Raw genomic sequence first — 72,089 nt, 5'->3', positions numbered from 1 at the left:
TTTATACAGTAATTAAACCAAACTTTTTAAAAAATTATCTGTTGTTTTTTTTTTCATTTATCATATATAAAGTTAGTGAAAATGAGTTTTCTGAGCCAGAAAAATTTGAGATAAGTGAAACAACGGCTATTGCATTTTAAATAATGTACTGTAAAAATCTATTACAAAACTTTTTTATATCTTCCTCTGAAATCTTTTTCAAATTCTGAATTCTGAACCATAATGATGAAGGCAGGTGTTCCATTTTTTACCCAATATCTGAAAGAAAAGAAAAATATTGTTTTGTATATGTAGAATAATAAGAAAACTTACTGAAAAAAAAAAACAAGCTCCTGAAAATCACATCTTACCTATCATCTCTAAGAATCTCTTGTAAAGTAGAATTTTTATTAACAGACACTAAACAATCTTCCTCACTATATTCAAAGTATATCTGTACATAAAAGCAATTTTAAATCAATAAATATTTTCATAACAAATTAATAAAATAATAAAATTAGTACCTGTAGTTTTTCTGGAATATAAGAATTTGTTTTATCCCATTCAGGCCGATTTTCTGGTGACCCAAACATGACTTTCAGATGATCAAAAAATCTGATTATTAATAAATTATGTAATGAATTTGGTTATAATATCAGCATAAGCAACATAAGTTCTACTCTCTTGGATCATTTAATTGTTGATGATGAACACAAACTCATATATTGCTATGTACCAAAGGTAACTTTTATTTTTAAATTGCTGATATTTATTTATTTTCTTTTGAGTGAGTATTAAAATACAAGATAGGAATTAAAGTATTCAGAAGAAAAGTGGAAAATGCTACAATGTTTTTTTGTAGTTTGATTTTTCAGGAGTTAAAAATAATTCATCAAAAGAATCACTATTAATTAATGTGTTGATTTTATATTTGTAAATACATTCTGATGATTTATTTTGCAGTTTTTTAGAATATTGAATTGAGGTTATTTAAAACATTTTTAAACTTTCTTTTAGATATTGTTCAGTCATGTATTAGAATATTTGATCTTTTTCATTTCAAAAATGCATTTATAGAATATTTATTGAGAAGAGATTGAATGCATTAGCACAAGGAATAAAAATGAAAACACGGAGCATAGTCAATATTGAAAGGATTATTTTTAAATAAACTCTAGATAATACATTTCAATTCTGAACAAGCATACAGAACGTGGAACAAATAAGTATCTCTTCATCTTCATTATTAGTATAATTCGGATTGGTTTTTTCTTCGTCGTTTGGTTATTTTTATGTATAACTACTGATATCAGATGATAGAATTCTACTGAATTTTAGATTTGCATAACTACCATAGATGGTCTGCATAGGAAATAATTTACATTCTTTTTTGAAAGATATTCTATTTAATAAATCACATTAATATAAAACATAAGATAATGAAAAACAAACAAATGGATGTTCATTTGTTTTACAATTTACTTTTCTACAATGTTCTGTATACCATTCATTAAGTCAGAATCCAAACCTAGATACATTGATAAGAAAATATGATGGATTTTGTCTTGATTGTTATCATATTTTCCTGAAATCATGTATGATTGTCATAGTTATAGGTTGACCATATGTACTATTTTGAACAGAACAGTGTCATTTTTTTCCTGTCTTGACTGTCCTGTTGTTTTAGTAAAATTTTCATTTTTGTCCTGTTTTTTGAAAACCAAAAACTTAGCTTTCTAGTTTGTATTAAACGCATTTGTATATTGTATTCTAAACTTGAGATTTGCTAGAAAATATTTATTTTGCAGTAATAAAGGGTCATAAATTAGAATGATTAATGTTGAAGAAGATCCCTGGATGGTAAGAAATACAGAATCATTTCAACAAAACTAAGGAACATGTTATATAAATAGAAACAGATGAAATTCAGTTATTTGATCAGTGAGCATTAATAAAAAGAATAATAATCAAACATGGAGAACATTTAATTATATATTATTGATATGTAATTAAATGTACAAGAAAGATTTTAAATTTCTAAATTGTAATAATTTGATAGAATTTGGTTATTTGTTTTCTTGAACTATTGGCTATATCTTCTGTAGAAGGAATATTTTCACTCAAATTCTTTGTGATCAAAAGAGAAGTTGTCATTAAATATTTAAGTCACAAAAGCAATACTAATTATGAAACATAATTAAGGGTATGATGCAGTAAGTTTTGTGATAAAATTGAAGAGACAAGAACTTATTAAACAAAATAAGTTCTTATGAAAAATATTGGCCTTGGAAAACCTTCTATGCCTAACTATAGAATTTGATATCATATTGTAATAAAAGTAGCATTTGTTTGTTATTAGATTTTCAAAAATAAAATCTTTAGAGAGATTTATATATTATATTTTACTCCATCATCAGTAATAGTGCACTAACAAATTGTTAATAATGCTCATCTCTATTTCTTGACAGAATTTTAATTAAAAAAAGGGGCTTCTGTTTATCAGCTGCGGTTCTCATCTTGTTTTGGCATCAAGAAATTATGGTCAGCCTATATTGTTACTACTTGGTGTTATTACTCTACTCTCATAATTATTCTAATTCACAACAGACTTTTAAATTATGATAGTAAGTTTGTATTTACATAATGTTTCTAAGATTATCAGCACAAAAACCTTTCTCACTAATTTCTAGCCTTATTAACTGGAGTACAAACGTTTTCGGCCTTCTTAATAGGCCTTCCTCGGGTACACTGTGGAGCGTCGGTTAGAAGAAGTTTAAATGCTGCCAATGTTTACCCAGGTATCGTCTTACCAGTGACGTCATCGTCGATGATAGGTATACGATACTGAGGGCGAAAAATACATGCTTTTGGTAAAGAAGGGAGGTGTGCAGATAGGATACTTGCTAAAGTTGGGGAAAAAGATTTTTAGAGTAAGCGCGCTACGTACAGGAGATGCACAATCACAACAGGGGGTTAGTGGGGAGTGACGTCATAGTTGAGGCAGTATATATTCAACGCTACAGTAAGAAGAGGCGTGCGAACAACCGTGGATGGGAAGGGGGTTACGATTAGAAGGGGATGAGAAGGGGGTTACGATTAGAAGGGGATGAGAAGGGGGTTACTATTAGAGGGTAGAATTGGAAATAAACGCAACAAGTAAAAAAGTGCTAACGGTTGCACGCGGTGAGGGTGGGATGGTCTATTAATTTCAAGAGGTTGTCGAAGAATGATTTCCAAGCGGAGGAGAGCAAGTCCGCATCTCTGCTGTTGATACAACCGTCTTTGAGGGATTGCTTAAATGCTTAAATGCTTAAATTGCTTAAAAACTCTGATAATCATAGAAATAGTTCTAGCTACATATGCATAGTAGCATAATGTTTCTACCAATTATCACTAGGAATAGGAATATTACATGTTTTATCATTTTAGGGTATTTTATAAAAGCTCTTAAAAGCAATTTATGATTTTACTTGTGAAACTATCCTTAGTTTCATCTGTTTGCAAAACATGTATTTTTGTTTTGATAAGAGTTATTGAATGGAGAAAACTCTGCTAAATCCTTTAACAAACTTTTCCATTCAAAGTTTAGCTGCTCAACCCTGTAGACTAGATAAAAATTGGACAAAAGTTATAGGGGCCTAAATTGGGATTGAGAAAGAAATTTACACCTGAATACTTAAAGAAATCAAGAACATTTGTTTATTAAAAGTAATCTTTGGTCTTTAAACATACCTTCCTGAGGACATGTTATATAAATAGAAACAGATGAAATTCAGTTATGCTGGATTTTTTATCTTTAATTCAGGATCAGTTCCATTTTTCTAAATAAAAATTTCCTGAATCAGACTTCAGTCTTCTCTAGAATTTTTCATGAATGTTCTACTCTGGATATGTCAGACCCTGTCTTGTCTGGCTTCTGTCATTGTGGGTCTGGCTGAATGCATAATTTTCTTTCAATATGAAGTCAGTTGAAATATGAAGTTTCTTTAATATGAAGTCAGTTGAAATATGAAGTTTCTTTAATATGAAGTCAGTTGAAATTTCAATGATTTTTTTCTATTTTGAATGAAAGTTAATTAATCAGATGATGATGATGTAAAGATGAAAATGATTATTGCATTTTAAGCCATAAGTAACTAAAGATCATTCAGTAATTTAATGTGTTAAAAATAAATTATTTATTTATTTTTTTGTTGTACTTTAAGCTAGTTTACCTAAGAAATAAAATAAAAGTATTGTAAACATACATATTTGAATGATATGAATGAATGATGAAGTATTTAAGAACTTTTAAATAAGTGTGATTTTACAGAAAAATAAACTTGTTTTGAACTTTTGCATTGTTGATTTTTTGATGATTGATGTATTTTATAGTTTTCTTAAAAATTAATTTTACATTTGCAAACTTCAAACATATTTATAAAGGTTGTTTAAAGCTTGTAAAAGTGTATTATATGTTATTTATATAGGTTGCCTGTACAAACTGGAAGAGAATTCTTTTAGCTTTACAAAATGGTAATAAGAAAAATCTCCTAACCATAAGTGGAAATGAAACACATTCTTATGAATTTCTTACTCTACAAATGTTTTCCAAAGAAGAAATCTTAAAAAGACTAAATGAATACTTAAAATTTGTTTTTGTAAGGCATCCTTATGAACGCCTACTGTCAGCCTACAGAAATAAATTTGAAAAAATTTACAGCACTTATTTTTGGAACAGATTTGGCCGAAAAATTATTAAACGATACCGACAGAATCCAGAGAAAACATCCTTAGATAAAGGACATGATGTAACTTTCCAAGAGTTTCTAAATTATGTGGGCGATTTAGATCAGACAAACAACAGAATAGCTTTTAATGAACATTGGAGACCAATGTTTGATCTATGCTTCCCTTGCAGCATCAAGTATGATATAATAGGTAAATATCGGACTTTGGAAGATGATGCAGATTACACCCTGTGGCAAGCAGGACTGACGGAAATGGTTTTTCCCCAGAGGGATGCCAGCTATCGTTTCCAGCGATCTTCTGATCTGATGTCCACATATTACCGCAACATATCTCAAGAAACAATAGGAAAATTAAAACAGATATACAAGAATGACTTTGTACTATTTGAATACAATGATTTTATATGATTATTTTATATGTATAAAGTAAATTAAGATACTGTATTATTGTTAATTATTCAATACTTTTTAAAACCAATTTATAGGTGTTTACTGTGATAATTATCACAAGTATTGAAGTAAATGAATGGTAATTGTTTAACTACTGCTAAAAGATACCTCCTTTTCAAGAATATCTTATATATACTATAAATGAAGAATTTCTCTCAGTAAAGATATGTATTGTGGGAGCCATTTAATATAAATTAATAGGATGTCTCAACAGGTTTTTTAATATTTATTTTGCATTGACTTCCAAAGTATCATATTTGCTAGTAAAAAATTGCATTTTTAACAATACTCATTTTATTATTTGTTAAAAAAAATTGGAAATATTACCAAAGAATTTTTATATCTATTCTATAATGTTGTTACTGTTAATGTGTAATAGTGTATTTATAATAATGTAGTTTACAAATAATTTAAGAGAAGACTAAAACTTGGCATATATTAAAATGTCAGAGATCTTTGAATCTCCAAAAATTTATTAACATATTTACGTTAAAATTTTGTTACCACTGGTATCTACAATTTTTAATATGAAGTCAGTTGAAATTTCAATGATTTTTTTCTATTTTGAATGAAAGTTAATTAATCAGATGATGATGATGATTTGTGAATTTTTTTAAATAAGTGTTGAATACTAACAGCACTGAAATGTTTAATGTTTCGGTAAAATTTCAGTAACTTATGTCAATCTTTCTAAGAATATTTTTCAGTTTTGCCAGTTTGTTTTTGGATATTACTTAAATTTAATATATTTATGAATCTCGGTTGTTATATTTTATAACTCTATTCTTAATTAATGTCATACTATAAATTTTTATGGTAACTTAATGAATTTCAGTTTATCTTTGATTGATTGTTAACTTGATAACAATTTCCTGTTTCTTGATAAGTATTAATTGTTAAAAAATTTACAATAAGATTAATTTATATAAATATAAAAATTCTGGGAGATGCACTAGAGAATAGAAAGAATAACTTTTTCAAAATTTAAATTTGCTTAGAAAGTTTTCTTCAGTTTATATTTAGCTTATATTGATACTGATTTTTAATTTAATTTTTTCTTACCTTTTCTTAGACTAATTCTCCAAAAATAATCATGTCCAAATTTTGAAATAATGAAAAATGTTCTATATTAATATTTCAATTATTTATTAAACACCAAAAATCCTGATTCTACTTCATTAATTCTTCATAAAGAGAATATTATTTAATTTGAGACTATAAAATTTTGCTTATAAGTTTGAATTTGCATTTGTTATATCATATAGAAAACTTAATTTTGTGTTACATAAATGTGTTTATTAAAAACATTAAAATTGATTATATCACATAACATAAAATAATATAACATACAATGCAAATTTTTACAAATAGTTTTCATTAGATGTTTTACAAAATTAAAAGATATCTTGAAGCAGTCATCATGCCAACTTAAATATAAACTGTGCTGTAAAGTAAAATAAAGTATATTTATATATAAGTTGGCATGATGACTGCTTCAAGATAGTCATAGCATAGCTATGGCAATTTTATAGTAAATAAATTGTCACATCTATGCTTATACCAGTAAGATGTAAATTCTGTATAAATTTTTGTAAGCAATTTTACGAGAATCTTTCTTTAACATCTTAAGCCCTTCACACGTAAAGATGAAAATGATTATTGCATTTTAAGCCATAAGTAACTAAAGATCATTCAGTAATTTATTGTTTAAAATAAAATGTATTATGTTGTCAAATTGAAATGCAATAATCACTTTATCTAATTAATAAATTTAGTCACAAATTATCATGTATTAGAATACAGTTTTTCCTTTAAGTATCACTTCTAAATTGAAAATTATATATCTATAAATTATCTTACTTAATATAATACAAAAATTGCATCAGACAGCATGATCAGTTGCTGTAACTTGAAATTTGTTGAATCTTATCTATGTGTTAATGTAATTTATTGAATCAGAAGTTATTCTGTAATCACTGGTGCTTATGCATATAAAATTTAATATGCGTCGTGTTGTAATAAAAGTTCTAGCATAATCATAATTGATTTCTCAATTTTCAAAACTTCACACATTAATGAGTATAATAGATAATTTATTTTAGAATACTGAGATTAAAATAAAAATCTATAAAATCTATAAAATGTGTAGATTATGTTCATGATAAAATTACCAGAAACCAATGTATGAATGTAAATATTAGAAATTAATAACAGATAAATTTATCACCTGCCATTCACAGAATTGGCAATAAAGTTCTGTTGGTGTATTGATTTTATCACTTAGTATATTTATTTTTTGAATAAAATACACCCAAAAAAGTGTATACATGTCCTCAATTTAACAGACTAATTTGGGGAAGGGGGTGTCCACTATTATCAAAAGTTCATTAAACTGAATGTGTTTTAAATAATATACGAATAAATAAAATATATATATATATATATATTAATGACAAATTTACAGTGTACAGGATATATAAGTATGAACAAGCTATTTTTACAATGTACATTGAGTATTTTATATTCATTGACTTATGAATAAAACATGCTTAAAGGTTGGATTGATGAGTGAAGAAAGATTCTAAAATTTTCTGTAGAGTAGAAATTTTTTTCTTAAATTGGTCTGTTAAAATGAGGGCCTGTTGTAAAAGCAAACAGAAAATTATAAAATCACATTTATGTATATTTTTTTCCTAATAATTTATGATATATAAACAAAATGAAAAAGTATTTACAGATATTTAGTAACATTGTGTTTAGATTTTGAAATTGCAGATCTAAACACAAAAAATAAACTCATTAATGTCTGGATTGTTAAGAATTGTAAAACTGTTGACCATAAGAGGATCTTATTATAAAAAAAAATAATTCTGTATTAATGTTTCAAACCGGTTTATGATTCTCATTCATATTTGTCGTCTTGCATCTTTTATAAAGAAATCATTAAAATGATTATTGATCAATTTTATATGAATGTATATCTCCATTAATATTTCAAAACTTGATTTGTATCAATATGTAATATTTAAACATTTTCTAAATATTGTGCCAAAAATTCTTGTGCTTTTTATATACTAAAATTTAAAATAAAGTGTGTAATTGTCAGTAAAGTTGTTGTTTTATTGATGAAATTATACAATTTTAATTACAAACAGCATTAATCTTTCAATTCACTCATAATTTTTATGAAATTTTGTGTTCACATATCCATAATTTTTTTATACAAAGTAAATTTAAATCATGATTATGGTATTTTACTTTTAATATCTTCATTATAACTACATACAACTCTTATAGTTGATAAAAATTGCCTATGTTCCAAAAAAGTGTGATTGGTAAAACAAAAGTTCTATGGGAAATAAGATGTTAGAAGGAAGAGGATAACCACAACACTGAATATACATTGTACATTCACCCCCAAGAAACAAGCATAATTGTCCAATTCATAGAGCAAGAAAGAGACATAAATTTTCTATTATCTATTTACTTTTATGTTTTCAGATGATGATGATAATAATAACCAGGATGTACAGTACAGTAATTGAATGTTCTATTAAAAAGTGCAAAATGTGTAGGCTCCATAAATATGGCAATATTTCTGTTGTGGTTTAATCATCAATGATTATTTTTGTTTTACTGTATGATACCGACAGTGATAAGCCACAAGACATCACACAGTTAATTTTATGAAAGGAAGAATTATTGAAAGGCTAAAAAAGCAGCCAGTTGCAGACATATCTAGGACTCTGAATGTGCCACATCCAGTCTTTGGGCCAGATTTCAAAGAACAAGATATGTTGGATGTCAACCAGGAAGTGGACATCCAAGAGATATTAGCAAGGTTGCGGCTGAAGTTTTCATCTCTAAAACGTGAGCATTGATCACTGCTGTCTTTTAAGTGACATTCAACATTTGTGTTTTAGAGATGAAAACTTTGGCCACAACCTCGCTATTACCTCTCAACAGGATTGTCCTTTGACATTATTAATGTGCCATAACAAGAATGTCTGTTAGCTGTCTACAGCTACCATTGCTAAAGTTTCATAACAAATGGTCTATGGAAGACTTCAGGTGAATAGTCTGTCTGATGTCCAGTACATTGCTATATTGAATCTTGTGCACAGAAAAGCCTGCTTAAGATGGTGTCAGGCACAACAATTGGACTTTGAATGAGTGGAGCAATACATCACCAAACAATCGCCTAAATATCGGGCTATAATACGGCTAATTAAATGATTGGAATATAGTAATTTGACACTAGAGGTAGACGTTAGGCGCCATCTCTTAAGTAAATTAATAATTAAAATTAAATAAATAAATCAATAAATGCAATATTTTGTTCCATTGACGTATCCAAATACAGTCTAATTGATGAGAATCATTTTGTAGAATTTGGAGAGTGGGAAACTCAATACACTCACAAATATTGCGGAGAGAGACTAGCTGGAAGATGGTGGTATAATGGTCTGGGTTACTGAGCTCTACATTTTTGTAAAGGATGTAATTACTATGAAAAAGTACAGCTAAGGTTTTGGAATCACATATTAGATGATGAAGGTGCAATTTTACTTTGTAGATGATACTGTCCATATACATAATCATTGACAAGTGAGGCCCTTTCTTGACAGTGAAGATATTTATTGCATGGAATGGTCAGCAAAACCTCTAGACCTAAATTCCATAGAATGTGTGGGATGCTCATGTTGCATCTTGTCAGGCTCCACCAAAAGCACTGCAGGAGCTTCGAGATGCTCTTGCTCAAGACTGAATTTTGCTGATAAGTGTTATAACCAGCAATACGGTACTCCCCTTAGACACTTGTGGGTGTTGCTACTTCTTAGCGCTTTAAGGATATAAAGTTGGAACCTCCCATTTTATTCTTCTAAACATGAGTGGTTATCTTCCTCCGTACCAACAGTATCCGCCTGGACCTCCGCCGCCCGGAGGATGCTATCCTCCCGGAAGCAATCCCGGCGGCTACTATCCGCCTCCTGGTCCTCCTCTGCCGGGAGTCTATCCGCCTCAGGTTCCTCCCAGCGGAACTTATTCTCCACCCGGTCACTTGCCGTCACCACCGTAGTCGTAGAAGAGAAGAAAGACGACGACTGTGCTCGAGACTGCTGTTTGTGTGCTCTTTGCATGGCTCTTTGTTGTTTCTGTTGCAGTGATTGAAGACATCTAATTTTTAAGTGAGTTTGAAATCAAACTTGAACCAAAGTGCCTTTTTGTGTTGCATAGGAACGACCTGTAATACTTTGTAATATGTATATTGGAAACTATTTTTGCATTCCAGGAAGATCAGTTGTGGATTTTGTATATTTAAAAGTTATTTAATCATTGTTTATGGATTATACGTAATTTTGTTAAAGATTTTATATCTGCATATGTTGTCACAAATATAAAACTACAAGGCAACAGTATACAGTATAGGGGAACCAATTATGTAAAATAAATTTTGCGTAAAAGATTTACAAGCCTCTTGCACACATGTATGCGTGCAAGAGGCAACCAAACTTGTAAATCTTTTACGCACAGAAAATATTGAGATTCTTCGTACTTTTTTGTTTTTGGTTTGATGTTATTTACATTAAAACTTTTTAAGCAATAAAACAATTGAAAGAATACAATGTTCTGCTTGATGTTAAGTTTCATGTTATTCTGATCATTTGGCCAAATCAATGATTTTGCTTGTTTTTTGGACATGTGTGTAATAATAATAATTTTAAGTTTGTTACATTTTAATTGGTTCCGATATTTATCGAGTATTAATATATTCTAGATAAAATCTAGAATATTGATATTCTATATTTATCATATCAATATCAATATTTTAAACATTAGTTTGTTTGCTATATTGGATATTGGCATAGCACTAGATAATTTTCAGTATTTATCAAAGCTTTTTGATTATTGATATATTGGACTTAACTCTCTCTCTTCAGAAAATTGTAAATGATGATAAATATGATTGTTTTATATTTTAAACACTTGTTCAAGAAAAAGATAGGTACTGTATATAATTTACAGTTTGGATTTAAATGAATTATTCAGGATACAACATTGATGAAAATTGCTTCTTTGCATTTAATACTACATGAAATCATATTGTATTCATACTAAATAACCATTTGCCATATTATCTATCATTACTTTATAAAAATTTAGTTGATCATGTATCCTAAACATTAAAGAATTTATTTTGCAATTAAATCTAAAATGTTGTTTGTACAAAATTGAAGGACTAATTGTTCTGCAACTAAATAGCATTTGCAATGATAAAATTATTAATTGTTAAGCCTATTGAGAAGTCAATGACTTGTGGTAGGAAATTTTTGTAAAAATTGAATCACAGAAGTGATAAAATCACTTTTACTCTAAAAATAGAGAACTTGTCATCCAGAATAGATCATCACTGATTTGTAGAAAGTAGATTTATTATAACAACTTACAGTTTTTAATAATTTCTTCCATGTAATCTCAGGTTTAGGAAATTACAGAAATATTAGAGAACTGGCAATATAAAAAAATTATGTAAATTTCTTTTTATTGATTGTCTGTGTGTTGCATTACCATCAAATCAATCTTCTGAGGAGGGTTGTCTCTTGGGAGAATTTCTATCTGAACTGACCTGCATTTAGGTATTAGACATGTAAAATATCTGAAAAACTCCACATGGCTAACTCATTGGTTACAAGTTTTACACTTGATCAACGTTCAATAGTTTTATCTACTTTATTGGTGGAACTTTTATTTCAGTAGCAACCCATGTTTTTTGTTAGAATAAATCTGTAATCAGCCATAGCATCAGAAGAAAATAAATTTCTTTTGATGTTATGGCTGATTAAATTGATAGATTTCATTTTTTCTCCATTTCATTGTTCAACATATTTGCTAAAACCTATAAGTGAGATAAACAATTTTCAAATCAGAGAAAAATTCAAGCCCTATTTTATCACCAATAGCTAAACAAAACATTGAAATTCAGTTCCATTTCCTTGCAAACTACAGTAAAAATGTACAAAGACAAAACCAAAACAACCTTTCTTTACAGATAACAAACCTGGATTACCTCCACCCAAAAATTCATAGCTTTTCAACAGCTTACAGCCATCCATACTATCAGTTACTTGTTCACTCGTGGTCTAACCATATGAAGAATGAATGACATATTTTTCAAATAACCTAAAAACCTCACAATAACAAAATTTTGAAACATACTTTAGTTAATTTTAAGTTTTGATGCAGTATCAGATGTAATTGATTTTCTTTGAAGTAAATGAATCAAAACTCAGAAATAATTTTAAAATTAATTTTAAATACAGGTAACCCCCGTATAACATGGCACTTCTATAGCACGGATTCACTCTAACACGGTTCGAGAATTGGTACCATCCCCCGTTCAAATAACCTAAAAACCTCACAATAACAAAATTTTGAAACATACTTTAGTTAATTTTAAGTTTTGATGCAGTATCAGATGTAATTGATTTTCTTTGAAGTAAATGAATCAAAACTCAGAAATAATTTTAAAATTAATTTTAAATACAGGTAACCCCCGTATAACATGGCACTTCTATAGCACGGATTCACTCTAACACGGTTCGAGAATTGGGAACATCCCCATATAGCACGGGTTCACTCTAACACGGTTCAGGAATTGGAAAAACCCTCATACAACATGAAATGTAATAAAGGGTGCATTCTTTTATACCTCCGCGCAATCATTCTAATTGTTTTTGTGGCTACTTTGAATGCTCTTTCAACAAATAATCCATTTAATGGTTAAATTTTACAATTGGGACCCTTCTTTTGCCTCTAAAAGCTCATTTTAGAATTATAGATTCCTTTTTAATGTTTAGTTTTTTAATTTTTGGAACCTAACCCCCCTTTTCACACTAGTTCTTTGTTTCGCATAACATGGATTTGCATAACACGGTAATTTTTTGAAACGTAACTCCCATGTTATACAGGGGTTACCTGTACAGCATTTACAAAATTTACTTGATATTGTTAACTTTTTAACTGTATTATTCCACATTGAAAAATTTTCAATGTGGAATAATACAGGATGATTAAAAAGGACTTTAAAATTCCATGTTTTCAAATTTGAACTTTGAAGACTCAGAATTGGTCATGCATTAATTTATAACAAAGCATATCAAGTTTGTCTTGTAATTCTATTGTATTGAATTTCATTGCTGACACACATTTCAAAAAGGGCGTGTTCATTGTGTGCTTTGGTTTGAGGAAACAAAATCTGCAACATTGGTATAATGGAACCTTATTTGTAGAGATTCTACAAGTAGATCTATAGTTTACTGTTGGCACCAGTTCTGTTTGCTATGACAAATCCCTTGGCTGGCCACATTTCTGATTCTGTTGTGGAACAAGTGGGGGTTAGCTTTGTTCGTAATACAGTGATACCTCGGTTTTCATCAATAATCCATCTGAAAACTGAGGCAATTATTTCCATATGAATCAATGTAAATTCAATTAAATTGTTCTAGACACTCCAAAATACATACCAAAAACACATTTTATAGAGAATAAATAAATATAGTGTTTAATACTAAAAACAATAAGAAATTAATATAAAATGAATATAAAAGACTAATATAAAGAATAAATGAACATTTAACATGGCATTTCCCATGATATAGCTAAAAGGAAAGGAAAGCAATGGAATTGAGCATATTCAAAATCTCAGCATCAATCCAGTGAGATGCTGCCAGAAGTGACACAACTGCTGGCGTTTTCTAGAGAATAAATGCTGACTGCCACAAATTTCGGGAGAGAAAAACAATAAAAATGGTGAATGATGTGGACTGCCACGTTATGTTAAATTTATTTTTGAACTTATTTAATGAGACCAGCTTAATGAAAAATGAATACAGTAGAGCATCGATTATCCGACCCCCGATTGTCACATCGGTTAACCGACCGTTCTAGTCGGCAAATTTCAAATGTCCACTAGTGATGTGGAACTACAATATTTGGCTATGTCTTGGCTACTTTAATATTATTTTTGTTAAATTTTTGCGTGTTTTAGCTGTCAACACTGGCTCGACCATTGAAGGGAGGCCGGAGGCCAGTATTAAATGAAGCTTAATTTTCTAATTATGAATGGTTGTTTGTTTTGTGAGCAATAAAATAATTTTTAAAGATACAATAGCAACAATTATTATTAAAAAAAAAAATTGTTAGGCTTAACATCGACGAAAATTCAACGCAAAGTTGGTTAATAGCGATATACTAATTACATGGGATATACTAATATACTATACTAATAATGTATTTTTTTCATTCTTTTTGGTTATCCGACCAACCTGAGTCCCCAATTGAGTCAGATAATCGATGCTCTACTGTGTTTTAAATAATTAAATTAATCCTAAGATTACACTTTAACAACTAAAAAAAAATTATGTGGCATCTTATGTAAATATATTAAAATATTCTATTAATGTACTAACAGAATGCTAATTTATTCAGAGTTTATTCATCAACAAATTAAATTCAAAATTGTCAATGGAAAATAGAGCTCTTACGAGCCTCGTGATGGCTGCCATCTTGTTTGCTGGTGTATTGAGTACCGAAAAAAACACTTGCAGTTTGCTGGAAGCACACTGGCAGTAACTGGAAGTCATCTGAGATTTGGAAAAGAGGTGCTAAGAGGCTGCACACTGAAATTTTCAATATGCCCATTGTTTGGCTAGACGTGCGGGGTAATGCTCACACAACGAGAAACGTCACACTGAGCAAGAAAATGTGTGGTTTTGCAAAATTAGCAGCGAGATCACGTGGGCACGCCGATGAAATCTGAGGCAACCGACAAAAACCGAGACAAATTTTTTGCAAAAAAATTGACATAAACTGAAACTGGAGATAACCAAAGTCAACAAAAATCAAGGTATTACTGTACTAGTAAGTCAATTGACCATGTCTCATGAAACTGGCATTTCATAACTAACCATTTGGCTAGTTTCACAAAAATGCTTAGTTACAACTGTACAAATTTGCAATACTGCAAAAAAATTACTAATGCAGATGTGTCTAGTTAGGAATTTATGCAGAAATGATGCTGCATTGAATTGACATTCCTGGAACATCTTCAGAAATAAGTTGGTATTTTGTCTCAGTGAACAGACACAGCTGCAGATTTGGTTTCTAAAATCCAGAAGCAAAGGTGGAACGTGTGCATGACAGTCTAAAGGTGAGTGTGTTTTGTATACATTAGCAAAGATAGTGTAGGGCATCTTTTTTCATATGTGAACTACCAATGTTATCATGTATTTAGATATGCTGGAAAATTCTTGTTTCACAGTTAAACTATGACGACACAAAAGGATATACCCTTTAACAAGAATGTACTGTACATCACACCACTACTATACAGATGTCTGGAATTTCCTCAATGTTTCCCAGGTTGAAGAATTTGTTGAGCAAGATCAATAGCATGGCCAAGATGGTAAAACACATTGGAAAATAATCTGAAATTAGCATGGTAGTTTTATTGAAGTAAGTGTACTTTTATGATAGTAAGTGAATAAAATTTATGTTTTATAATTGGTATTTGATGAGGAAAGATTCAATTTTTATATAAGTGATAGTTCTTTTGGTAGGTGTATAAAATGCAGCTCCTTGACCATTATAGGATGAGTTTTATTTACACTGTGATGTAGTTGTTAATTAGTTTTACCTGGTTTCTTAATAGAAGCATCTGTTTTTGTTTAAAAATGCTGTATCATGACTGGCTGCATGAGAAAAATATTGTCTAGTGTTCACTCTCTCTAGCATTGTTGGCAGCAAAATGGTATAGTATTTGGCATATGTTGTCTTTAATAATTTGCCCCAGTGTTAAGTAAAAATACATTTTTTTCTGAATTTTATCTGCAATCTGTCAGAATTAATGAGAAGTAAATACAAAGTTTTTAAGGATTACAGAATGTTGCATTGTTTTAGTTTGTTTGTCAAATATAAAATTCTATACATGAACACACAAGAAAAATCAGTTTGCAAATTTTTTATTTACAAAACTAAAAGATATTTGAATTATTTTGTAGGTATTCTTTCTTAATTCCCAAAAAAATATAATTTTACACATATAAAGTATATATAAACATGCCTTTATAAGCTAACAGTAAACTTTGTTTTACTTGAAATAATTTAATTTTAATATAGTATTTCTTAATGACTAGTCACCCCCTTAAAAACACATTTTATGGAATGCTTTACAAATTTACAATGTTGAAAGGTAAATGACATAACTTGTATCGAGACTGTAAAGTATTAAAACAATAAATAAAGAAAATCAACTCTCCAGACATAGAGTCGAAACGTAAAAGGGAAAAATGTATTCGAATAATATGGAAGACACTGTTTTGTATGTTGTCCTTTAAAATTTGTTACGTTTTATATGTACATTTACTTACGGAACGTGTAATTTTAAAGGACATACGTTGATAACTTTGTCAAAAGAATTCTTTCATAAAATATAAATTACAACAAAATAGTAAACTTAATAAAGATATCTTCGATGTATCTAGAGTAAAGATGCTAATGGCAGTTTAACAATTTTTTTTCTTTCAAACTGGCACAAGTGGTATTTCATTCTGATAACATATGGCATTTTTAAATTCTTAAATTACAAGATATAAAATAATCATTCTCACATCCGCTTAACGAATGATATGGCCGCTCAATGTGGAATGTTACCAGAGAGAATTTAAAAGCCAAAATGCATTTCTGTCATTTATATGACTGAATTGTTTAATTATCAAGTCCTATTGCTCGACTCACTTGTAGTAGATACTGAGGCTTCAGGGGAAGGAAAAACTGTCTTTCTTCAGGAATCTTGTCACACTATAAAAAGAAAAGATATATATAAATAATAAACTATGTAAGAGAAAAAGAATATATATATATAAACTAAACTTACATTTAATTGAGTACTGTTAACTGATTTTGAATTTTTGGATATCAAATTTACTTTATCTTCTATAACTGGTTTTTTGTTTGGTCTACCCAACATTTCAAATTTATCTGTACGATACTTCCAGTGAATTGGAAAAATATGACCTTCCGTTGAAAAAAGATAGTTTATTGCCATCTTGTTGACTGGATTATCCACATCAAATAACTAATACAAAAAAAAAATTTATATTATTAGTATGATACATAAATATCTAATTGCCAGATTTCTTGGGCTAATAATTTCATTAACTAGACAATTATTGTCTCGTCTGTAAAATAGCTTAACTGGTAAAATGCAGATGTAGATTTGAAATCTTTTAGATAATTATTAACATGCTTAGGTGTCATCTTATATCGTCCAATACTAATAAATACAGTAATTAGAGGTTTTGTGTAATAAATTGGGCTAGATCAGTGCTACTCAAACTGTGGTCTGCAATAAAATTTTATTGCTTCCATTTTTCATTATTAAACATTTTTAGTGTCTGGTGATCAAATTAGTGTAGAAAATTAGGATATACATAACATCTTCAAGTAATCATTTTGAAAAAAGTGAGCCAAATTTGTTTGCAGTTTTTTACTAATTCAGTCTAAAAATGAAGAAATAAAAAATGCATTTCAATTGCATAAATTTATTATAAGTAATCATCATGACGATAAAATATATGCTTTTAGAACTATAGTATATGCAAGCATTTATATATGTGATGCTCAATTAAATATTTAATTGATAGAATATAATTTATTAAATTTACAATTACCATTTACAAAGTTTGGATTAATCTAATGTTTCTCAACCTGTGGTCCCTGATGCTATCACAGGTGATCTGAAGGCAGACTTAATTATGTTACTTTTAATTTATATCATATTATTTATTTGTTTGGTGATAATTATTAAACAAAGTTTTACTCTTTAATTAAATTGAACATATTCAAACTATATGCCATTTATAATATAATAAATCTAACAATATGTCCCATAACTTAGAAATTTTTCAGACATTTACTGGTGCTTGAGAAATGCTGGATTGATTTATCAATTACAATGCTTTTGATAAAATTTTTATAGATGATAATTTGAGGAGTAACATAGTGCCAATAATATCTTTTTTAAAATTACATACACACAATATAAAAAAGTTTAGTTTAAACATATGAAAAATAATTCAAGAATTACCAAAGTATGTTTACTTATCACTAATACTATGTAAAATAATTTCAAAAATAGCCAAATATTTGGTTTGTTTTATCATAAAAAAAACTTTTATAGCATTACTTAAGTCATGAAAGAAAAAATATACTTGAGTATATTTATTGTAGTTCATTCCTAATCTGACCCAAACAAAGTAAAATTTTCCTGTCGTTTTTATTGCATGGATTGTATGTGACTGGTTGCATGTAAACCAGCCAATGATCATCTTTGACAAAGGACAATGTTTATACTTAATCTAGTAATGACTGATAAATATGGCTGTGCCAAAAGAAAAAAGCACATGTATTTTTATTTTTTTATTAACCATCTGGATGGTCTACCATAGGAGACCATTTTGATAGGTTTAGCGTTTCTCAAAGTGGGCAATAACGCCCCCTTGTGGGCGTTGGAGGCAGGGTATTTTAACGATGACCAAAGGCAAAATTGGGGTTACTGAAAGCCGTTCCCTTTCCTCTGTTAAACTGATAAGAGGAAACATTGAGTTCAATGGTTTCCAGATGTTGAGAACAATGTATGGTAAAGGCACAGTGTGAGCTTCATAGAAAAATTCTCCTAAGAATATTTCCAATCCTTTCTCACACACGAGAAAATGGGTTAGGGGGCGTTGGGTATAACTATATGGAACAAAGGGGGCAGTGGATCGAAAAAGTTTGGGAATCACTGATATAGAGGTAAGTGATTGGGCACTCTCCTAGTTCAATCAAATCTATATTTGTATGCCTCATCAATTAAACTTTTTGTTTTTGAAATCATGTTGAAAATATGTGCGCCATTGCAAGCAGTGGTGCACATATTTTCAACATAGATTGAGCTTTGTTTTTGAAATCAAGTTATGCACAATATCTTATAGTTTTTGAGCAAGATGATAAAAGTTGCATATGCAATTTACTAACTCTCAACTTCATTCCAAAAATATTGTAGTGTGTTCGGGGCCTAAAAGAATGAAAAATAAATTATATTATATAATTTTATGATACATGTCTGTAAAACGAGTGTGTCAATTTAACCATTAATAATGTAAACTTTTAATATCTACATCATAATAATCAATAAATCTCTATTATAAGATCAAACACGATAAAAATTAGTAATTTCATCTTAATTTCAATTTAATCAATTTTTACACTAAAGGTGGAGATGTTTTTGTGTGCAGCAACATATGTATTGAGAAATAATATTGACACGGTAGAACCCTTATCATCCAAGATGGACCAATGTTAATTTGCATAAAATGGATTGTCATAGCCATTTCAGATCAAAAGTTACAAACATAAAAAGATTAAATTCAAAGTGATACCATATAAAAGTGTAAAAAGAGACTTAAATCATGTGTAAGAATAAGTTTTACATCATTTACTTTACAGTATCGATTATCCGACTCAATTGGGGACTCAGGTTGGTCGGATAACTGAAAAATTGGATAACCGAAAAGAATGAAAAAAAATACATTATTAGTATAGTATATTAGTATATCCCATATAATTAGTATATCGCTATTAACCGACTTTGCAGTGAATTTTCATTGATGTTAAGCCTAACAAATTCTTTAAAAAAAATAATAATCGTCACTATTGTATTGTTAAAAATTATTTTTAAATTATTTTATTGCTCACAAAACAAACAACCACTCATAATTAGAAAATTAAGTCTCGTTTAAATACTGGCCTCCCTTCAATAGTCGAGCCAGTATTGCCAGCTAAAACACGCAAAAATTTAACAAAAATAATATTAAAGTAGCCAAGACATAGCCAAATATTATAGTGCCACATCACTAGCAGACATTTGAAATTTGCCGACTAGAACGGTCGGTTAATCGATGCTCTACTGTATATGCAATAATTTTAAGAGTAAAAATGTGTATTATTATTGTTACATTTTGATATAAAAGGTTTGTTTCCATTACCATTTAACTTCAATGTGAAGCAAATCATTTTATAATACATTTTTTAAAGTTTCTTTTATGAATTATAGTATAAAAATACAAAATTTAGTGTATTCACATACAGGTTAGTGTCCAATAATGCAGAACCTCAGTTAATTAAGATTTTATTGTACAGTACATAGTGTATGAAATTTATGAGGAAGAAAAAAAGGAGAAAAAATTTGCTTTATTTTTACACAGCATTGCATAACAGACTTTGATGTCAAAACAAAAGCAGAATCTAATAGAGAAGGATAAAATTTTAAAGAAAGCTTTACAATGAGTTGTTAAAAGGATGACTTATAAATTTGATTTATTTTTTCAGTAAAGTGATCTATGAAAATCAGAATATGTTGATTACAATACCTTTCACTAAATTGATCTATCAAATGGATAATGCTTGCACATAACTGCTTGCACTAACAAACTTTTCATTAATGATTTTTGGTACAGATTTTAAATGAATTATGTTTTGATGATTAAAAAAATAATGCAGGATATCAAAATTTATTATATTCTAAATTTGTATTCAAAGTAACTTTTATATAGATAAATTAATCAAAATTTATATGCTGAAAATCACTTTCATGTAATGAAATAAGACAATGGATAGATATACCAAAACCATTGATAGTGATGCAGGATTTTTCAGAAAATTCCAATAAATTTTATTTTCAATATGTTTTATACTTACTAAATATAAATATTTGCATGTTTCGCTTAAGAAGAAGCTTTCCATTCGATCTTCTAGACTTTTATCTTGGACATTATGTATAGTTGCATAACCACATCTGTAAGAATTAATGAGAATTAGAATGCAAACACTGTCTATTTTATATCTAAAAAGGTAAGAATTCTAAACACTAGTAATAAGTGTTAGTTTAAATAATTCAGAATTCATGAAAATATAAAAAATTAGAGTATTTTAAATTATTATTTTCAATATTTCTTTTTTAATTTTCTCAACTTTGCTATTTTAGATAATATCTTCAAATAAATAAACATTGCATTAAGATAAACATATCATTAGCAACTATTTTTACATTATTTAATTATTAAGAGTTGAAATTGCTGAAACTAGCATTTTTATGTATCAAATTATCAAGCTTTCAACATCCAAATCCAAACTGTCATCACTTATTTTATTTCATTGTATATAACTAAAATAATCATCCAAAAATATCAATAATAAAAAACAATCAGAATTAAACAAAGAGAGTAGAAATAATTATTTTTTCTATTATCTTTTGATGTTAAAAGAAAAGAAAGCATGCCATTTTAAATAAAAATTATTTCTATACAGTTTACTTTCACAAAAAAAAAAAACTTTTTGCTAATATTAAAATTTAAAGAAATTAAAGTTCTAAAGAATTTTTTTAACTTCAATAAAATAAGGTTCTTCTCAATAATTGTAAATTTAGTTTATACTTACTTTGCTTTGGTATAATTATTTAAACTGTATATAATATCTCTTCCTACATGAAAATAGAATGGATTTTTTGTTGCTTGGTATAATAAATAAGTTGACTCTACAAGTTCAGGACGGAGAGGATAGAATGATAAATCTGGGCTAATTTTCTGCCAGTTGAAACGTTCAGGTAATGCACCAAAACGTCTCCAGATTGCATAATATAGTGCATGTGCACAAATTGCTTCTTCAATATCCCCATTAAGAACCTGAAATTTATTTTTGGCATTTAAAAATTTATTTTATATATGTGAATTTTCAAGTAATTAAAATGAAAATTCTTACCTGAACACCAGCAAAGGCAGCTTGTAATGAATCAATCCAAAGTGTGAGAGTCGACCCATCATGCATATTTACATTCACATAAAGTGGATGCTCACCATGACCTTTATTGCAGTGTGGACGGCTGAAAATAGTTTACTTATTAATGTTAAACATTATGTGCAGTCCATTTGAAAATTATAAACACATCCAACTTTTTTCAATAACAAAAACATTAACAATAGTAATGTATTTATTATATTAGTATGTTGTTTACAACATAGCTCTAAAAATTTCAGAAAATGTTTAAATCGATCTGACAATTACAAGAAATTATCATAGATTTTCAATTTTTGATTGTTTCAAAAGTATAAACACATGTGCATAAAAAAACGATTTGTGATGTCTCAATATTTTGTAGGTCCACCATTTCATTTAATTAATTCAAATACTCTAACAACTTCAAAAACTAGTAAAATGTACACCTGATATTGTTTAACATTTTTCCAACAATCCATGATAGCTAATTTCAGTTCATTTACAGTGTTGTGTTGTATTGTCTGTTTTGGCCAACAAGATAACTCATAATGCCCCAAACATTCTCTATTGGGTTCATATCAGGACTCCATGATGGCCAATCAATTACATAAAATTGGTTTGCTGAAAAAAAATTATAGTTGACTTTGATGCATGAATGGCAGCATTATCTGTTGGAATTGCCAGTTTTTTTTGCCAAATAAGTGATCCAAAGGTTATTAAATTTTGATACAACAGTTCTTGAAAGTATTTATAGAAGGTAGAATGAATTCAGAAAAGTATGTCTGTTATGCCCACACCATCACAGAGCCTCCACCTTACTGTCTGTTCATTCTGACTTCTTCAATCTTCCTCAAATCATGCCAGTAATGACTATAACTGTTAGGTCCATCCAAATTCCATTTTTTTTCTCATCTGAAAAGACTATTTGTTTCAACTTCTCTTTCCATGCCATCTTGTCTTTGGCTTACTTTAATCAAGCTGTTTTATGCAATTGTGTTCATTTCGGTTTGACAGCCATTTTTGTAAATTTGTCATTTTTATGATTATGCATACAGTTGTTGGTGAAACTGCAGTTGGCAATGTTGATGCTGATTCTCTGACAGACAACTTGTTGACCATCAGTAACCGAAAAACCTTTCTTTCATTCCTAAGTGTAAGGAATTTAGGCCTTCTATATTGCTTATTTCTGTCATAATTTTCACCCTGAATTAACACATTTCTCACAGCACATGTACATCAATTTACAGCTGCCGAAATTTGTCTTAGAGATTGTCCTGCTCCTTCTAGTTGGTAAATTTTATGTATTTCCAACTCTCTTAGTGTTTTTCCACAAGGCTTTGTTTTAAATCACAAAATACTGTTTAAAATTGGTGCCACATTCGTAATAATGAATGATACTACCTTCTGGTAACAATTAATTAAACCAATAATTAATAAATAAAAAAAATGATCATACTGTATTTATACTTTTGAAACAATCAAAAATTGTAATTGTCAGATAAACATTTTCTGAAATTTTTAGTTATCGTGATGTTGTAAACAACATAATAATATAATAAATACATTACTATTTTTAATGTTTTTGTTATTGAAAAAAGTTGGGTGTGTTTATAATTTTGAAACAGACTGTAGCAATAGGTTATGTTTGTTTAAAATTTTCAAAATAAGTTATACTCTCATTTGAATTCAAATATCAATATAATTTTGCTCTTATTAGAAAGTATTTCTCAGAGAACTTTTTTAATAAGAAAAATTCAGAATTTTTTAAATTCATAGCATTTAACATTTTATTGACCCAGAGATATGATCAACATTAGTTAAAATAACATTCACTTAGAATTTAAATACAATAGACCAAATTCAGTTTTAACAAATTTAAAGTAAATACTTTCTACAAATAAAAAATTTTACTCCTTTTTTCAGACTATTAATTTTAAACACAGTTTCTTTTGTAAATTTCAACAATCCATTATCAAAGTAGAAAACTTATTGTAAAAAATTATTGTATAATACTGTTGAGTAACAATTTTGTTTTATTTTGTATATTTATGACTTGTTATTCATTTTTAGTCAATTTGTTTTATATTCAAATTTATGGATCTGTTAAATAGTGTGTAGCCACTATATTCCTTAAAGCATAGCTTGAAATATTTGTAAAAATAAATAAAACTGTAATAGAATCAAAAATTTATTCTAAGTTGAAAATTTAAAATAAATTATATAAAATGATTATGATATGAAATGCCAAATAAAGGAATTAAGTGGATTAAATCAAAATTAGATTTATTTACCCTTTCCTCAAGTATCTCTTGATAATGTCATAACTTTCATTAAACATATGAAAATCTTCTTTTTCTCCAAATAAAATATATACCTAAATAAAAAAATATACAATAAATTATCATCATTTTAAGATATCTAATGTAAATGATGAAAGTTTAGTATTATATTTGCAGTTAAATATTTTATATAGAGTAATTCTTTATTTGTAAGATGAAATCAATATATAATTTTATTATGAAATGTATACTTGATACTTGAACAAAAGAGTCGACTTTATCTAGTAAATGTAACTTTAATTTCAAATAATCTGTAATTATGTGTTAGTTTAATGAATAAGTGTTTGGTTATATCTTACAAAAATTTCTTTGAGTATACTAGAATGTAATTAAAATTTTAAATATTTCTTTTAAAATACAACACATTTGTATGTATTTTCTTTAAATCTATGCAATGAAGATGCTTGAAATTAAAGAGATATTACATTTTATGGTCCCAACATGGCAAACAATACAGAAAATTACTTATATTTTGCTGAAAAATAAAATGCGTGATAAAAAAATCTGCTGCATCATCATTTTGAATGGTATAATTTACATTTTTGTTCCTAAAATATTTAGTACTATCCAATAATTACTGTTAATTTAAATAATATATTTCATAAATAATTGTATTTTGAAAATTACACAAAAAATTTTAAAACTTGTATGACAGATTAAAAATGACTACAATAATGTTTTAGTGTACAAATAAAACAACTAAAATATAAATGAATGAAGTGAATTAACTTTTCTGCTATTCTTATAATTAACTTTCTTATGTGCTGTTATATAATATATATAAGTGAATTGTATGTATCATTTTATCTTAGGTATTAAATAAACTATAAATTACTCTATTCTTACCTTAAGTAAATATTCATAAAAAGAATCTAAACCAGCACCAACACCACTCATTCGTCCAATCCATTCTCCTGTCTGCACATCTATCACATTTCCTGGAACAAGGTGAGTCATTCTTCATGTTCTATAAAAATAATATACTTTTCTAGACCTTATAACTATTTACAAACTACATGTGTTGTTACTGTTTGGTTCAAACTTGTTCAATCCTGAAAATTAACAGAATTGAAGCTTCTAACATTCTTTTGAAAATAAATTTTTAAGTCCAAAAATTCAGCACTAAAATAAAATTATATTGTTAAAATTTTGAATAAGAAAAAAGGATAATCTAATGAATATTTATAAACACATGCAGAATTACTATTAGATAATTTTATTGATTGACTGATTCCACCCATACATCAAAAGTGTGATTGAACATAAGGATTAAAATAATTATTTTATGGTTTAAAAAATATTTTTGGCTATTTCCATGTTTATTTTTGTTTAAAATTAAAATCTAAGTCCTCTGAATGTTTTAAAAACTACTAAAAATTAATGATGATAATTAACACTACTAAATATTGGATAAGAGAATTTAAAAGTTTAAGTATTTTAGAGTATTGATTTTTCTGTAAAGAAGTTATCTCAAACTGATGGTTAACTAAAATCATTATTTAAAATTATACTATTTTCTAAGAAATAATACTTTTAATTAAAATTTCATTTATGATTTTTTTTATTCATAAAATTAAAAATTATAATTATTATTTTTACAAAGAAAATGTACTTTGAAACTGATAGTTAATGCTCTAATAGTTTAAACTTAGATATTACAAAATATTTCAAACTTTTTTTTGTAAAAATAATAATAATAGTTGCACTCAGTAATATCTATTATTCTAGGTCCTCACACTTCAAACTAACTTCACTAAATGCCACCTATACTTTGTTGTATATATTGGAGAGTTTATTAATACAGTTAAACTACACATTGATGACACTAGACACTAAATATAACTGCACACAACTACACTTACCAGATTGCCCACATCCAAAACTCAAAGTGCTCATAATCTACAACATAACACAAAACTCTGTTGTAACATGTAGCATGTGTAGAAAAACATAAATATTGTTAATACATAACATAAACATCCTTGGTCTTTTAGTGCTCTAAGAGCAGAAAGAGGTCTATGGGTCCCACACAACTGAACTTGACAAAAAAATATCTATTATATAGAAAAATAGATGGAACAGCCAGAGTATTCAATGAAAGAAAACTTGATTTTGAAAATTGTCTGGATATGTATCTCTCACACATATTTATTGCACTATAATTTATATAAAACTACAAATTATTAATAATTCTGATTTAATTCTAACTACTTTCAGATTAAATATTTATATTAACAGAATGAATTTTCATAGTTAAAAAATCCTCTTAAATGTGCCAGTGAATGTATTCATTATAATTCTTACATTTACAAATTTTATGCTATTTACAATAGTTTTATTTTATAAAAATTTACACATATGCTAAGGATAATATTTATAAAAAACAAAATTTTAATTATATTCATAATCAATTCTTACCTAATAAACCAGTGTTTTTGGCACGGAATTGCCACAAAGCTTTAATAGCATTGCGTGCATAAACTTCATAAATAGAATCATTTAATAATCTACTGAGCATTCCAAACTCTAAAAGAAGTGATCCTGCACCAGCTGTACATGTTTGTGTAACACTATCTTCTGGAACTCCACGACGAAGATTAACCTGGTAAAAAAAACATAGATTAGGTCTGGCCAACTTAGTGTCACTGTCTATTTTCATAGGTCAAATGAAAATGTGTGGTAGATCATTGGTACTTTTAAGTTTATTTGGTTGACCACTCTTATAAGACAAAATTATGCTGTAACAGCTATATTTATTTATTGTACTACAATGCCATTTCAAATTTCTTTTTCACTGTAAAATTGAGGTGTTTTAAATTAAAAGCAGTATTTATCTAATACCATAATAAAAAGTATTTTATTCCCATTCGTAATGGAAATGATAAGGTTTGTTCTTTGGTGAACTCATTTTTTATAAAACTGCAATTGTTAAGAGCAAATCAAAGTAATTTCTAAAATAACAACATAACCTAGTTATGACTAGCTATACAAAGAGTTGTTCCACTTTCTCATGTTCATTGTTCAGTATTTGCAATTGCCTTTTTACTATTTTGTAATCAGAAACAAAAGATAATCACACATTACCACAAATACAACAAACCATTACAAATCCATAGTAATTAAAAAAATCTCTGTAGAAAATGAGGAATTAATATTTTCATAGAAATTATAATTTTTTTTCATTTTTAACAGGCTATTTTATCCAAGAAACAAAACAAATTGATCCTAATTGTCTGGTCAATTGAGATCAATTTATTTTATTTATTATAGTTTTAGTCAACATGTAGAAATATTTAAATTTAAACAGTATAATTTAGTTATAAATATATTTTTGATCCTAATTTGAGAAAATTTTAAATGTTTAAAATTAAGAACTATTAAATGGAAAATAATTCAATATTTAAAATGAATGAAAAAAAAAATGTTAATTCTTTAAACCTTTTCTATTAAATAAAAAACTTCATTTTACTCATTTTAGATTGTCCATAGGAACATTTTACTTACTCGTGGATAAGGAAGTCCTGTTTGTGTATTTTGAAATGCTGGTAAAAGCCTATTTGCCAAATCTCGAGACAGCTCTAACAATTCACCATTATAATTTTCAGGAACTAAATCTCCGAAAGGCTGTTCATTATCAACTATTAATAAATGAGCAGAAAGGAGAGCACCTAAAATCCTAAAAACAGAAAATTAAAAAAAATTTTTTCTTCCGATTATATTTTCCAAATATATATATACAATTCAAATTATAACTGATAATCATTTAGACAATTTTAATTTCATAACTGGTTAATAACTAAGTTTAATATAAATAAAACAAAGTTTACTATAAACTAAAGCAATCAGAATAATAAACTTTGGCTAGGCTAGATATAGAGATTTTTATATTAGTCTTAATTATTATATATATATATATCAATAATTCAATAATTATATAAGAATAGTCAAAAAATGCTAAACTATTTTGGGATATATATATATATTCACAACACTAAGAACAGGATCTTGATTTCCAATTGAAGAAATTCAAATTCTTTCCTTCAAATAATTTATTTGATTAAATTCTTTAACAAAACTCATGCATGCATGCTAAATTTAGCTTTAATTCCTAATTGAAGATAATGGAGCAGCTTATACAGTAGTTTAATATTTAGAGGATTTCAAATAGCTACTCCATGCATATAATGCATTATTTCATTGGTTTTGGTTTTATTCCTGAAGGATTTTTTAAGCATTTCAAAGAATTAGTAAAATAATCAGGGGTGCAGAATATTTTCAAGACCAAAACTTTCCCAAAATTATTTCACACTAGTGTACAAAAGAAAACAATTCATAAAAAATTTAATAATTATTACTATGTAGTTTGGAAAATTCAAATTAAATAGGTCTTCTATGTAATTTGCCATGCAACATTAAACTGATAAGTTAATGTAAAATTTTTTTTTTAATTAAAAAAATATGATTTAATTTAAGTATGTCTCTTCATTACAGTATAGAACATGTAGTATGTAATGTGTTGATTAATAAAAAAAATCAAAGTCAACAGCATGAATGACTGACTTTTTGACATCCAAAAATGCACAATTTATTTATAATGGTGCTGGTTGGGTAATTTTTTGCAAAAAAGATAAATTTTTAGAGTTTCTGGCTAATTTTTTATTAGTATTATTTTAAAAATGCAATCCTATCTTTATGATGTTTTAAAATATATTTCATCATTAATATTTCTTATTTTACAATAAATCTATAATTTTAAAAACATTATTTTTTCATAAAACATTTATTTAGCTATTTAATTGAGACAATTCAGAAAAGGTTTTTAAATGCATTAATTCACAAAATTTTAATGTGGGAAACAAGTGAATATTTTGTTTTAATTCAAGCCAACACAAAATTTCTCCCATTAAATAATGTCGAAAAAACTTTTGAAGTAAAATCACATCATCATGTAAGCAGGCAGCAATGTAACAAGTGTAATGTCTGTAGACTTAGTTAAGATGCATTTTTTCTATCTCAGATTTCCCCAGGACCTTGTAAAACACCTTTACTGAAGTCAAAGAAGAAATAAACAAGTATTTCTTCTTTGACTTCAGTAAAGGTGTTTTTATATTTGTCACTATATTGTTATATACCTACAGGGTGATCATAATTAAAGAGTAGGTATTCAGAATTCTACAAAAAACTACTAGGCACATCTCATCCAAATTTAGTATGATTATTCTCATAAATATTCAGTTTCAATTTTCAGGAAAAAATTTTACTTAAAAATTCAGTCATTAGGATGAAATTTGACACTGCTGCCCTTTAATGTATAGTACATATTACTACATTTTCTAATGAATTTTGGGTATAAAAGGAGTTGCAAAATTTTCTTTACAATTCTTGTACAGGTAAACAGACATGGTGTTCACTTTGCCAATATACAAGATGGTGGAACCCCACATATTGGCTTAAATGAGCAGATCTTACTTGCAACATTGCTCACTCAAGAGAATGATTAGCCAATCATTTCCAATGTCACAGCCAGCACAATCACCAGATCTGAATGTCTGTGACTTTTGGTTATGGAATTACCTAAAGAGCGTTCTTTATTAAGTCAATTTCATATGTGCAACAACTCTGCATAGTCAGTTGCATTCCACTGTCCTGTATTTTGCAGAAAATGCAATTTTTAGAGCATGGAAATGGAGAGCACATATCTTTGATGTAATTGTCAATCCCACATTTTACATTTGTAATTGAAATAAAATTATTGCATTTTGTTTCTTATCTCCCAAAATTCATTACAAAACATATGTAATATATACATTAAGGGGACAATGCCATCAAATTTTGCCCTAATGTCTGAATTTTTAAGTAAAATTTTTTCCTGAAAATTGAAACTGAATATTCTTGAGAATATGTAAACCAAATTTGATTGAGATTTGCCCAGTAGTTCTTTCTATAAAAGCTCTGAACACTTACTCATTAATTATGATCACTATGCATTTCTATATTAACATAATAACTCATATATCTAGGATACAATTACAATATCTTTCTATAATATACAGTACAAAAGAATTAAAAGTCATTGATACTATACAAATAAATCTAAAGTTCAATATTCATAAAAACAAACATATATATATATAGAAATGTAAACATTAATAAATGCTAAAATGTAAAATTAATAATTTATAATAAAAAAACATTCAAATTTTATATACAAGTTGATATATACAGTACATTAAAATTAATTAATCAATTACTAAAAAAATTAAAGTTTTTATTTATTTATTTATTTTTTAATTTCTTTACCTGATAGTTGCTTCAAATACTTGTACAGTATTATCTTTATCGAAGGAAACATGATCAATGATTAGCCTCACAGCTTGTTTGAATTCACTATGGTTTCCCATTATCTGATAAATATATAAAGATATATTATGAAATTATGACCATTTGTAACCTTATGCTTTTATACATTAACTACAACAAATATATCAAAGTTACAAATTAATTTACAAATTGTACTTTCATCAATTTTAACTTCCTAACTAAGATAGGAAATATAATTTTATTGTTAGCTGAAGTAATAAATTCAACAATAAGAAATATGATAAGTTTATTGAAAGGAAATATATTTGAGTCTCTATCGTTGTTAATTCTATCTAATATATCATATTTTACAGCAGATAAGACATGTCATTTCAACACAAAAAGCTTATAAAGGCCATTTCAGGAATTCATTAGCCTACAGAAGATTGCAATATTTAAGATTCAGGTCAATTTTTTTAGTCCTTTTTGGACAAATGTTGCACACCATAAAATATGATAAGTAAGCAAATATTTACAATATAATTTGTTAAACTAAAAGCAATACCAATGTCACCTTATAAATATTCATAAATAAAATTTCAACAGCAAATAGGTACAGTACATACATATACAGTCAACCCCCCATAATGCAGTAGATACGTTCCACTTTATAAGAATTTCACGTTGTAGGAATCCTTAAATACATGAGCCAATCACAGCCTGGTACATGTGCAGTGTACGGACTATGGCTGTTTGAAAGGTTTTCTTCCATAAAATTAATCGATTTTAGACTAATTTGACTCAACATTTCCAAAACATGTATAATTTTTTGGGAATAATCTGTATAAACTATCCTGTAAACAAAAAATTGTAGGATTACTTACGGAGTGTGCACCGTTTGATGACGCCATTGCTTAAGCTACTTTTCATCACGGAGCGGCGCACCAAACAGTGGGCGCGTTTTCTGATAAGTTATTTTTCTTCGAACAATTCGTTAAATTTTGGAGACATCATTAATAGAAATAATTTTTATGGCCGTTGAATAAGAAATTATTTTTTCACAAGAAGTGTATAAAATTACAGTACTGTATTAGACTTACAGTACCTAATTTATATACTGTACAGACGATAGTAAAGTCAACTTACCCGCCTAAACTCTCCGTAGCGTGTAAGTAGTTCGGTTGCTCATCCACTATTGGTCCAGATTCGATCAATCCTGTTGTGACACGAGTCGGTGATGACGTTTTACCGCATTTTAAAAGTCTCTTTTAGCATCTTTATACGAATACGGTCGCAATTTTTTTGCTGCGATATACGAATCTGCATTATGAACCCATGTTATAGGGGGGTCAACTGTACAGTACATATTTGAATTACATTAATATGTTCATTTATAATAAATAGTTGTAAACATTTAATATTCTTATATACAGCTGATTTTTTTAATTGATTTAATATGAATTTTTGAATGCTTTGGAAATATAACAATGCTCTGTAGCAGAGCAATTTTATATATAAATTTAATGTTTACATATAAGGAAAATGTTCAATTCAGAATACTAGAATCACAATCATTAGCACATTTGTTGGTAAAAAAAATTTGGCAATATCTGACAGAAAAGCAGAGTGGCAACATTGAACAAAATAAATAGATTTGAAAAGAAAAAAGGTTAAGACAAAAGAAAAACAACAAATGCCTATAAAAAGAAAAGTGCTATTTGTGACTAACAAGAATAAGGGAAATATCACTTATTGTTCCTCTCAACATCATTCAACTGAATTAAAAATAAACAATTATTTATTGTGACATCACCATAATGCTGGACTGCAATTTTTAATCATATTTTTTTATAATTTATTTAATTTAAAATATATGCTCTCCATCTCAAATTAGTAGTGTCTTACCCCTGTACATCATACATTTCCTGTTAGATAGATGATGGAATGACACTGTTACCAAGGAAAATTCTTTTAATTGAAATAACATGACTTCTTCTGGTTTGCATCGGAAGTTCATACACAGTGGTACTGTACCTCAAGATACGAAATTAATTTGTTCTGAAACTAAGATCGTATCATGAAAATGTCGTAAGGTGAATCATTTTTCCCATACGATTACATGAAAAACCAAATAATTCGTTCCAACACCAAAACACACTCAAATTAAAGCTAAGTTGTACAAAAAAAAAAAAAAGTATAGTAAGGAAAACACTGAAAAATGCATTTTGTAGTTCTAAATATATAAATAACCATAATAGAATAATAATTGATGAAAAAAATGTAGTTTTATTTGCACTTTACCTTCGAGGATAGACGACGGTGAAGGTGTAAACTGGTGGTGAAAGAGAGGGAGAAGGGAAATGATACTAAAAACTTAACTTACATAACATAATGTAACAATAACTTAAAAATAAAACAACATTAATTTTTTTCTTTTTTAATTTTTATTCACTGCTTTTTGCTTTCTTTCCTTCACTTCCACCAGCACTTTCACTGGATAGAGGTCGCTTGGTAAAATGTCTATCCAAACAGGTTCAGCTTTGCCTACTTTTTAAAATGTTTCTAAAATGACTTAGGCAAATGTCATTATTCCGAGCGGCAATTTGGCCAGTGTGAACCATTTCGGGATGTTTCTTTTCAATAAAATCAGTCACTTTCTGATAATACCTCAAGATTTCCTTTATTGAGCGAGATCCTTTCATGACGAAGCAAACACACGGACTGAGACCAATGAACAGAAGTGAATAAAAAATGGTGCTGCGAACTAATGTAACGTCGTATGGTGAGTTTTTGTTCGTATCATGGAGCAAAAATATGTTTGAATTTCATGTCGTATCCTGAAAATTTCGTATGCTGGGGCGTTCGTATCCTGAGGTGCCACTGTACAGTTAATTGGGGCTTCTGCCCTAAGCTTTCCATATCTGGTCTTGACTTTCATCTGTCTGACTCCAGTCTCAAGATTAAGGAAAGACAGACAGATGGATGATAATGGGAATTTATAGGTCTACAATTTTTTCAAATTGAAGCCTAAAAAATTGCTGTATACATATTTAAGTCTCAATCTAAACCATTTGCTTATAACAGGATAAAATTCATTTAATAACGAAATTATTTACTAGCAATTTACATACAAACTTAAAGTTTCAATCACTTAATTTGATTACAAACTACATAAAGTGGATTACAGATCCTAAATTCAACTGATAATTCAATATCTTAGGATATTATCCAATAAAAATATTACAGTTTTTTATAGTTGCTAAAAATAAGTGACATGTTGAAAACAATTTCCTGCAGAATGTATTAATTCAAATATTCTTAAAAAAATTATTTAAAATGCTATAAAAACAAATATTAAATTATAATCTAGATTATGTTTTAAATTAATTTTAATTTAAAAATAAAAATTATGAATGACTAATTTTAATATCCATTTAATGTTTTTCATAGAAATTATACTAGTAAATTAGAAATTTTTTAGCAAAATTTATAAATAAACAAAAATCATTTATTATTCAACTTCATGAGTCTTACAACATGATACATGTTGTAAGAGTCAGATAACAAATAGTCAATATTAAAAATATATTTAAAAAAGTTAATTACTTACAGCAAGTGTATCTAAAGTATCTACCAAGGTCAAACTATAATCTCCTAGTACATCATTTATATTGATATTGGACCTAAAATAAAAATTTATCATTATAAAAAATGTTATATTAATCAAACTCAGAAGTTATAAAAAAAGGAAATTATAAGGTTTTTATTAATGAAACATTTGGATGTAATTGCTTCATGCAGTTCATAGAGTAATTAATATTATATTTAATAACATTTATAATATATAATCAGTTTTTCTTTAAGATTTCTACACAATTAGAAAGTGTTTTACACTTGACAATTAAGTATTTCAGACAAGATTAAAAGAAAGAAAAAAAAGAAAAAAACGACAAAAAAAAATCAGAGAGTAAAGTTTGTGTACTTTTCACCAAAAAATCTAGTTTTCAATTTCAGGTTTATACTGATAAATTTTCTAGTCATTTTAAAAATATGTTGAACAACAATTATTTTTAATCATAATTTCATAATTCATAATTCAAGTAAAATATTATCAATATTTTCTAATGTAACAGCAGCAATGTATATCTTTTATAAAAGAAATTAAAACATTATAATTTTTATGCTCTTCTTTTACAATAGTATTATTTATTATAGATGACTAAAGGTTATAATAAATTTCCAACTATCCTTATCAAGTTCTTAAATAAATTTAAAAAATTTTTGAGCATGAAGAAGTTGCTTAAGTAATTTTTACAAGTAAGCTATCCATCATGATGATGGAGAAGATTGTGAGGGCCGGACCGAATAAAATAAAATTAAATAAACAAGCTGAAATTAAATTAAATATATTTATTAAATTTAAACAAAGAAACCCTCTATTTTTCCCCTTTCGAAATCATGTTGAAATCTTATAACAAACGGATGAACACATTTCCTTCCCCAGAGCCATTTCCTCTCTCAGGAACTTGAGAATGAATCACAGAGAACTTATCACAAAAAAATTTGCGATTGGTGAAAAGGGATAATGTGACTCATGACTAGAGGTATAAAAGAGGAGTGACAACAGAAGAAGGGGGTCTGATGTTGCTGTCCGTGATCATGGTCCATCATCACCATACATGACAGTAATCTGGCATCGCCTGCCCGCTGTTCATAATTGCTGTTCGCCATCGCCATCCGTAGAAAAAGTCATCTGTCTCAGTCACGTCAATCAGTAATCACAACCCCAGAGGTATGATAATGAATATTGTAAACTCTGTCTCAATGTGCGCCCATCCACTTCAGTGTGTAAGCTTGACATAATCTCAATGTAGCTATGTTATCTAAGTGGTTGTTCAATAAATTCTTGTTTTGTTGTTAAATGGTGTCTTTTACTCGAGTATCACCAACGTCTTACCGATGATCCCTCTCACCTCCTCCACTCAACCTAACAAAAGAACCCCACTTTCCAGGATAGAAAAACATAGACAAGCCATTCACTGACCAGTGGGCAGTTTACACCAAACTGTTGCCAATCAAAAAGAGGTACGACTTCGTCCTACCTCAAAGGCTACCCACAAGATAAAGGAATGGGGTGTAGATAAAGTAATCTGAGTATATATAATTGCATTGTTGGCAGATTTAAGACTTGAAGTTAAATCATTATTGTTAACATTTCTTGTAAAGTATTAGGACAAGACTCCACTAGTGTAAAAACCTTTGCCATAAATACTTTTAATCACGTGATTAAAGCTATTTGCATTTGTGCTTGGATTGCGATGAAGGTCCATCTCCACTAGCAAAATTTTTACTTCAATTGTACTATCAAAGTTACAGTTCTATATGTGATATATCGATATGAAGACAATTATATTCTGTGATTTTTTTGTACTATAATTACAAATATAGTAAAAATAATAAAAGTTAATATATGAAAATAAAGATATCATATTATTAAGATATTATACTGCACTTACATGCTTAGCTTTTTTATTATTAATATATACCCATCTAAATTGAAGGATTTTCCTTTGGCCATCCATACTGCTTGTTTTAGGCATCCATTCTTATAATCAAGATACCTCTTGTCATACATATATGGATACTTTCAGATGTTTTCAATAAATCTTTCCAGATCTATGTCTTTTCTAAGTAGCCATGAGAGAACATGCATAAAAGCTTATTTCCTGCCAATTTTCATACAATGTCACAATGATGTAGATTCCACTGACTNACCATTCAGTGTTTGATCACATAAATGAAACAGACAATAACACACTTCTATTACATTTCATTAAAATATACAATAAATGAGACTGAAGCTAGAAGACCATGTACAGTTTTATACAAGTGATAAACAGAACAATTTCAAATTAAAAGAAGATTTGTGATCCAACTTTGATTTTATTAACAGCTTCTGGAAGATATTCCATAATTTTTTCTTATTGTTTTTTGATTTTATAACCAAGAAGAAAATTTTTATTCAATTTTTTTCATCTCATTTTTTAAAAATTTAGCAATTTTATTATTAAGCTTTTCACTTAATGATGATAATACAAGCAAACAATTACAGTTAACAGTAAATCATAAAAAATATTTCTAATAATTAGTTAAAAACTGTCTTTATATTTGGATATATTTTCTGAATTTAATAGCTTTAAATTATCTCAACTTTTTTTATTCTAATTTTGATCAATCTTCCATTAAACCTGTACCAAAAAAGCTGAAGAAAAGTGTTCATTTTCTAGCAGAATCTTCACACTTTATTAGCATTTCATTAAATCTCTGCCCTTTATATTAAAAATTCTTATAATTTGTTTCAAAACATTCTCAGATTTGCATCAAGATGTTCTATATTCATTGAATATTCTCACCTCATTAGATAGAAAAAATGTTTTACAACACATTATTATTTTTATGTGAGTTTTTAAATTACCAAGAACATAGCTACAATACTGCTCTTTTTCAAATATTTCTGAGAATAGTTTGAATTATTATGACAGTTTTGATTGCTAACATTTCAAATCACAAAGGAAATTAAAAAGAATAAATAATATGTCAAAATGTATAATTGTGATAATAAATAACTTTCATAATACAGTAATAACAAACCTGTTATTTTCATTACTTCAATAATGTATTTCTGTATAATTGCAATGATAAATAACTTTCATAATAGTTACAAACCTGTTTTCATTAATTTAATATTTAGATTAATTTTTTAACTTAATTTTTTTTTATAGTTTGAAAAATGATTTATAACTACATTATTATAACAATGTCCAACAAAGAGAAATTCTTCTCATTCAATCATAAAAGCTTCTTAATAATTAGCAAATATCAATGAATATAGAATGGAGTGTTTCTTAAGATATAAAAAGTAAGTTGTCCTATAATTTGATCAATTGCTATTATTACTACTATATACTAAAAAAATAATTAAATATTTGTTAGTGTTAGAAAGTTGTGTATGTGACCTTTGTCTTTGTGATCGTCGCGCCCTCCCCTCTGCTATGTGTGGGGTCTGTTATGTTCGTCAAGGGAATTGTACTCTGGTCCAGTATAGTTTAGTTTGGAATGTGTGCTGTGGTCTAACGGACATCGCTTTCTAGTTCTCTCCACTTTCTTTGTGTTACCTTCGACATTACCCTCCATTATATCCAAACCCTGACATGGTAGCAGAGCGTGGTTGGTTTAAGGGTTTAATGATCGAGGTTTACCATACGAAAAACATCTAATTGGAGATTCAAGTAAGTGATATATACTTGTTTGCTTACGAAAGGCATAACCCGTCTGAACAAAGAGCAACGCCATGAATAGTGTGGGGACACAGCATGTAGATAAACTCGATGATGGCAACTACGAATCGTGGAAGCTACAAATGCGTAGCATACTTGTTTGCAATGAACTTTGGTCGTACGTAAATGGATCCATAGAAAAACCAGATACCGATCCTGGCCGAATAGATTGGCAAACAAAAGATGAAAAGGCTTTAGCATTAATCTTACTAGGCGTTAAGCAGAACCAGTTGAGCCATATAAAGAGGGCAGAAACTTCCAAAGAAGCATGGGATGAATTGGAAAGGATACATAAATCGAAAGGTCCAATTAAAAAGGCAGTGCTATACAAACAACTTTATCAGATGAAAAAGGGAACTGAACAATCAATGTCGAGACATGTAAGTGAATTTATGGAAAAGGCTGAACAATTAGAAGAAGCGGGTATCCCAATTCCAAGTGAGTTACTATCTATAATGTTACTAAATTCATTGCCCGATGAATACGAGACATTTCGAATTGCCATCGAGTCCAGAGACGACATACCGAAACCTGAATTATTAAAAATAAAATTAATTGAAGAAGAAGTAAGACGACAAGAGAAGCAAGAATCTTTAGTCGAACAAAGTGCTCTGTACATAGGATCGAAACAAAAGAAAAGTTCCTTCCGACAAAACTACCCAAAAGGAAATAGTCGTTCTTCTTCACAATTCACAGGAACATGTTACATATGCGCTAAACCGGGCCACCGTGCAGCTGAGTGTAGAAGTAATAATAGATATTCGCAAAGGAACAATACACGCAAAAAGAATGACGCTATGGCGGTCACAGTACAAACGGCTCAACCTCTAAACTCAACAGACTGGTGTCTTGATAGCGGAGCAACCGCACATATGTGTAGCGACTGTACGAAATTTACAGAGATAAATCAAGATCACAAAGAAATACAAACTGCAGGAAAAGATGCATTAAGATCCGTTGGAACTGGAACAATTAATATAAGCGTGCGTGTCAACAACACCAATAATACAATCAAGCTACAAGACGTGATAGCCGTTCCAGATTTGAGAAACAACTTGATATCTGTACCTAAAATTACAGAACATGGATATTCTGTCACATTCAAAAGAGAATCTGCAACTGTTACTCGCCAAGATGGTTCCATCGCCTTGATAGCAAAGAAAAGAGATCAGCTATACGTAGTAGAAACTAGATCTGACGCAGTATTGAATGTAGAAGAAAGTGACAATCTTTTGAGATGGCATCAACGACTTGGTCATCTAAACATCAACGATCTAAAGAAACTAGCAAGCAAAAAAATGGTAGATGGAATAACATTGAAACAAACCCAAGACAAAATTGACTGTGAAACATGCTGCAAAGGTAAGATTCATCAATTACCCTTTAAGTCATCCAACACGAGAGAGAAAAGTATACTGGGATTAGTCCATTCTGACATATGTGGTCCAATGAGTGTGGAATCCCTAGGCGGTTCTAAGTATTTTGTGACATTCATTGACGACAAAACACGCTATGTCGAAGTAGCAATGCTCAGACACCGATCTGAAGTACTCGAAGCATTTAAACGATACAAGGAAAGAGTCGAAAACGAAACTGGTCAAAGAATCAAAAGGCTTCGTACTGACAACGCAAAAGAATACTTGTCAAAAGAATTTACCAATTATCTTGGAGAAAAAGGAATAAGGAGACAGTTGACAGTCGAGCATACTCCCCAACAAAACGGAATAGCCGAACGAGCAAACAGAACTCTCGTTGAGATGGCGAGATGCATGATGATTCAATCCAATGTACCTCAGAGTCTATGGGCAGAGGCTATCAACACAGCAGCCTACATAAGAAATCGTTGTCCCAGCAAAGCCTTAGAAAAAGAAACTCCACTCGAACTATGGACTGGAAATAAACCTTACGTTGGATTTGTAAGAATTTTCGGTAGTAAAGCAATTGCTCTGCAAAAGGGACAGAAGAGAAATAAATTTGAGCCAAAGGGAAAGGAATACATTCTAGTTGGCTACTCACAAGAGTCAAAGGCGTACCGACTATGGGAGAAAGGCACTAAAACTGTCATAAAGGCTCGAGATGTGCGCTTCTTCGAAAAACTAGAAACCGAAAACGAACAGGACTTATTTAGTGCGCCTTTAAATTTAATACCAACCATAAAAAACATCGAAGTTGATGAGAGTAATGTCCCTTCCGCTGACATGCAAAACGAAGATATCCCCTCACATAATGATGGAACATTAGATCCGCAACCAAAACGCAAAGCGGGACGCCCACGATTAATTAAAAGTGGAAAACCTGGAAGACCAAAGAAGGTGTATAATGAAACAGCAGATATCGCAAAATGTGACGAATTGCCAGATCCTACAAGTGTAACAGAAGCATTAAGCCGAGAAGATAGAGAGGAATGGTTAAATGCCATGGATTCGGAATATAAGTCTTTAATGGAAAATAATACATGGGAATTAGTCCCACGCCCAAAGGACAGAAAAATAATTTCAAATAAATGGGTGTATAAAATAAAAAGAAAACAGGATGGCACCGTCGATCGCTATAAAGCCAGGTTAGTTGCATGTGGATACCAACAGAGAGAAGGAATTGACTTTGAAGAAGTGTTCGCTCCAGTAGCAAGATATGAAACGATCCGAGCATTCCTCGCTGGGTGTGTGGAGAACGAAATGCATGTGCACCAAATGGACGTAATTACGGCTTTCATACAAGGTGACTTAACGGAAGAAATATATATGGAGCAACCAGAGCATTTCAAAACAAAAGGAGGAGAAGATAAGGTGTGCCGATTAACTAAACCCCTATACGGATTAAAACAAGCAGGACGCGAATGGTACAAGCGACTAGACAGCTACCTCCTAAGTATAGGCATGAAGAGAACGAGTTCGGATCCTTGCGCTTACACCCAAAATGAAGGCAGGGACAATGTTATCATCATAGTTTATGTTGATGACATGCTAATTGCCTCACGCAACTTAGAGATGATAACAAAAATCAAACACATCCTTCAGAAAGAATTCAAAATGAAGGATTTGGGTGTAGCAAGTGAAGTTCTGGGAATACGAATAGAAAGAGAGGGGACTACCGGAAAGATGAAACTGACTCAAGAAAAGTACGCTAAAGATCTTCTAAAAAAATTTAATATGCAAGCATGTAGACCAGTTTCAACACCGATCGAATCAAATCAAAAACTAACAAAAGAGATGGCTCCGCAGTCAGAAAGCGAAACGAATGAAATGAAAGGAAAACCATACAGAGAACTTATCGGCGGACTCCTTTATCTGGCGAACTCGACACGCCCAGATCTGGCATTTGCAGCTAGCATGTTAAGCCGTTTCTGCTCTAATCCAGGTATCGTTCATTGGAAAATGGCCAAGAGAGTACTCCGATACATTCAAGCAACTGTAAATTACGGTCTACACTACGAGAAGTGCGATCAGAAGCTGTGCGCACATGTGGACTCAGATTGGGCAGGAGATACTGACGACCGGAAGTCTTCATCAGGCAACATAATAATTCTAGCGAACGGACCTATCAGCTGGGAATCAAAAAAACAAAGATCTGTTGCGCTTTCGACGATGGAGGCGGAGTACATGGCCCTATCCGACGTGACCAAGGAAGTCATCCATATGAGAAGGATGCTAAGAGAAATGCAATTTGAAAGTTACGTGAATACGCCGACGATAGTTTACTGTGACAGTCAGAGCGCTATTCAGCTAAGCAAAAACACGGTTCATCATGGGAGAAGTAAACACATTGACATCAGGTATCACTTCTCCCGTGAAGCTCAAGAAAAGGGGGAAATTAAAACAGAATACATCCCCACCACAGAGATGAAAGCGGATGTGCTAACGAAGGCCCTTCCGAGAAGCAAACATGAAGCAAACGTCAAGCTGCTTGGACTAAACAAAGCCTAGGTAGAACCACCGGTAACTATTTACAATACTGAAGACAGATAACACGATGTATGTGTGTGTGTATATATCAATATATATCATAATGGATACGACAGTGCTTCAAAAAAAAAAAAATTATCAAATGATAAGTTTCAGTGTATACGCAGACTCCGGGCACACCGATAGAGAGGGTGTTAGAAAGTTGTGTATGTGACCTTTGTCTTTGTGATCGTCGCGCCCTCCCCTCTGCTATGTGTGGGGTCTGTTATGTTCGTCAAGGGAATTGTACTCTGGTCCAGTATAGTTTAGTTTGGAATGTGTGCTGTGGTCTAACGGACATCGCTTTCTAGTTCTCTCCACTTTCTTTGTGTTACCTTCGACATTACCCTCCATTATATCCAAACCCTGACAGTTAGTTTAAAAAAAATATTCATCCTAAATCTAAGCTTCAGTTTTATTTATTTTTCGTACAGCTAATTAATAATTACTTGTAGTCTTTTATAAGGGAATGTATAATAACTGATTTGAATGCTTTTGAATATGAACTACTATGAAAATTTTAAATAAATCTACAAATTTTAAAGTTTCAAAAGATAATATTTAAACTCAAAGATATTTAACAGACTTAAAACCAAAAATGATATTTTCATAATGTACATTATAAATTTTCAACCAACATAACATTCAAATATCAAACAAAAAATTGCCAATTTAGATGAATATATATCATGAATAACACAACCTTTTAATATCCAGCAAATACTTTGTGCTGAATATTAAAAGACTGTTATTCATGATCAAATATCAAAATAAATATAACCAGAATGATGATTATTTAGTATAATACATAACATAATCAAAAAAGTTTCTTATCAAAAAATATTTTTGATAAACTAACATTTATATTAAATAATTATTGCTGATTAGATAATTATATTAACAATTTAAAACAGTTAAATGATTAAAAATTTTTCCATGTACTTTTTAATATATGTGAAACAAGCATGTAATTTTTTTTTATTTTGCCTTAAATTGTCATATTTCATATTATTTAATATTTTATTTCAAATGTATTCTATTTACATTTCATCAGTTATGCTACTAATGACATGTAATTGGGTTTTTACAAAATAAAAGATGTGATTGCATAAAAAAATATTTGTGTGTGCATTCAATAAAATTATGATTCCAGAGATAGATTAAGTCCATCTTACTTAATTAGCATTTAAAGGTATATAAAAAAATCAACCGATTCGGATTAAAGTGATTTTTTATATACATAGCATTTAAATATATAAACATTTCAGTGAATGCCAAAATAATCAAATTATAACAGTTATGTTCAAACATTCCAAAATATTATGTTATAAGGTTTTTCTTCTGAAGACAATTAGTAATATTTGAAATTATCCGAAAACATTCAGGTTAAATGTGAATTTGATTCCAATAAAAATATTTTATACAGAGGATTTTCTACAAAAATTTTCCAAATGAAGTAAGATAGTTCCAAAAAAACATAACAAAATAGTTTTTTGTTGAATATATAAATAAAAAATTAATCTGTAACTTGATTCCAATCATTGTTAATCCTTATGAGGTCATGTATGCTAGTATAAATTACAGCACATTTTTTTATTTTTGCTTCTCATTTCTCCTTGTACCTGTAATGCCAGGAACTGTATTGTTACATTTTATTCAAATAAAGTATGTATTCATTTTGTTAATTTTTTCCATTATTTTGTTTATGCATTATACATCACTTACATTAGTTATAGTTAGTTGATTTGATTATTACACAACTAATTTGTCTTTTTTCTGATTTTCTTTTACATTCAAAGTTTATTTTACTTCAGGTATATATATACTGTACTATCATATAACATGCCTGTAAATTTTTATTGTTGGGTGAAGTATAGTTTACTGCATTGCTTTATTTAGAAAAACAGAAAAAAATCTGGAAGTAGTGATGGGTGCAAGAGAAAGATTAAGAAGAAATTATTATATTTTTGGTTAACAATGAAAGCAAATTAAGACTGTGTATTGAAAAGTGAGTGTAATTTGGATACTGAAAAATTTATAAACTCAAATTAACCTTTAAAATCAAAATAGAAAATTAAAAAAAGAAATTTCACAATACACAGGTAAAGGTTGACAACTGTAAAAAAAACTCCACAATACAATCAAATGTACAGTACACATAAGTAGACAATATTGGAAACTTGTTTGCTAGGCATTACAGAAAAAGTATAAGATGTTAATTCAGTAATTGATTGACTGAAAATTTTTGTCTATAATGATATGATATGCAAAACTGTGACTTATACAAATAAAGTAGAATTTCATGACCACATGATGCTGCTTTACCTTTTCTGGAATAAAAGTTGTAATAAATATGAAAAATTAAACTAGAAACACGAAATTCCACATGTTAAATCTATATTCTGAAGAAAAACAACAGGAATAACTCAAATAACAGAGTTAACAAAAACTTGAATGATAAATGCTTTATTTTGCAAATAAAGTATTACTCCCATGAAATTATAAAAAACACAAAAAATGATCAAAATGCCCACACTGCAACTATATATTACAGAGGGAAACCTTTCCTGAGTTCAACACTATATTTTTATATAAACTTTTGATGTACCAGTAATAAATTTTATTTTTTACACAATTTTGATATTACTAATATATTTGTAAAAATAGAATATTTTGAAAGTTTATGCCATAAAAATACATATATGAGATCAATATAACAAAAATTATTTTCTCATGCCAGATTCTTATCAGATAAAATTTCATGAGCACTGTCTATTAGTGTTAATAAAGTTTTGATGAATAAAACACAAAAATAAATACAAAATATCTTGCAAGCACTTTCGTGTATAGAATGTCTTGTTCAGGAAAAATAAAAACAAATTTTAGAACAAAAATTACACACCATTCCATAAAATTAAATTTAAAATGTATTATATGTTCCAATTAGAAACAAATTAGCATTAAACATTTAAAAATAATATGTGCACTCCAATTAGAATGCATTAACATTAATGTTAAAATTTATATCAATGTTCCAAAATTTGTTTTTGTTTCACATAAAGACAACATTCTATACATGTTGAAAGTGGTCAATATGTAATTTTACTTCATTTTAGCGGATCCATATTATAGCAGTTAGCTATATATCCGTATTATAGTGGGTATAGTGGTTAGCTATATATACTGCACTGTATATACAGCTTTGTCATATACACATACAGCATAATATACGATCATAACATAAGTGTTTGTATAGAATAAAGAATACATTAAAAAATTATACAAAAAGAACTGTATTACATGGCAAAGCTGTTAAAATCTACTGCTCCAAAGCAAGCTTTATCTCCAAAAGAATTTAAAATTATGTAGTACAATTTTCTTGAACTTAGAGCCTTTTGCCTTGGAGCAGTAGAATTTCATATAAAAATGTGAAAAAAATCTTAAGATAATTGAAAGCTATAATGTATAATATAACAAGGAAAATAGAGAGATTAATGTAATTATGATATTTAGGTTTTTAAAATTTTAATTTGACTACTCAATTACTGTTTTTTTTTCTTCTTCTTTTAAAGTTGCAACACAATTGTTAATAAAACTATTCATTGATAACAATTTAAAAGAACTATCTATGCTTAAAGTTTTCTATGAAAGTTAAGTTTTTTTTGAGTATTCTGTATTCAATACAAAAAACATTTTTTTATATCTAATCAGATTAAATTTTTTATTAATTGTCTTAATCCAGGTCAATAAATTGTAGATATACAGTGTATTCAGTGTTATAAACATATAAACAGTAAACTCTGTTGACTTTGATCTGTTCCAGTTAAAATTATCATAAAAATAAATTGAAAATCAATGTCACGTTATTGATAAATAACTAGTAGTGTCAACATTTTTATTCATGCCAACAGAGCTGATTTTCAAAATCCAGTTTGAGGATAAGACAAGTTTGGATTTTAAAAAGTCACTGACCTGTAAACATCTTTTAAGTTTATTGCATACTCTATTATACATTGCTTAATAATCTAAGTTATGAAGATTTCATGTTAATTAAGTATATTAAGTATACAATTTTTGTTATACTGTAAGGATACACACATTCCTCAATGTCATTCATTCTCTGTAGTTTGATCTAATTAAAACTGAATTTTATAAATCAATAAACATCCTAGCTAATGTAGTTACACTCCATTATATTTTTATAACTTGTGTAATTGTATTTAAGATTACAATAGTTACACAAATAAAAAAATATATATTATCTTGATATTTATGAACTATTCAAATCTATTTTCAATAAATTCTTTTAGATACACAAATTGTTAGTTCTACTTATTTACTATTATAATTAATTAGCATTAAAGTTGTTTGATGCTTTTTATTCCATTAATTTCCTTTCCACTCTGATGAACACTGAAAAAGTTAAACTAAATTTCTGGATTGNCTTCTGATTGGTTGATGGTACTGTTTTACAGACTTATTTGCGTCAAAAGTTGAACACTGCTTGACTTGCTTTACACTCATTTTACGACCTACTCTGGCATAAAATATCATGGTCATGTGATTAAAAGTAATTATGGTGAGGATTTTTACACTAGTGAAGTCTCAGCTTTAATTCTATAATTTCTGATTAGAGTTTACTTCCAAAAATTAAATTATATCAATCAATAATTAAAACTTATAAATATACAGTAAGTTAATTATATATACAAGTAAGTTCTCTAATTCTAATTGAAGAATAAAAATAAATTATTAACAATACAAACTCCCTCTGAACTATTTTAAATGAAATGTTTTATTTTAATTTCATTATAGCATTATACCTAAAATATTATTCTTTTAAATCAATATTAAACACTCTTAAAAACCTAAGTTTACAAAGTTAACTATGATAAACACATTATTAGTAATTTCCTAGGAATGTATTAACCCAAATAACCAACCAGACAACTCAACTATGATGAAAGATTTAGGTTAGTATGATGGCATTAATCACTAAAAGCAATGAATAATGCAAATGCACATAAACACTCTTATACAGATTTAAGATTATTTACTGCATCATCAAAATATCTAATATATAGTTTCCAGAATAAAATTATACTCTTAATTTGATTAAATTAAGTAATAGTAACATGCACCTTATATATAGTGCAATGCAATAAGGAAGTGAATCACACTTTATTTTTGTTGCTATTACATTTAGTTTATGGGCTACATTTAGTTTAGGAAAAGAACTTTTATATTCTCAACTGTTTATTCATAAATTCTCAACTTACTGTCTTCAAATGTCACTCGTAGCAAAGATATCCTTCATTAATTAATATGATCTTGATCTAGGTTAAAAAAAGGTCTTCATAAATCATTCCAAATTACAAACAGTAAAGATATGATATATTTACAATAATTTTTATTAAACCATTCAGTGTTTGATCACATAAATGAAACAGACAATAACACACTTCTATTACATTTCATTAAAATATACAATAAATGAGACTGAAGCTAGAAGACCATGTACAGTTTTATACAAGTGATAAACAGAACAATTTCAAATTAAAAGAAGATTTGTGATCCAACTTTGATTTTATTAACAACTTCTGGAAGCTATTCCATAATTTTTTCTTATTGTTTTTTGATTTTATAACCAAGAAGAAAATTTTTATTCAATTTTTTTCATCTCATTTTTTAAAAATTTAGCAATTTTATTATTAAGCTTTTCACTTAATGATGATAATACAAGCAAACAATTACAGTTAACAGTAAATCATAAAAAATATTTCTAATAATTAGTTAAAAACTGTCTTTATATTTGGATATATTTTCTGAATTTAATAGCTTTAAATTATCTCAACTTTTTTTATTCTAATTTTGATCAATCTTCCATTAAACCTGTACCAAAAAAGCTGAAGAAAAGTGTTCATTTTCTAGCAGAATCTTCACACTTTATTAGCATTTCATTAAATCTCTGCCCTTTATATTAAAAATTCTTATAATTTGTTTCAAAACATTCTCAGATTTGCATCAAGATGTTCTATATTCATTGAATATTCTCACCTCATTAGATAGAAAAAATGTTTTACAACACATTATTATTTTTATGTGAGTTTTTAAATTACCAAGAACATAGCTACAATACTGCTCTTTTTCAAATATTTCTGAGAATAGTTTGAATTATTATGACAGTTTTGATTGCTAACATTTCAAATCACAAAGGAAATTAAAAAGAATAAATAATATGTCAAAATGTATAATTGTGATAATAAATAACTTTCATAATACAGTAATAACAAACCTGTTATTTTCATTACTTCAATAATGTATTTCTGTATAATTGCAATGATAAATAACTTTCATAATAGTTACAAACCTGTTTTCATTAATTTAATATTTAGATTAATTTTTTAACTTAATTTTTTTTTATAGTTTGAAAAATGATTTATAACTACATTATTATAACAATGTCCAACAAAGAGAAATTCTTCTCATTCAATCATAAAAGCTTCTTAATAATTAGCAAATATCAATGAATATAGAATGGAGTGTTTCTTAAGATATAAAAAGTAAGTTGTCCTATAATTTGATCAATTGCTATTATTACTACTATATACTAAAAAAATAATTAAATATTTGTTAGTGTTAGAAAGTTGTGTATGTGACCTTTGTCTTTGTGATCGTCGCGCCCTCCCCTCTGCTATGTGTGGGGTCTGTTATGTTCGTCAAGGGAATTGTACTCTGGTCCAGTATAGTTTAGTTTGGAATGTGTGCTGTGGTCTAACGGACATCGCTTTCTAGTTCTCTCCACTTTCTTTGTGTTACCTTCGACATTACCCTCCATTATATCCAAACCCTGACATGGTAGCAGAGCGTGGTTGGTTTAAGGGTTTAATGATCGAGGTTTACCATACGAAAAACATCTAATTGGAGATTCAAGTAAGTGATATATACTTGTTTGCTTACGAAAGGCATAACCCGTCTGAACAAAGAGCAACGCCATGAATAGTGTGGGGACACAGCATGTAGATAAACTCGATGATGGCAACTACGAATCGTGGAAGCTACAAATGCGTAGCATACTTGTTTGCAATGAACTTTGGTCGTACGTAAATGGATCCATAGAAAAACCAGATACCGATCCTGGCCGAATAGATTGGCAAACAAAAGATGAAAAGGCTTTAGCATTAATCTTACTAGGCGTTAAGCAGAACCAGTTGAGCCATATAAAGAGGGCAGAAACTTCCAAAGAAGCATGGGATGAATTGGAAAGGATACATAAATCGAAAGGTCCAATTAAAAAGGCAGTGCTATACAAACAACTTTATCAGATGAAAAAGGGAACTGAACAATCAATGTCGAGACATGTAAGTGAATTTATGGAAAAGGCTGAACAATTAGAAGAAGCGGGTATCCCAATTCCAAGTGAGTTACTATCTATAATGTTACTAAATTCATTGCCCGATGAATACGAGACATTTCGAATTGCCATCGAGTCCAGAGACGACATACCGAAACCTGAATTATTAAAAATAAAATTAATTGAAGAAGAAGTAAGACGACAAGAGAAGCAAGAATCTTTAGTCGAACAAAGTGCTCTGTACATAGGATCGAAACAAAAGAAAAGTTCCTTCCGACAAAACTACCCAAAAGGAAATAGTCGTTCTTCTTCACAATTCACAGGAACATGTTACATATGCGCTAAACCGGGCCACCGTGCAGCTGAGTGTAGAAGTAATAATAGATATTCGCAAAGGAACAATACACGCAAAAAGAATGACGCTATGGCGGTCACAGTACAAACGGCTCAACCTCTAAACTCAACAGACTGGTGTCTTGATAGCGGAGCAACCGCACATATGTGTAGCGACTGTACGAAATTTACAGAGATAAATCAAGATCACAAAGAAATACAAACTGCAGGAAAAGATGCATTAAGATCCGTTGGAACTGGAACAATTAATATAAGCGTGCGTGTCAACAACACCAATAATACAATCAAGCTACAAGACGTGATAGCCGTTCCAGATTTGAGAAACAACTTGATATCTGTACCCAAAATAACAGAACATGGATATTCTGTCACATTCAAAAGAGAAACTGCAACTGTCACTCGCCAAGATGGTTCCATCGCCTTGATAGCAAAGAAAAAGGATCAGCTGTACGTAGTAGAAACTAGATCTGACGCAGTATTGAATGCGGAAGAAAGTGACAATCTTTTGAGATGGCATCAACGACTTGGTCATCTAAACTTCAACGATTTAAAAGAAAAAGGTAAAGCCAAAAAATGGAAAGATCTGAACAGAAAAGGAGAAACAAAAGAGGGTGGTGATATGGATGCATTTTTAGATAAAACAGATGTAAATACTCAGGATATGTCTATTCCATCGCTATCACCTACTCCAGATTCAAATGTGGTCGAGGTCATTCCTCAGATAAACACTTGCGAATCAGATACTGATTTATTGGAAGAGAAGAGGAAAGTGGCCGAGAAAAATGAGGAAAACATAAGAGTTAGTATGGAAGTCCAGAATAGGATAAAAAATAATGAAAATTCCGTGACTGAAAACTCCATAAAAGAGCCAGAATTAAAGTATAATTATTCAGAAGATCAATGGAGTCCTATTAACCCCGAAGGTAAAAAGATATACGATCGGGCTTTCCTATTAAAATATCAAGGAGAACCACTCTGTTTGCAGAAACCGCGAAACCTTCCGTCGGTGGAAATAGTTAAAGAAAAGGCGCATCTCCAGAAATTACCGGACGATAATCGACCTGCATCCGCTCCTGTGCCGCCACAAAATTATTCGGATCCCTTCATGCCGAATTTCGCTAGCAGGCAGTCGCGCCCGCCTTCTGGAGGAATTGGAAGAAGACAGAGTCAACAAGGTCGTGATAAACCTAAAAAGATAATTACCATTTCAAGTTCTTTCAATCAAGATGTCAAATTACACGAATGGTTAAATGCCATGGATTCGGAATATAAGTCTTTAATGGAAAATAATACATGGGAATTAGTACCACGCCCAAAGGACAGAAAAATAATTTCAAATAAATGGGTGTACAAAAAAAAAAAAAAAAAAATTATTAAATGATAAGTTTCAGTGTATACGCAGACTCCGGGCACACCGATAGAGAGGGTGTTAGAAAGTTGTGTATGTGACCTTTGTCTTTGTGATCGTCGCGCCCTCCCCTCTGCTATGTGTGGGGTCTGTTATGTTCGTCAAGGGAATTGTACTCTGGTCCAGTATAGTTTAGTTTGGAATGTGTGCTGTGGTCTAACGGACATCGCTTTCTAGTTCTCTCCACTTTCTTTGTGTTACCTTCGACATTACCCTCCATTATATCCAAACCCTGACAGTTAGTTTAAAAAAAATATTCATCCTAAATCTAAGCTTCAGTTTTATTTATTTTTCGTACAGCTAATTAATAATTACTTGTAGTCTTTTATAAGGGAATGTATAATAACTGATTTGAATGCTTTTGAATATGAACTACTATGAAAATTTTAAATAAATCTACAAATTTTAAAGTTTCAAAAGATAATATTTAAACTCAAAGATATTTAACAGACTTAAAACCAAAAATGATATTTTCATAATGTACATTATAAATTTTCAACCAACATAACATTCAAATATCAAACAAAAAATTGCCAATTTAGATGAATATATATCATGAATAACACAACCTTTTAATATCCAGCAAATACTTTGTGCTGAATATTAAAAGACTGTTATTCATGATCAAATATCAAAATAAATATAACCAGAATGATGATTATTTAGTATAATACATAACATAATCAAAAAAGTTTCTTATCAAAAAATATTTTTGATAAACTAACATTTATATTAAATAATTATTGCTGATTAGATAATTATATTAACAATTTAAAACAGTTAAATGATTAAAAATTTTTCCATGTACTTTTTAATATATGTGAAACAAGCATGTAATTTTTTTTTATTTTGCCTTAAATTGTCATATTTCATATTATTTAATATTTTATTTCAAATGTATTCTATTTACATTTCATCAGTTATGCTACTAATGACATGTAATTGGGTTTTTACAAAATAAAAGATGTGATTGCATAAAAAAATATTTGTGTGTGCATTCAATAAAATTATGATTCCAGAGATAGATTAAGTCCATCTTACTTAATTAGCATTTAAAGGTATATAAAAAAATCAACCGATTCGGATTAAAGTGATTTTTTATATACATAGCATTTAAATATATAAACATTTCAGTGAATGCCAAAATAATCAAATTATAACAGTTATGTTCAAACATTCCAAAATATTATGTTATAAGGTTTTTCTTCTGAAGACAATTAGTAATATTTGAAATTATCCGAAAACATTCAGGTTAAATGTGAATTTGATTCCAATAAAAATATTTTATACAGAGGATTTTCTACAAAAATTTTCCAAATGAAGTAAGATAGTTCCAAAAAAACATAACAAAATAGTTTTTTGTTGAATATATAAATAAAAAATTAATCTGTAACTTGATTCCAATCATTGTTAATCCTTATGAGGTCATGTATGCTAGTATAAATTACAGCACATTTTTTTATTTTTGCTTCTCATTTCTCCTTGTACCTGTAATGCCAGGAACTGTATTGTTACATTTTATTCAAATAAAGTATGTATTCATTTTGTTAATTTTTTCCATTATTTTGTTTATGCATTATACATCACTTACATTAGTTATAGTTAGTTGATTTGATTATTACACAACTAATTTGTCTTTTTTCTGATTTTCTTTTACATTCAAAGTTTATTTTACTTCAGGTATATATATACTGTACTATCATATAACATGCCTGTAAATTTTTATTGTTGGGTGAAGTATAGTTTACTGCATTGCTTTATTTAGAAAAACAGAAAAAAATCTGGAAGTAGTGATGGGTGCAAGAGAAAGATTAAGAAGAAATTATTATATTTTTGGTTAACAATGAAAGCAAATTAAGACTGTGTATTGAAAAGTGAGTGTAATTTGGATACTGAAAAATTTATAAACTCAAATTAACCTTTAAAATCAAAATAGAAAATTAAAAAAAGAAATTTCACAATACACAGGTAAAGGTTGACAACTGTAAAAAAAACTCCACAATACAATCAAATGTACAGTACACATAAGTAGACAATATTGGAAACTTGTTTGCTAGGCATTACAGAAAAAGTATAAGATGTTAATTCAGTAATTGATTGACTGAAAATTTTTGTCTATAATGATATGATATGCAAAACTGTGACTTATACAAATAAAGTAGAATTTCATGACCACATGATGCTGCTTTACCTTTTCTGGAATAAAAGTTGTAATAAATATGAAAAATTAAACTAGAAACACGAAATTCCACATGTTAAATCTATATTCTGAAGAAAAACAACAGGAATAACTCAAATAACAGAGTTAACAAAAACTTGAATGATAAATGCTTTATTTTGCAAATAAAGTATTACTCCCATGAAATTATAAAAAACACAAAAAATGATCAAAATGCCCACACTGCAACTATATATTACAGAGGGAAACCTTTCCTGAGTTCAACACTATATTTTTATATAAACTTTTGATGTACCAGTAATAAATTTTATTTTTTACACAATTTTGATATTACTAATATATTTGTAAAAATAGAATATTTTGAAAGTTTATGCCATAAAAATACATATATGAGATCAATATAACAAAAATTATTTTCTCATGCCAGATTCTTATCAGATAAAATTTCATGAGCACTGTCTATTAGTGTTAATAAAGTTTTGATGAATAAAACACAAAAATAAATACAAAATATCTTGCAAGCACTTTCGTGTATAGAATGTCTTGTTCAGGAAAAATAAAAACAAATTTTAGAACAAAAATTACACACCATTCCATAAAATTAAATTTAAAATGTATTATATGTTCCAATTAGAAACAAATTAGCATTAAACATTTAAAAATAATATGTGCACTCCAATTAGAATGCATTAACATTAATGTTAAAATTTATATCAATGTTCCAAAATTTGTTTTTGTTTCACATAAAGACAACATTCTATACATGTTGAAAGTGGTCAATATGTAATTTTACTTCATTTTAGCGGATCCATATTATAGCAGTTAGCTATATATCCGTATTATAGTGGGTATAGTGGTTAGCTATATATACTGCACTGTATATACAGCTTTGTCATATACACATACAGCATAATATACGATCATAACATAAGTGTTTGTATAGAATAAAGAATACATTAAAAAATTATACAAAAAGAACTGTATTACATGGCAAAGCTGTTAAAATCTACTGCTCCAAAGCAAGCTTTATCTCCAAAAGAATTTAAAATTATGTAGTACAATTTTCTTGAACTTAGAGCCTTTTGCCTTGGAGCAGTAGAATTTCATATAAAAATGTGAAAAAAATCTTAAGATAATTGAAAGCTATAATGTATAATATAACAAGGAAAATAGAGAGATTAATGTAATTATGATATTTAGGTTTTTAAAATTTTAATTTGACTACTCAATTACTGTTTTTTTTTCTTCTTCTTTTAAAGTTGCAACACAATTGTTAATAAAACTATTCATTGATAACAATTTAAAAGAACTATCTATGCTTAAAGTTTTCTATGAAAGTTAAGTTTTTTTTGAGTATTCTGTATTCAATACAAAAAACATTTTTTTATATCTAATCAGATTAAATTTTTTATTAATTGTCTTAATCCAGGTCAATAAATTGTAGATATACAGTGTATTCAGTGTTATAAACATATAAACAGTAAACTCTGTTGACTTTGATCTGTTCCAGTTAAAATTATCATAAAAATAAATTGAAAATCAATGTCACGTTATTGATAAATAACTAGTAGTGTCAACATTTTTATTCATGCCAACAGAGCTGATTTTCAAAATCCAGTTTGAGGATAAGACAAGTTTGGATTTTAAAAAGTCACTGACCTGTAAACATCTTTTAAGTTTATTGCATACTCTATTATACATTGCTTAATAATCTAAGTTATGAAGATTTCATGTTAATTAAGTATATTAAGTATACAATTTTTGTTATACTGTAAGGATACACACATTCCTCAATGTCATTCATTCTCTGTAGTTTGATCTAATTAAAACTGAATTTTATAAATCAATAAACATCCTAGCTAATGTAGTTACACTCCATTATATTTTTATAACTTGTGTAATTGTATTTAAGATTACAATAGTTACACAAATAAAAAAATATATATTATCTTGATATTTATGAACTATTCAAATCTATTTTCAATAAATTCTTTTAGATACACAAATTGTTAGTTCTACTTATTTACTATTATAATTAATTAGCATTAAAGTTGTTTGATGCTTTTTATTCCATTAATTTCCTTTCCACTCTGATGAACACTGAAAAAGTTAAACTAAATTTCTGGATTGGAATCACTAACAAATCTTTTTATTTTCCTTAATTAATATATTTACATATATTTTTTATAAATGAATTCAATGAATAGCCACAAATTTTTATTTTTAGAAAGTTTATATATATATAATTTATAATTGTTTCAGTTAATTAGAAATATACATAAAATATTAAATTAATATTTCTGATATATATTAAATTTCATCACTAACAATTAATCAATCATAATATTTAAAAATTTTTGTTATGAAACCAACTTATCTACAAATTTATTTAAGATTGTTGTTTAATTAAATTTATCAGATGACCCTGAAGATAATTAAGTAGTTCTAAAAATAACTATGCACATATACACACACCTACAAAATACCACAAAGTTTATCCTTATAACAACATATTGAAATTTTTTTGTTTTGTTTTAGAAAAACTAGATAGTTAAAGGAAAATAAAACTAGGACAATGACATTTTAAAAACCTGTAATTTTCTTTGGGGGATACTTAAACTAGTTATCTCTGACATATTTTCAAATCTTATTTCATATAGATTTTACATAAAATTGCATTAAATTTTCAATATTTTATACAACATATACTTTTATATCTGTTTATTTTTTAAAAATGCTTAATTAATATTTGAAGCATATTAAAAAGATATATGTTTTTTACATTAAAAATTACAGCCATGAAACTATACTTGTATTACATAATTATTCACTAATAAGTAATTAAAAATATCAATTAATACAGTATTAAAATGTTAATTTTGAGTATTAATTTATTTTATGGAACATTAAATATATTCATTTTCCCTTATTAGTTACTAAGTGTAATTGAAAAAAATAAAAAATTATTATTAATCTTTAAAATATTTAAGGATAAAATGGACCTAATGTATTTCTTATAATATTTTAAATGGTAATGATTATATAATGCAACATTTTCCAAAGCAAAGTCTATGACCCATTACCAACTGATCCAGGTGGAAGTAACATTGTTACATTGTTTTATGGAAAACTTAAAATTAGAATATTTATTTGCTATTTCTAAAACTTTATTATGATTTAAACAAAATATCTTATTATATTGTGTAACTATCACATATGCATAATGTATTTAGAGTGTAACTCAACAAAAATTACTATTCTTAGCTAAAACATTTGAGAAAGACTGATATAGTGCAAAGGATTTAAATGTAACTTCAAATAATAATTATAATTAAATTCTAACATAACTCATTTTTTATTAATATAAGAAAATTAAAAAATGAGAAGTTTAGCCAAAAAAAAGCAAAGTAAAAATTAGAATGAATTACTTTATATAATTAAAAATATAAGTTAATAATTAGAACATACCTGCCAAAGTATAAACCCAAAATATAATACACTTGAGTTTATATACTTCAAATAACTTTTAGCTTTCTAAAGAAACTTTCAAAGAAAAACTTCATTTGATTCTAAGGATTATCCAAATCCACATTAACTATTCTCAGCCATATTATTGAAACATGTGAGTTTAGCATCCAGAATCAAACATTTTTCTATCTCTAACTTTTTTTTTTAGATAGATACAAAGTTTAAATTTTCTGAATGTTTCCTCTTTATTACCACTACTCTATTAACTCATCCTTTTCTTATTTATCAACTAGCTGTACCCGGCAATGCGTTGCTGTGGCTCAAAATGTATAAATGTATAACACTCCCCACGGTGGGAATTTTGGAAAATCCCTTCTTAGTGTACTGTACATTCTCTTGACGTATCCTATTAAAATGCAATCAAAAACACAAAAAAACCGCATCTGAAATATTATAAAAGCCAAGTTCTTCACGGTAAGCCTTAATCCTGTCCCTCTCCCCCACGGGGGAATTTCAATATCTATATAATATAAAAACACACGCGTATTCAAATGAAATGTTGTTTCAAAATTTCAAAAGCAATCAGTGAAGAACTTTTGGAAATTTAAGATTTTGAACAAAAACATTTACATTTTTATTTATATAGATTATTGCATTAATATATACTGACCAAAATATTTCTTAGAAATGGTATTAAAACTACTAATTTAGGAATTATTAATGTTGAACACTGTTGGAAAAATGCAATTTTGCAATCTACACATGTCATTCTAGAAAATATTCTGTTAAAATAAATTTAGTTTAAAAATTTTTTCTTATGAATAAACTTTTAAAATAAATTACAACTTGATGATTTTAACACTATCACCTAAATATGAGCACAATTTTATGTCTCCAAATGACAATGTGATCCTCATCTAACTACATGAGGATCACATTGTCATTGAGCAACTTATCATCATTCTTTCATAAATTTGGGCCAAAGGCCCATTATGGTATTGCAGAGTCGTCTTTCCAATATTTCATAGGTAACCAATAAATCTAGATCCTTTTGACTAATATTTTAATATTTTCCTAGTCTGCCTGATGTTATACATTTAATACATTTCCATTATGTTTGTATGTAGTCAATTATTGATCTTATAGTTCCTTCAGTTGTGAATTTCAATTAATTAGCAGTGATCTTGTTAATGTCAGCTTTTCTGAGAATCCAGGTCTCAAGTTCTCACTTTCAAATACTAGATACTTCTCATTAGTCAGATATGATCCTTATGAGCTCAAATGACAATGAACAAGTGGCAATTTGAGAAGCAAGCACATTTTACTCTGCCATCAGAAATTCTAATTGCATTACAGTAATACACACATCTAATTTTTCAAAGAATTTTAATACTCTACTTAATAATTAACATAAAACTGTAATTACTAACAATATTAATAAACTTGTTCTTGAATACGCAAAACTAATTAGTTGCTAACTACTTCCTAATTATACATGGAAAATTGGCAGTGTGTTACTTTATTCTCATTGTTTTTAATAAGTTACATTCACTACTTGTTCTCAAGAACTCATTTTTCAAAAACTCATTTGAATTCTTGAAAATTCTCAATTCTATCCCTGGTTAATTCCAATAAAGATTAATATTAACAAACATTGCATGTGTATCACTAATCATGTGAGTTTTGTTTCATTGGAAAGGTTTCTCCAAAATCTTGTTCTCAGAAGAGCTTGCCATGCTCTGCATTAATTATTATGTCTGGAAGTGATTTTTACTTATTTGTCCACAAGTGGAATCTTAATTTTCTGCTTTATTCAGGTTATATTTATGTTATTTGTACCCAAAAAATCTCTTCTGTTTCCACATTAAACAGGTTTCCAGTTAATAGTAAAATTTAACATAAAAAAAATTGCTCCATTCTGAAGTAGTTTTTTCATTTTAGGCAGTTTTACTGTATATTTATTCAATATACGTGTAAGGCAATTCTTTATTGGTAAATTCAAATTAAATTTATTCAATATAGCTTTGTACAAACCTAATGATTATCAAAATTGATATTTAAATGGTATGTGATTAACTGTTTGAACAGCTTGCTTTTATCATTAGCTGTGGAATAAATTTAATTCATATAAATATATTTTCTAAGATTTTAATATTTTTATCAGTTAAAACACAAATTAAATCAAGTTCAATAATTATTCATTTAATATTACTTAAGTATCATAAGTATCATTGATTGGGTATACTGCAATCAATAATCAACCAAATAAACAAATCTTGCAGAATCAATCATATACAATGGATAAATTTGCAAAATTATTATTTTATATAATGTTTTTAATGTATGTATATTGCTTAGAGGAATTTGAGAAATTTAGTTATTATATATAACACACACACAATATAGAAGATAGTATCACAACTTCTAGTTGAGAAATATGCAGACAAAAGAATTCAATCAAATTCACCCTATTAAAACAAGCTGAATGCAATATCTGATTTATTCTACTAGATCACATTAACTTTATAATTCTAAAAATTGTTGTTTAAGTTAATAATGTAAGTTTTTGATTTTCCAAATACAGTGGTGCCTCGTATAACGTACGCTTCGAATAACAGACGCTGCAAATAATGGACTTTCTGTTTGGCCATTACGTGACTAGAGCAACAGACTAGCTGCGAACAACGGACTTTCCGTTCAGCAGTTACGTGAGGCGAACAACGAACTTTCTGCGAACAAGTGCAAATGATGTTTCCACTCTTTTGCTGTTGCCAATGACAATCTGCTATTTTATAATATATTAGTATTATTAAAATATATTATTAGTAGATCTGAAGCGCAGAGCTTCCGTTGGGATTTGTCTTGCTCCCTTGTTTATTACTTACATCACCTCAGTGCAGGGTATTTATATTTATTCAAGTGTTGTGCAAATAATGGCTTCTAAAAAACAGAAAGGTGATTTCAATTGAAACAATGCAAGAAATCATCAGAAGGAGTGAAAATTGACAAAATCTTCCTTGTCAAATGGGGAGAGGTTCAGGAGTTTACCAACACTTATTATCCAAACACAGTTGAGGCCAACAGGATCAATGATCTCTACAATGACACCCTTGCCCGTCATTTCCGACAGGTGTTGAAGAAGAGAGAGAGAAACAGACCACCTTGGATATGTTTTTCAAGAAGCCAGCTGCCAAAAAACAAAGGATGGAACAAGTGGAAAGCTCCAGTAGCCTCTCCTAAATCTGACTCTTTTTATTGTTTTTTAAAAAACAATAAAAAGAGACCTACTGCAATGTGTAAAAAGTCTGTATCTATATGAATGTGTGAAGAAAGTGTTCCTCCATCGCCTCCTCACAACATCTGACTACCCGTCATAATTGATGACTGCTCCATTTTCATTTTTTTTATGGTACAGTACAATTATTTTATGCTGCAGAACGAATTATATGTTTTAACATGTATTTCTATGGGAAAATGCATTTCGTATAACGGACTTTTCACTTAACGGACGTGCACCTGGAACGGATTAAGTACATTATACGAGGCACCACTGTATTTATATTAGCTATATTTCTAGTAAACTGAATTAAAATATTCAGCTGTGATTATTTTATTAACTTATAACAATTTTATTTAAAAGAAGTTATTAATTATAATTAACTGGTTCATATTTACAGATACTGTATATTGTTTATATCTTCCACTATAAATTATTTAAATTTTATACTGATATTTTTGTCTAGACATTTTTATAAAATCTATTAATATCTTAACTTTTTATCAATATATTTACATTATCATTATTAAATATTTTATATCACATCAGTTTTATGTATATATAAAGTATTTGATGACAAATATAACAAATTTATAGTCAATATAACTTATGTTAAAAATTTAAAAAATTGTTTTAAACTGCCATCTAATTTCTGTCAATTACAGCCAAATTCCATTATTATGTTATCAGTTTATGCAAAGTAGATTTGCAGTCCTTGAACAGGGGAGAACACACATTTCAATGGTGAGTTCAGTTAATACAAATGTCATTAATACAAAAAGTATCAACTTTTAAGTTTCAGTCAGACTCCATTAACACAAAGTTGAATGAAGTCTGACTGTATTATATGAATATACAGGTATACCTTGCCTTACGTCGGTAATTGGTTCCAGGAGAACGACGTAAGTCGAGGTATGCCTGTATTTCTCTTTTATGTTTTTAAAGATTTTTTTATTTTAAAATTAATTTAATTTTTTTCATTTAATATTCTGAAAAATAATAAATGAAAAATAATTAGTTTTTAATTCCATAATTATATATATAATCAACAGAATATATTCAGGACGAACAAAATAAAACTGCATACAGAATATAAAAGTGTGATTCAAAAAGTTTTATTAAAAATTCAATGTTGTATCCCACATTGATGTCTGGAAGATAATATGACGTTGTACTTCAAAATGGAAACTATTCAAGAAAAAATAATGTGTGGACTTTGGTTTTTCAGAACAAAGCCTGTTATCACAATGCAACTTCATTACAGGAACTCAATATGGAAAAAATTCACCTTCAGATAATGCATGTTCCTGGGTACTGGGTTAGATGTGGTAGACCAATTCTATAGATTCCATGCTCATCCAGTATCCAATATTTCATCTTGTGGGAATACATAAAGGACATTATTTACAAAAAACTGGGACTTCTCTCAATGAATCGAAGCTTGAAACTGTTGCTGTGATAAAAGCAGACTATAAATACTAGAGAATACTTGAAGGGAAATTGATTATTATTTGGAAACTATATACCACAAAAGTTGTACCTGGTGACCACACTGGAAGGTTGCAACCTAAATTTAGTAACTGTGGTTCTATTCTGTATTACAGTACAGCATCGATTATCCGACCCCCGATTAACTGTCACATCAGTTAACAGACCGTTCTAATCGGCAAATTTCAAATGTCCACTAGTGATGTGGCACTACAATATTTGGCTATGTCTTGGCTACTTTAATATTATTTTTGTTAAATTTTTGCGTGTTTTAGCTGGCAGTACTGGCTCGACCATTGAAGGGAGGCCAGTATTTAAACGAGACTTAATTTTCTAATTATGAGTGGTTGTTTGTTTTGTGAGCAATAAAATAATTTAAAAATAATTTTTAACGATACAATAGCAACGATTATTATTTTTTAAAAAAATTTGTTAGGCTTAACATCAATGAAAATTCAACGCGAAGTTGGTTAATAGCGATATACTAATATACTAATTACATGGGATATACTAATATACTATACTAATAATGTATTTTTTTCATTTTTTTCAGTTATCCGACCAACCTGAGTCCCCAATTGAGTCGGATAATCGATGCTCTACTGTATTTAGTATAAAAAGTGCAAAATAATGAAAAGTACAAAATTGATGTGATAAGATAAACGAATTCCAACAACTTAACACTGCGTTGAATAATAACAATCCATGAAAAAACCTTTTTTTACGCGTGTTATGTCACAATTAAATTCCACAAGTACTTCCGTTACCTGGAGGCCTGGGAGATTCACAAAGCTATCATGGGGGGCAACTGCATCAACTACAGGGATGGGGAAACACTTGTACTGGTGTGGAAGTATTTATTCGAGGAGTTCGAGCAATGGCGGTTAGAGGAGTGAAACCCGACGCACACATTTATTTATTTACATCGTTGGCAACATCGTTACAACGGTCAGGTCGAAACACGGCCAGTCACCACCTGAAGCAGACCTTGGTGGAGGTCGAAAGTACTTGTGGAATTTAATTGTGACATAACATGCGTAAAAAAAGGTTTTTTCGTGGATTGTTATTGATGTGATAAAATTAAATATATCATATTTAACAATTTATCATCATTTCTGTATGCCTTGCACTAGGAATACCTTTAAAATTACCAAACTCATCATATTTCAGTTAAAATTCTGGCTGTCAGCTTTTCTTGACTATGATACCAGCTTTTTTCAAAATTACACATTGAGATCTCTGACATATGATCAGCACATATGTAAATATTTATTCATAAAATAAATACTGATAAATCTCATATTCAATATTCTATTCATTTATACGCATTAATTTAACATATAAAACTTTATTTTAAAATAATTGGTCTGATATAATCTGTTTTCATAAATTTGATGTTATTTGCAATTACATGCATCAAAATCACATTGCAGTAATAGTTTTCTATTAGTCATCTATTTGTCTAATTTATCATTTCTATTCGATCACTGTGCAACGATATTTTTAATAAAATTCATTTCATAGAAAACTGAATATTATAGAAAATAATATCTTAAGATTAATTTAGCTCATAACATAATATATTGTACGTGTTTAAGTCATTAATTTGGAGAAGTACAATACAATGTCATTAATTATTTAATTAAATAAAAATGTAGTTATGAGTGTCCCAACTTATGAGTTTTTCAAGATACGAGCAGTCTCTCAGTTGATTTTTTGCTTTGAGTTGAGAGCTAAAATTCAGGTTACGTACCAGCTTCAAATACCCCACCGATAGTTGGCAAAGCAAAAACCAAAGCAAACCATAGAAATAGCAAAAACCCATCTTTTTCTTAATCTATTCAAACACTGTTGTAATTTTGTGATTTTCATTACTTTTCCAATGGCTAGCTTATAGAAAAACATGTGATTGAGTGACATAGGCATTAGTTTACTTTCATCTGTGTGACACCATTGTCTCTCATTTCTCGAATTTTCCATCCTTTCTTTATCTTTGCAGCAAACGCCACAACATCCACAAAACCAGTTTATTGCAGTACATTCTATTGTTTTTATACAATATTTGTTATTTATAAAAACATTTTGAGGAGTCTGAAATGGATTAACGGCATTTCAATTCATTTCAATGGGAAAAATTGGTCTGACATATGAGTAATTTGAGTTACAAGTTTTGTCACAGAACAAATTAAACTCGTAAGTCAAGGTATCACTGTAAATCATTTCATTTTAAAATTAATTACAGTTTAGAATAATAAAATGATACAAACAATTTTATTTTTAACTATATGACTTTGAAATAATTGCCATATACACAATTTTTAATCTCTTTATTGCTAAAATAATGCCAATAAAGAAATTAAAAATTGATATTCATCTAATTATTATTTTTTATTATTTAAACACTATTATTATACTGTTCAAGTATCATTTATTCACAAATAATTAAATGTTCTTTTAATTAAATTAAATGTGTAATTAAATAAATTAAATTTTATGTAACAAACATTTGAGGTGGAGTATTAGCAAAGCCTCTTCTATGTTTTGAATTGTTTCTTCTCAAAATCTGTTTTAATTGATTTTGATTAAACTTTGCATTTTCCATTAATTACAATGAAGAATCCAGAAATGTAATAAAAAAAAATAGGGGTCTATGACTTCATTTTCAAGATATAATGTCATACCATGAGCATCCATAACCAAACAATATTGCATGAATTGCATGACAAAGTCATGCATTATTCCACAATTACTAGTACATCTTCTATGGGCTTACAGAATTGAGTGTTCTAAAAATTTAATGGATAGATTTTGATAAAACTTTGCCATTTTCCATTAATTGCAATAAAGAATCCAAAAATGTAACAAGGGTCCATTAAAATGTAAAAAATAGAAGTCCATGATTACATTTCCACTACACAGAGGTATTAAAGTGACAATGTCCGTGTTCTCTGATGCAACTGAGCACACCTTATTAGCAGAATTTAAGCCTAGGGATCAAAAATAAAAACAGCATTGTGTGTACCTAATGTAAATAGGTGCGAAAACAAACGAAACAAGAACAAACCAATTGATGGTGACTGTTTTGTTCTTGGATCATCTCTCCATACCTGGCCAGTGCAATGATTATGTTCTCCATGACTGGCAGGTACAAAGATTGTCTCTGCAATGCTTAACAAGTGTAGGGATAACTTTTTTCTTTCTGGCTCTGCCTCAATTCTATCACAATATGACAAAGCCACATGATGTCCTAGTTAATTTGACTCAATACATAATAACTGAAGATACTACATACTAAAAATCTTAGTTATTCCTATTCTTTTTTATTGCTATTGTTAAACAGAAAAACTTGAGCTTTTAAATTTATTTTATTACTCTTAGAATCCCAAAAATCTTAAGTATGGAATTTGTTTGAAAATAAAAAGTTTGTATCAATTTTAATCTAATTGTAATCTAAAATAGTACAGTAGAGAACATTCTTCGGATTAAGCCTTAATCCTCTCCCTCTCCCCCACGGGGGGAATTTCGAAAAATCCCTTCTTAGTGTGCATTTTCATGACATACCCTAACTGTATACCAAATTTTACCTATTTAGGTTCAGCAGTTTGCTCTAGGCGATGATGAATCAGCCAGGACATGTAATTTTATATATCACAAGTTCGGACATGTGCACTGTGTATCTCGCCGACCACGCGACTGCGCAACGCGGTTACCTATCTCGTATACGTACTTGTCTTGCCCCTCACCACCCACTGACACCAAAAATATAACGCTTACTTAGATGATATCTTTTAATTTATATGAATGTTTAACAGAATAATATACAGCCTATGTCCGCCTTGAAGGTCCATTTTAAATAGTGGTGAAAGAATTTTTGAAATTGGATGAGTAGCTTTGGAGATTACCTCCTACATCCAAACTTACAAACTTTACCTCTTTATAATATTAGTATAAATTAGCATTTTTACAAATGCATTTTATATTGTCTTCATAATGAATTTGGTTTAATGAAATCTGTGCAGTTAATACAATTACATGATTATCATATTGAAGTAGTCATCTAAATGTACAGTACAAAGCATTATTGCACTGTTTACACCAGTTATTCTCAAAGTCATTCAATCTGTGGACTACCTATACCCCATCCACTCTGTTGTCAATATGACTTTAATTAAATGTGTGCCGTAATATTTTGTCTGTCCCGTAACCTAATATAGGAGATATATGTGTAAAAATCTGACCTATGGCTAAACAGCCTTTTGGAAAAATGGCTAGGTAAACCTGCAGATCACCTGAAGCATGTTCAAAGGCCGCCAGTCGTGTATGGACCATACTTTAAGAACCAATAATTTACATCTGTATAGGTCAAACCATACTCATATAGGATTAGATCTAATCACTGGTTAAAAAATCAGTCATGTTATAGAAAAAAAATTCTTCCATATAATCTGATTTCTCTTTTAATATAATTAATGTGAATTTTTTGATAAATAAATTATGAATTACATATCATTTTAATCTAATGGTTTTACTAATATGAAATACTATACATTAATAATGTCGGTTATTATATTAGTCTTTAAATTTGCATCAATCTAAATTTTAAAAATTTGATTCACTGACAGCTTACTCAAACTATATACATCCAATTTTGACAATTAACAGATATAAATTTCATTTTTGCCAACAAATTAATTATTCAGAAATCAATAAAACATTGTCCAAAAAATAAAACAGAATCAGCAAGTAATCCCATGAGTTTGTTTATAGCACTTTTTATATGGGTCAACCCCAAAAAATTCTGTGTATTTTGGAAATGTTTATCATGTATGACTCTATTATAAATATAATTAAGAGAGAAAAGGTTGGTATAAAGCTTAAAAAAATTACCTAAGAAAAATCTTATATTTAAGAAATTTATAATAAACTTACGGATTTTCATAATCTGGTCCTCTTCCAATACAATCAATTGGATTAAGTTCATCTTTAGGAAAGGCAAATTTCATATAACCATCGTAGGCAAACCGAAACATATTTTTTATTTCGTCCAACATGTCTAACCTCATCTGTTCGGTAAAAACACCATATTTTTTATCGTAAAGGCCAGGTTTATGAAGAAAAATGTCGTGAGGGTGATTATTTTTATCGAAATGGCAGTTTTTTGTTTCCAACGAAACAACTGTCGAAACGATATACCAGACAATAACAACACGTAATGTTGTAATATAAACTGCAGCATTACTTTTCACCATCCCTGTGAGTACCCATAGACTTACGATCTTCGGCAAATAACAGACTGTCAGAAAGAATTATCGGACGTGTCACCTACACATTCGCGATTACCAGCATCCTGTCTGTTGACATGTTGCCAGATAGCCACTTTCAATATTTCTTTCGAATTTAATAAATACTTAAATTTTTTTTTTAAATTCATTTTTAAAGGTCTAAAATATAAATATATAAAATAAATTAAGTTAAAAATTCAAAATTAATAATTTAAATATTTTTAGATCGCTCGTTGTAGATACATCCATTTTAAAAATAAACTTTTCGAAATTTCATATATTTTTAATAATAATCAATGATGTTAATTGCTGATTTTGATTTTAAGTAAATATGGAAACGAATTTCCATGAATTCTTACTATGTACAGTATGTAGACAGCCGGATAGCCGAGCGGTCAAGGTCGCCTACCGCTCTGGGGGAACCGGGATTAAATCCGAACGGGTCGATAAATCCCCAGGAATTTTTCGGTCTTTCCGGACATGTCGAGTCCCGTCCCTCACCACCCGGGCGCCAAATTGTGAGCCTGGTCGAATCCATAATGGGCTTGCTAAAAAAAAAAAGGCCTTCTTGGTGCTCACAGGGCGGAAAGAGTTAAAAAAACTAAACATATCAGTGATATTTACAATAAAATAGTGATAACTATATATAAGATATCGTTTTAATAGAAATATAAATATTAACATTTACAAATAAATGACATACCCTAACTGTATACCAAATTTTACCTATTCAGATTCAGCAGTTTGCTCTATGCGATGATGAATCAGTCATTCAGTCAGTCAGGACAAGTAATTTTATATATTTAGATTAATAATTTAAGTAGCTATTTCTAATATATTAAATGTAGTTGAATAATTATTCATAATCTAATAATTCAACAGACATCTATTTGCTGAATTATCAAATTATGAATAATTAATTTTTATTATAATTTGAATAGTTAAATGCATGAAAAACCCAATACATTTGGCATTGTAGTAAACATGTTATCAAAATCAACAAAACTGTCAGTTGGCATTATGGAAAGGTTTATTTATGCAAGTACTTTCAACAGTATATAAGTGCCCTTTTCAGGCAATATCATTCACATAGAACAGAATGTTAGTAGCATTCATAAAAAAATCAGTTATGCCATTAAAATAATGTCTGTAAGGATTTGGTGGGGTTTCAAACTGTTATAACATTACAAGGAAACATGATAGAAATATAAGACAGGTGCTAAATTGAAGAGCAATTAAGTTTTTTTTTATATACTACTAGCTTATCCGTCGTGCACTGCTGCAATCTCAGAAGAAATGAAATTCAAGCAAACTCGTTACGATAAAATTCAATTTACATTTTATCATTATTATTATTATTATTCATTTTCATCGGGAAAACATTTCAAAGTGTTNAAGTTGTTCGTTCTTTCTGCCTCGTTTGCAACCATAATTTTAAAATTCATATCGTAGGTTCTCCTGGTACCTTTATTTATTTGACTCTTTGATGAGCCTTTTTTCTCAACACTACTTTTATTACTCGCACTCATTTTTTATGGGCAATAAAAAATAAGGTAAAGTAACTGTCGCTAGTCACTAGAGCAAAAAACAAATGAAACAAAACAGTTGCGTGAGACGTTAACAAGCGGAGACATAGCCTCACTATAGTAGCGCTATGCAAACAAAAGCGCAGGCCTACTAACTAGATCACATGGTTGTTTTGAAGTGGTCTGTCGAGCTAGGAATTGGTCGGACGTTCAGTCGCGTTTCAACCTCTGTAGGAAAATGTCCTTCTTTATATTACATTCCATTACTTAAACCCCGAATTTAGCGCGAGTCGATTTTTTAACGGAAAATAAATGGTCGAAAAATATCGCGTTATATTCGGGCTAATACGGTATATTAAAAGAATTACAAATGTTTACAGCTGACTCTCCCTACGCTCGAGCCAAACTTACGCCGTAAAACGATTGCAGCGCTCGAAATGGCAAAAAATATTTATTAGTCACTTTCATAGCATTTTAAAAAACTCTTTTCGCCTTATGGGTACTAAGAGGGCTTCATACAGCAAGCTCATTATAGGTTCGGCCAGGCCCACAATGGGGCGGCTGGGTAGTGACACACGGCCTTCCGAAAAATTCCTGAAGTTTTTCGACCCGTCCGGATTCGATCTCGGGTTCCCCATAGCGGTAGGCTGCTATCTTGACCGCTCGGCCATCCGGCCATACTATCTTAGCATTAGAATTAGGATGCGACTATGCAGACGCGAGCGAGCGAATTTTCCGAGCGAACGAGAATATGTGGCGAGAAGAGGCGAGAAGCGATAAATATCAAAACCTGTCAGANTTACTAATTGCTCAAATAAATAAAGACCTTGGGCAAGAACACCTTAGCTCATTTTTTCAAGTATATGGGAAAATCAAACCCTAAAGTTTGAGTTTACCCTGTATTTAGGACAGGTCACGGTCATATTATTCTTCAAACGGAATCTTATAAACAGGTCACAGTCTATGAGAAGTGGATCATGAACCTGGAATTGTATGTGTGTTCAACAATGTTCAACAAAGTAACTGAGTTAACATTCTTGCTCAAAGGTCTTCATGCGTAAAACCAAACTAAGAGAGCTTTTTAATAAATTTTTGTACATATTTTTCACTTCATTTTGTTGGATATTTTAATAATTTTATTTTAAATAATTTAAAAATTTTAAAAATAAAATTATTATAACAAATGTTTTTAAAAATACTTAATTCGTATACAGGCGATAATATTTGATTTTTCCCGTTTGCCGCCGTCTGGCAGAGGTTTTGAAAGTACCGGCAACAACGTGCATGTTTCTATTGTAAGTTTGTTGGATACGAAATAGAAACGTAAAGTATAATTTACAAAATAAATACATGATGAAGATAGAAGAAGTGAAAAGTACGACGAAAACTCAACGTATAGCAACTCATAGTCACGTTAAAGGACTTGGTTTGGATGAAAATGGCATGTCAATACCAATTGCTTCTGGTTTAGTTGGACAAGAATTAGCCAGAGAGGTAACATTGAAATATAAGATTCTTGTATTAATTCTGTTTAGCTATATGTTAAATATGGAATTGTGTTTATAAATCTGAATTTCTTATTAGGCTGCTGGAATTGTTGTAGAACTTATTAAAAGTAAAAAAATGGCTGGTCGAGCTGTATTGTTAGCAGGTCCACCAGGTACTGGCAAGGTAAGTAGATTTAATGATTAATAATGAAATTCAGACAAATTTGTGTATAATCTTGAATAGTTAAATATTTAAAATACCATATATAACTGAACATACAATAATATATAAGAACTTTTAATAAAAAAACTAGTCTCTGTGTAATCCATCACTCACCAGTCTGACAGTCTAGTAATCCAACATTCTGCATGGCATGTGCATGAAATTTTTGTTATCCTTTATTGATGTATGTGACAGAAATCGACTGATGTACAGTGGTGTCTTGTAGTTCAAATTTAATTCCTATCAGGAGGCTGCTTGATCTCCAAAGCAATTTTTTTCATTATAAATAATGGAAAGTCATTTAATCCATATGCGGACCCTAAACAATATCCATTTTGATAAACTTAAAACAACAAATACATGTAATTTAAGGTAAAATTAACACAATCAAATGCCCTAATAATAAATAAAAACATGAAAATGAAAAATAAATGAATACTGTGTAATAAAACAAAAATTGCATACGGTGGATTTCGGCATATTAAACATGGTTACTGGATCCTCCACATGTGTATCATTTTCATGCTTTGTGATGAGTTCCCTTTTCATTTCAATTGTTGATATCATAACCTTCTCTTAGACTTCCATACACTTCTAGATGCCACAGTTAATAAGTAATGGTTATATTGTGTTTAACAGAAAGTTTTGCATGTTATTGATATTAACAGCTCTAGTTACTTAAGATAGATGTATGATTTAATTATAATATTCAATTATAAAGAAAATAATCTCATATTATTGTTGATGTGAGATTATGTTCTTTGTTTAAAAGCTTATTTTAAACTTATTTATTCACATTTTGTTTGAATAACACCAATTTGAAATGTCTTCAGATAAAAATCATATTGGGCATATGCTTTATGAGTTTTGGAAAGGATACAATGCTGTACAGACAATAATAACAATTCATAATGTCTATATAGAAGATGTTACTAAACTTTTAATGTTAAAAAAGTACTATTTAAAAATTTTGAACTAAAGGATACAAAACATACAGGATGCCCAAAAGCTGTTGACAAAGAAAAATTACAGAAAGAAATTATTAAAAATCAACAAATAACATAATATACTATATATAACCAAACACACCAAAAATAAAGTGATAAAAGCATACAAGTGTAATGTGAAAGTGAGAGATGACTTGGATGCATAACAGATTACATTTATGCTTCAATTGCATTTTTCACCATGTGCATAGTTTGAACTTCAGAGTGTTGTTCCCAATTTAGTGTTTGGACTCTGAAGAATTCAAAGTTAGAGTCATTCAAAATACAAAGTACCACTATGTATGTGTATACTGTTGGCCCTATTAGTATAAACATACATAGAATTAGCATTAATGTAGCCTGATATAATCTTGTGATTGTTTGGCTATAAACCAAGTGCATTTTTTTATTGTACATTACGTACATACATTCAAAATCCAGTAATATGACAATATTTTGTAATTAGTGTTGCAACGAATAGTATATTTGGCCTCAGGCTGAATATACTATTCGTTATGTAATATTCGGTACCGAATATTCGGCCAAATTATTCGGCTTGATTAACACACGTACGAAAATTGGCGCTCAAACCGCATTATGGCAAGGACCCTGCTCTCCATTGCCCCTCTGTCACTACACTTTGCCAATTGCGTTAATTCTTGACAGTTGTAGCAGACAGACAAGAGTGTCGTGGCAGTATGTGATAAATGATGATATCAAATGTGAATAACAATGAAATGTTATTCACATTCACGTGTAAATAATGGAAAAAGAACGGAAAAGGACACAAAGTGAAAATGAAAATAAATATGAAATTGAGTTGATAACATAAAAGAACAAGTCAAAGCAGCTTATTGGCGCGAAATTTGCGGCCGTCAATGCCAAACATTTGTTGTCATAGACTTCGGAAAGCTAAATGCTTGTAATGAAAGTCATGGGCGAAAGCTTGGGACCGTTTGGGCTATCAAGCTGTCTCGAATCTGTGAAATCATAACTGTGACTTATACCGACGTCCTATCTGTCTCTTTTCTCCGTTATCACCAGGCTATGAGTCACGTAATTATAAAATGGAAAAACTATGATGGAAAAGTGACGAATCGAAAGTATCA

The 72,089-nt window shown here is 29.0% G+C and overlaps 3 protein-coding genes across 3 annotated transcripts in view; 2 read left to right on the top strand and 1 right to left on the bottom strand.

Annotated features, from left to right (window-relative positions):
• Window positions 1-588: 588 nt before the first annotated feature.
• Window positions 589-6,490, top strand: LOC111625312 (carbohydrate sulfotransferase 11-like; the record flags this gene model as incomplete). The annotated part of the gene is made up of 2 exons (XM_023368437.1): window positions 589-720; window positions 4,449-6,490. Coding segments are annotated over 2 exons (801 nt in total), but the record flags the coding sequence as incomplete, so codon positions are not given.
• A 9,702-nt stretch (window positions 6,491-16,192) lies between these two features.
• LOC111625296 (ER degradation-enhancing alpha-mannosidase-like protein 1) lies at window positions 16,193-66,830 on the bottom strand. The gene is made up of 12 exons (XM_023368415.1): window positions 66,406-66,830; window positions 34,281-34,353; window positions 30,671-30,774; window positions 27,875-28,046; window positions 26,789-26,972; window positions 25,217-25,308; window positions 24,323-24,405; window positions 22,017-22,137; window positions 21,696-21,940; window positions 20,958-21,054; window positions 17,095-17,295; window positions 16,193-17,018 (listed from the first exon to the last, which is right to left on the bottom strand). Exons 1-12 carry the CDS (start codon window positions 66,723-66,725, stop codon window positions 16,926-16,928), a joined length of 1,785 nt encoding a protein of 594 aa, XP_023224183.1. The 5' UTR covers window positions 66,726-66,830; the 3' UTR covers window positions 16,193-16,925.
• Window positions 66,831-69,531: 2,701 nt separating this feature from the next.
• LOC111625311 (ruvB-like 1) overlaps window positions 69,532-72,089 on the top strand; it is a 29,578-nt gene continuing 27,020 nt past the window's right edge. Inside the window, exons 1-2 of the mRNA XM_023368436.1 lie at window positions 69,532-69,778; window positions 69,869-69,955. Of these exons, the coding sequence (XP_023224204.1) occupies window positions 69,635-69,778; window positions 69,869-69,955 (231 nt within the window). The 5' untranslated portion in view covers window positions 69,532-69,634. The remainder of the gene's footprint in view (window positions 69,779-69,868; window positions 69,956-72,089) is intronic.

The sequence above is a fragment of the Centruroides sculpturatus genome, unplaced genomic scaffold (genome assembly GCF_000671375.1).
Source record: "Centruroides sculpturatus isolate CEXI.00-Female unplaced genomic scaffold, Cexi_2.0 scaffold303, whole genome shotgun sequence".
NCBI lineage: Eukaryota > Metazoa > Arthropoda > Arachnida > Scorpiones > Buthidae > Centruroides > Centruroides sculpturatus.
The sequence above is the reverse complement of the archived record's forward strand: the minus strand, read 5'-3'. Positions and strand labels throughout refer to the sequence as shown.

What these genes read in the sequence shown, in the direction of transcription:
- LOC111625296 (XM_023368415.1), bottom strand. Translation starts at nt 66,725, where the DNA reads ATGGTGAAAAGTAATGCTGCAGTTTATATTACAACATTACGTGTTGTT. An exon ending in CAAAAACACTGGTTTATTAG is followed by an intron (nt 25,309 to 26,788) that starts GTAAGAATTGAT and finishes ACCTTGTTCCAG; the next exon opens with GAAATGTGATAGATGTGCAG. An exon ending in CTGCCTTTGCTGGTGTTCAG is followed by an intron (nt 21,941 to 22,016) that starts GTAAGAATTTTC and finishes AATAAATTTCAG; the next exon opens with GTTCTTAATGGGGATATTGA.